The sequence below is a fragment of the Heptranchias perlo genome, chromosome 2, assembly GCF_035084215.1.
Source record: "Heptranchias perlo isolate sHepPer1 chromosome 2, sHepPer1.hap1, whole genome shotgun sequence".
Taxonomy (NCBI): domain Eukaryota; kingdom Metazoa; phylum Chordata; class Chondrichthyes; order Hexanchiformes; family Hexanchidae; genus Heptranchias; species Heptranchias perlo.
Window position 1 is genome coordinate 7,999,541 of NC_090326.1, and position 72,089 is coordinate 8,071,629.

General features: G+C 46.0%; 2 protein-coding genes across 2 annotated transcripts; both read left to right on the forward strand.

The window, feature by feature from the left end:
* The first annotated feature begins 47,766 nt into the window (after positions 1 to 47,766).
* On the forward strand, positions 47,767 to 50,304 carry LOC137332904 (C-C chemokine receptor type 9-like). Its single transcript, XM_067996915.1, has one exon. It carries the CDS (start codon positions 47,782 to 47,784, stop codon positions 48,880 to 48,882), a length of 1,101 nt encoding a protein of 366 aa, XP_067853016.1. The 5' UTR covers positions 47,767 to 47,781; the 3' UTR covers positions 48,883 to 50,304.
* A 14,378-nt stretch (positions 50,305 to 64,682) lies between these two features.
* LOC137331709 (uncharacterized) lies at positions 64,683 to 67,052 on the forward strand. The gene has a single exon (XM_067995701.1). It carries the CDS (start codon positions 64,683 to 64,685, stop codon positions 67,050 to 67,052), a length of 2,370 nt encoding a protein of 789 aa, XP_067851802.1.
* Positions 67,053 to 72,089: the final 5,037 nt, after the last annotated feature.

Here is a 72,089-nt window from a genome sequence, read left to right on the forward strand (position 1 = left end):
CGATATACTCGTTCCCCGATATACTCACTCCCTGATATAATCGTTCCCCGATATACTCACTCTCGGATATACTCTTTTCCCGATACACTCACTCCCCGATATATTCGCTCCCCGATATACTCGTTCCCCGATATACTTGTTCCCCGATATACTCGTTCCCCGATATACTCACTCCCTGATATAATCGTTCCCCGATATACTCACTCCCCGATATACTCACTCCCCGATACACTCTTTTTCCGATATACTCACTCCCCGATATACTCGTTCCCCGATATACTCGTTCCCCGATATACTCGTTCCCCGATGCACTCTTTTCCTGATATAGACTTTTCCCGATATACTCACTCCCCGATATACTCTTTTCCCGATATACTCACTCCCTGATATAATCGTTCCCCGATATACTCACTCCCCGATAAACTCGTTCCCCGATATACTCGTTCCCCGATATACTCACTCCCTGATATAATCGTTCCCCGATATACTCACTCCCTGATATACTCTTTTCCCGATATACTCGTTCCCCGATATACTCGCTCCCCGATATACTCACTCCCTGATATAATCGTTCCCCGATATACTCGCTCCCCGATATACTCACTCCCCGATACACTAACTCCCCGATATAATCTTTCCCCGATATACTCTTTTCCCGATATTCTCACTCCCCGATATACTCGCTCCCTGATATACTCTTTTCCCGATATACTCGCTCCCCGATATACTCACTCCCTGATATAATCGTGCCCCGATATACTCACTCTCTGATATACTCTTTTCCCGATATACTCGTTCCCCGATATACTCGTTCCCCGATATACTCACTCCCTGATATAATCGTTCCCCGATATACTCACTCTCTGATATACTCTTTTCCCGATATACTCGTTCCCCGATATACTCGTTCCCCGATATAATCGTTCCCCGATATACTCACTCCCTGATATAATCGTTCCCCGATATACTCACTCTCTGATATACTCGTTCCCCGATATACTCGTTCCCCGATATAATCGTTCCCCGATATACTCACTCTCTGATATACTCTTTTCCCGATACACTCATTCCCCGATATACTCTTTTCCCGATATACTCGTTCCCCGATATACTCGTTCCCCGATATAATCATTCCCCGATATACTCACTCTCTGATATACTCTTTTCCCGATATACTCGTTCCCCGATATACTCGTTCCCCGATATACTCGTTTCCTGATATACTCTTTTCCCGATAGACTCACTCCCCGATATACTCTTTTCCCAATATACTCGCTCCCTGATATACTCACTCCCTGATATAATCGTTCCCCCATATACTCACTCTCTGATATACTCGTTCCCCGATATACCCTTTTCCCGATATACTCGTTCCCCGATATTCTCATTCCCCGATATACTCGTTCCCTGATATACTCACTCCCTGATATAATCGTTCCCTGATATACTCACTCTCTGATATACTCGTTCCCCGATATACTCGTTCCCCGATATACTCACTCCCTGATATAATCGTTCCCCGATATACTCACTCTCTGATATACTCTTTTCCCGATGTACTCACTCCCCGATATACTCATTCCCCGATATAATCGTTCCCCGATATACTCACTCTCTGATATACTCTTTTCCCGATATACTCGTTCCCCGATATACTCGCTGCCCGATATACTCACTCCCTGATATAATCGTTCCCCGATATACTCGCTCCCCGATATACACACTCCCCGATACACTAACTCCCCGATATACTCGTTCCCCGATATACCCTTTTCCCGATATACTCGTTCCCCGATATTCTCATTCCCCGATATACTCGTTCCCTGATATACTCACTCCCTGATATAATCGTTCCCTGATATACTCACTCTCTGATATACTCGTTCCCCGATATACTCGTTCCCCGATATACTCGTTCCCCGATATACTCGTTCCCCGATATACTCACTCCCTGATATAATCGTTCCCCGATATACTCACTCTCTGATATACTCTTTTCCCGATGTACTCACTCCCCGATATACTCATTCCCCGATATAATCGTTCCCCGATATACTCACTCTCTGATATACTCTTTTCCCGATATACTCGTTCCCCGATATACTCGCTGCCCGATATACTCACTCCCTGATATAATCGTTCCCCGATATACTCGCTCCCCGATATACACACTCCCCGATACACTAACTCCCCGATATACTCGTTCCCCGATATACTCGTTCCCCGATATACTCGTTCCCCGATATACTCACTCCCTGATATAATCGTTCCCCGATATACTCACTCTCGGATATATTCTTTTCCCGATACACTCACTCCCCGATATATTCGCTCCCCGATATACTTGTTCCCCGATATACTTGTTCCCCGATATACTCGTTCCCCGATATAATCGTTCCCCGATATACTCACTCCCTGATATAAACGTTCCCCGATATACTCACTCCCCGATACACTCTTTTTCCGATATACTCGCTCCCCGATATACTCGTTCCCCGATATACTCACTCCCCGATATACTCGTTCCCCGATACACTCTTTTCCTGATATAAACTTTTCCCGATATACTCACTCCCCGATATAGTCTTTTCCCGATATACTCACTCCCTGATATAATCGTTCCCCGATATACTCACTCCCCGATATACTCGTTCCCCGATATTCTCGTTCCCCGATATACTCGTTCCCCGATATACTCACTCCCCGATATACTCGTTCCCCGATACACTCTTTTCCTGATATAAACTTTTCCCGATATACTCACTCCCCGATATAGTCTTTTCCCGATATACTCACTCCCCGATATAGTCTTTTCCCGATATACTCACTCCCCGATATACTCGTTCCCCGATATACTCGTTCCCCGATATTCTCGTTCCCCGATTCACTCTTTTCCTGATATACACTTTTCCCGATATACTCACTCCCCGATATATTCTTTTCCCGATGTTCTCACTCCCCGATATACTCGTTCCCCGATATACTCATTCCCCGATATAATCGTTCCCCGATATACTCACTCTCTGATATACTCTTTTCCCGATATCCTCGTTCCCCGATATAATCGTTCCCCGATATACTCACTCTCTGATATACTCTTTTCCCGATATACTCGTTCCCCGATATACTCGCTGCCCGATATACTCACTCCCTGATATAATCGTTCCCCGATATACTCGCTCCCCGATATACACACTCCCCGATACACTAACTCCCCGATATACTCGTTCCCCGATATACTCTTTTCCCGATATACTCGTTCCCCGATATACTCGCTGCCCGATATACTCACTCCCTGATATAATCGTTCCCCGATATACTCGCTCCCCGATATACACACTCCCCGATACACTAACTCCCCGATATACTCGCTCCCCGATATACTCTTTTCCCGATATACTCGCTCCCCAATATACTCACTCCCTGATATAATCGTTCCCCGATATACTCACTCTCTGATATACTCGTTCCCCGATATACTCGTTCCCCGATATACTCACTCCCTGATATAATCGTTCCCCGATATACTCACTCCCCGATATACTCACTCCCCGATACACTAACTCCCCGATATAATCTTTCCCCGATATACTCGTTCCCCGATATACTCGTTCCCCGATATACTCGTTCCCCGATATACCCTTTTCCCGATATACTCGTTCCCCGATATACTCACTCCCTGATATAATCGTTCCCCGATATACTCACTCTCTGATATACTCTTTTCGCGATATACTCGTTCCCCGATATACTCGTTCCCCGATATAATCGTTCCCCGATATACTCACTCTCTGATATACTCTTTTCCCGATATACTCGTTCCCCGATATACTCGTTCCCCGATATAATCGTTCCCCGATATACTCACTCCCTGATATAATCGTTCCCCGATATACTCACTCTCTGATATACTCGTTCCCCGATATACTCGTTCCCCGATATAATCGTTCCCCGATATACTCACTCTCTGATATACTCTTTTCCCGATACACTCATTCCCCGATATACTCTTTTCCCGATATACTCGTTCCCCGATATACTCGTTCCCCGATATAATCGTTCCCCGATATACTCACTCTCTGATATACTCTTTTCCGGATATACTCGTTCCCCGATATACTCGTTCCCCGATATACTCTTTTCCCGATATACTCACTCCCCGATATACTCTTTTCCCAATATACTCGCTCCCTGATATACTCACTCCCTGATATAATCGTTCCCCCATATACTCACTCTCTGATATACTCGTTCCCCGATATACCCTTTTCCCGATATACTCGTTCCCCGATATTCTCATTCCCCGATATACTCGTTCCCTGATATACTCACTCCCTGATATAATCGTTCCCTGATATACTCACTCCCCGATATACTCGTTCCCTGATATACTCACTCTCTGATATACTCGTTCCCCGATATTCTCATTCCCCGATATACTCGTTCCCTGATATACTCACTCTCTGATATACTCGTTCCCCGATACACTCGTTCCCCGATATACTCACTCCCTGATATAATCGTTCCCCGATATACTCACTCTCGGATATACTCTTTTCCCGATACACTCACTCCCCGATATACTCGTTCCCCGATATAATCGTTCCCCGATATACTCACTCCCTGATATAAACGTTCCCCGATATACTCACTCCCCGATATACTCACTCCCCGATACACTCTTTTTCCGATATACTCGCTCCCCGATATACTCGTTCCCCGATATACTCACTCCCCGATATACTCGTTCCCCGATACACTCTTTTCCTGATATACACTTTTCCCGATATACTCACTCCCCGATATACTCTTTTCCCGATATACTCACTCCCTGATATAATCGTTCCCCGATATACTCACTCCCCGATATACTCGTTCCCCGATACACTCTTTTCCTGATATACACTTTTCCCAATATACTCACTCCCTGATATAATCGTTCCCCGATATACTCACTCCCTGATATAATCGTTCCCCGATATACTCACTCCCCGATATACTCGTTCCCCGATATAATCGTTCCCCGATATACTCACTCTCTGATATACTCTTTTCCCGATATACTCGCTCCCCGATATACTCACTCCCTGATATAATCGTTCCCCGATATACTCACTCTCTGATATACTCGTTCCCCGATATACTCGTTCCCCGATATACTCGTTCGCCGATATAATCGTTCCCCGATATACTCACTCTCTGATATACTCTTTTCCCGATATACTCGTTCCCCGATATACTCGTTCCCCGATATAATCGTTCCCCGATATACTTACTCCCTGATATAATCGTTCCCCGATATACTCACTCTCTGATATACTCGTTCCCCGATATACTCGTTCCCCGATATAATTGTTCCCCGATATACTCACTCTCTGATATACTCTTTTCCCGATACACTCATTCCCCGATATACTCGTTCCCCGATATACTCGTTTCCTGATATACTCACTCCCCGATATACTCTTTTCCCGATATACTCGTTCCCCGATATACTCGTTCCCCGATATAATCGTTCCCCGATATACTCACTCTCTGATATATTCTTTTCCCGATATACTCGTTCCCCGATATACTCGTTCCCCGATATACTCTTTTCCCGATATACTCACTCCCCGATATACTCTTTTCCCAATATACTCGCTCCCTGATATACTCACTCCCTGATATAATCGTTCCCCCATATACTCACTCTCTGATATACTCGTTCCCCGATATACCCTTTTCCCGATAGACTCGTTCCCCGATATTCTCATTCCCCGATACACTCGTTCCCCGATATACTCGTTCCCCGATATAATCGTTCCCCGATATACTCACTCCCTGATATAATCGTTCCCCGATATACTCACTCTCTGATATACTCGTTCCCCGATATACTCGTTCCCCGATATAATCGTTCCCCGATATACTCACTCTCTGATATACTCTTTTCCCGATACACTCATTCCCCGATATACTCTTTTCCCGATATACTCGTTCCCCGATATACTCGTTCCCCGATATAATCGTTCCCCGATATACTCACTCTCTGATATACTCTTTTCCCGATATACTCGTTCCCCGATATACTCGCTCCCCGATATACTCACTCCCTGATATAATCGTTCCCCGATATACTCGCTCCCCGATATACTCACTCCCCGATACACTAACTCCCCGATATAATCTTTCCCCGATATACTCTTTTCCCGATATTCTCACTCCCCGATATACTCGCTCCCCGATATACTCTTTTCCCGATATACTCGCTCCCCGATATACTCACTCCCTGATATAATCGTTCCCCGATATACTCACTCTCTGATATACTCTTTTCCCGATATACTCGTTCCCCGATATACTCACTCCCTGATATAATCGTTCCCCGATATACTCACTCTCTGATATACTCTTTTCCCGATATACTCGTTCCCCGATATACTCGTTCCCCGATATAATCGTTCCCCGATATACTCACTCCCTGATATAATCGTTCCCCGATATACTCACTCTCTGATATACTCGTTCCCCGATATAATCGTTCCCCGATATACTCACTCTCTGATATACTCTTTTCCCGATACACTCATTCCCCGATATACTCTTTTCCCGATATACTCGTTCCCCGATATACTCGTTCCCCGATATACTCACTCTCTGATATACTCTTTTCCCGATATACTCGTTCCCCGATATACTCGTTCCCCAATATACTCGTTTCCCGATATACTCGTTTCCTGATATACTCTTTTCCCGATATACTCACTCCCCGATATACTCTTTTCCCAATATACTTGCTCCCTGATATACTCGTTCCCCGATATAATCGTTCCCCGATATACTCACTCTCTGATATACTCTTTTCCCGATATACACGTTGCCCGACATACTCGCTGCCCGATATAATCACTCCCTGATCTAATCATTCCCCGATATACTCGCTCCCCGATATACTCACTCCCCGATACACTAACTCCCCGATATAATCTTTCCCCGATATACTCTTTTCCCGATATTCTCACTCCCCGATATACTCGCTCCCCGATATACTCTTTTCCCGATATACTCGCTCCCCGATATACTCACTCCCTGATATAATCGTTCCCCGATATACTCACTCTCTGATATACTCTTTTCCCGATATACTCGTTCCCCGATACACTCGTTCCCCGATATACTCACTCCCTGATATAATCGTTCCCCGATATACTCACTCTCTGATATACTCTTTTCCCGATATACTCGTTCCCCGATATACTCGTTCCCCGATATAATCGTTCCCCGATATACTCACTCCCTGATATAATCGTTCCCCGATGTACTCACACTCTGATATACTCGTTCCCCGATATAATCGTTCCCCGATATACTCACTCTCTGATATACTCTTTTCCCGATACACTCATTCCCCGATATACTCTTTTCCCGATATACTCGTTCCCCGATATACTCGTTCCCCGATATACTCACTCCCCGATATACTCTTTTCCCGATATACTCGTTCTCCGATATACTCTTTTCCCGATATACTCGTTCCCCGATATACTCGTTCCCCGATATACTCGTTTCCCGATATACTCGTTTCCTGATATACTCTTTTCCCGATATACTCACTCCCCGATATACTCTTTTCCCAATATACTCGCTCCCTGATATACTCGTTCCCCGATATAATCGTTCCCCGATATACTCACTCTCTGATATACTCTTTTCCCGATATACTCGTTGCCCGATATACTCGCTGCCCGATATAATCACTCCCTGATCTAATCGTTCCCCGATATACTCGCTCCCCGATATACTCACTCCCCGATACACTAACTCCCCGATATACTCGTTCCCCGATATACTCTTTTCCCGATATTCTCACTCCCCGATATACTCGCTCCCCGATATACTCTTTTCCCGATATACTCGCTCCCCGATATACTCACTCCCTGATATAATCGTTCCCCGATATACTCACTCTCTGATATACTCGTTCCCCAATATACTCGTTCCCCGATATACTCACTCCCTGATATAATCGTTCCCCGATATACTCACTCTCCGATATACTCGTTCCCCGATATACTCTTTTCCCGATATACTCGTTCTCCGATATACTCTTTTCCCGATATACTCGCTCCCCGATATACTCACTCCCTGATATAATCGTTCCCCGATATACTTGTTCCCCGATATACTCACTCCCTGATATAATCGTTCCCCGATATACTCACTCTCTGATATACTCTTTTCCCGATATACTCGTTCCCCGATATACTCGTTCCCCGATATAATCGTTCCCCGATATACTCACTCCCTGATATAATCGTTCCCCGATATACTCACTCTCTGATATACTCGTTCCCCGATATAATCGTTCCCCGATATACTCACTCTCTGATATACTCTTTTCCCGATACACTCATTCCCCGATATACTCTTTTCCCGATATACTCGTTCCCCGATATACTCGTTCCCCGATATACTCACTCTCTGATATACTCTTTTCCCGATATACTCGTTCCCCGATATACTCGTTCCCCAATATACTCGTTTCCCGATATACTCGTTTCCTGATATACTCTTTTCCCGATATACTCACTCCCCGATATACTCTTTTCCCATAATACTTGCTCCCTGATATACTCGTTCCCCGATATAATCGTTCCCCGATATACTCACTCTCTGATATACTCTTTTCCCGATATACACGTTGCCCGATATACTCGCTGCCCGATATAATCACTCCCTGATCTAATCATTCCCCGATATACTCGCTCCCCGATATACTCACTCCCCGATACACTAACTCCCCGATATAATCTTTCCCCGATATACTCTTTTCCCGATATTCTCACTCCCCGATATACTCGCTCCCCGATATACTCTTTTCCCGATATACTCGCTCCCCGATATACTCACTCCCTGATATAATCGTTCCCCGATATACTCACTCTCTGATATACTCTTTTCCCGATATACTCGTTCCCCGATACACTCGTTCCCCGATATACTCACTCCCTGATATAATCGTTCCCCGATATACTCGCTCCCCGATATACTCACTCCCCGATACACTAACTCCCCGATATAATCTTTCCCCGATATACTCTTTTCCCGATATTCTCACTCCCCGATATACTCGCTCCCCGATATACTCTTTTCCCGATATACTCGCTCCCCGATATACTCACTCCCTGATATAATCGTTCCCCGATATACTCACTCTCTGATATACTCTTTTCGCGATATACTCGTTCCCCGATATACTCGTTCCCCGATATAATCGTTCCCCGATATACTCACTCTCTGATATACTCTTTTCCCGATATACTCGTTTCCCGATATACTCGTTCCCCGATATAATCGTTCCCCGATATACTCACTCCCTGATATAATCGTTCCCCGATATACTCACTCTCTGATATACTCGTTCCCCGATATACTCGTTCCCCGATATACTCACTCCCTGATATAATCGTTCCCCGATATACTCACTCCCCGATATACTCACTCCCCGATACACTAACTCCCCGATATAATCTTTCCCCGATATACTCGTTCCCCGATATACTCGTTCCCCGATATACTCGTTCCCCGATATACCCTTTTCCCGATATACTCGTTCCCCGATATACTCACTCCCTGATATAATCGTTCCCCGATATACTCACTCTCTGATATACTCTTTTCGCGATATACTCGTTCCCCGATATACTCGTTCCCCGATATAATCGTTCCCCGATATACTCACTCTCTGATATACTCTTTTCCCGATATACTCGTTCCCCGATATACTCGTTCCCCGATATAATCGTTCCCCGATATACTCACTCCCTGATATAATCGTTCCCCGATATACTCACTCTCTGATATACTCGTTCCCCGATATACTCGTTCCCCGATATAATCGTTCCCCGATATACTCACTCTCTGATATACTCTTTTCCCGATACACTCATTCCCCGATATACTCTTTTCCCGATATACTCGTTCCCCGATATACTCGTTCCCCGATATAATCGTTCCCCGATATACTCACTCTCTGATATACTCTTTTCCGGATATACTCGTTCCCCGATATACTCGTTCCCCGATATACTCTTTTCCCGATATACTCACTCCCCGATATACTCTTTTCCCAATATACTCGCTCCCTGATATACTCACTCCCTGATATAATCGTTCCCCCATATACTCACTCTCTGATATACTCGTTCCCCGATATACCCTTTTCCCGATATACTCGTTCCCCGATATTCTCATTCCCCGATATACTCGTTCCCTGATATACTCACTCCCTGATATAATCGTTCCCTGATATACTCACTCTCTGATATACTCGTTCCCCGATTCACTCGTTCCCCGATATACTCACTCCCTGATATAATCGTTCCCCGATATACTCACTCTCGGATATACTCTTTTCCCGATACACTCACTCCCCGATATATTCGCTCCCCGATATACTTGTTCCCCGATATACTCGTTCCCCGATATACTCACTCCCTGATATAAACGTTCCCCGATATACTCACTCCCCGATATACTCACTCCCCGATACACTCTTTTTCCGATATACTCGCTCCCCGATATACTCGTTCCCCGATATACTCACTCCCCGATATACTCGTTCCCTGATACACTCTTTTCCTGATATACACTTTTCCCGATATACTCACTCCCCGATATACTCTTTTCCCGATATACTCACTCCCTGATATAATCGTTCCCCGATATACTCACTCCCCGATATACTCGTTCCCCGATATTCTCGTTCCCCGATACACTCTTTTCCTGATATACACTTTTCCCAATATACTCACTCCCTGATATAATCGTTCCCCGATATACTCACTCCCCGCTATACTCGTTCCCTGATATAATCGTTCCCCGATATACTCACTCTCTGATATACTCTTTTCCCGATATACTCGTTCCCCGATATACTCGCTGCCCGATATACTCACTCCCTGATATAATCGTTCCCCGATATACTCGCTCCCCGATATACTCACTCCCCGATACACTAACTCCCCGATATACTCGTTCCCCGATATACTCTTTTCCCGATATACTCACTCCCCGATATACTCGCTCCCCGATATACTCTTTTCCCGATATACTCGCTCCCTGATATAATCGTTCCCTGATATAATCGTTCCCCGATATACTCACTCTCTGATATACTCTTTACCCGATATACTCGTTCCCCGATATACTCACTCCCTGATATAATCGTTCCCCGATATACTCACTCTCTGATATACTCTTTTCCCGATATACTCGTTCCCCGATATACTCTTTTCCCGATATACTCACTCCCTGATATAATCGTTCCCCGATATACTCACTCCCTGATATAATCGTTCCCCGATATACTCACTCTCTGATATACTCTTTTCCCGATATACTCGTTCCGAATATAATCGTTCCCCGATATACTCACTCTCTGATATCCTCGTTCCCCGATATACTCGTTCCCCGATATAATCGTTCCCCGATATACTCACTCTCTGATATACTCTTTTCCCGATACACTCATTCCCCGATATACTCGTTCCCTGATATACTCGCTCCCCGATATGCTCGTTCCCCGATATACTCGTTTCCCAATATACTAGTTTCCTGATATACTCTTTTCCCGATATACTCACTCCCCGATATACTCTTTTCCCAATATACTCGCTCCCTGATATACTCACTCCCTGATATAATCGTTCCCCGATATACTCACTCTCTGATATACTCGTTCCCCGATATACCCTTTTCCCGATATACTCGTTCCCCGATATTCTCATTCCCCGATATACTCGTTCCCTGATATACTCACTCCCTGATATAATCGTTCCCTGATATACTCACTCTGTGATATACTCTTTCCCCGATATACTCGTTCCCCGATATACTCACTCCCTGATATAATCGTTCCCCGATATACTCACTCTCGGATATACTCTTTTCCCGATACACTCACTCCCCGATATATTCGCTCCCCGATATACTCACTCCCCGATATACTTGTTCCCCGATATACTTGTTCCCCGATATACTCGTTCCCCGATATAATCGTTCCCCGATATACTCACTCCCCGATATACTCACTCCCCGATATACTCTTTTCCCGATATACTCACTCCCTGATATAATCGTTCCCCGATATACTCACTCCCTGATATCATCGTTCCCCGATATACTCACTCCCCGATATACTCGTTCCCCGATATACTCTTTTCCCGATATACTCACTCCCCGATATACTCGTTCCCCGATATACTCTTTTCCCGATATACTCACTCCCCGATATACTCGTTCCCCGATATACTCACTCCCTGATATAATCGTTCCCCGATATACTCACTCTCTGATATACTCTTTTCCCGATATACTCGCTCCCCGATATACTCGCTCCCCGATATACTCACTCCCTGATATACTCGCTCCCCGATATACTCGTTCCCCGATATACTCTTTTCCCGATATTCTCACTCCCCGATATACTCGCTCCCCGATATACTCTTTTCCCGATATACTCGCTCCCCGATATACTCACTCCCTGATATAATCGTTCCCCGATATACTCACTCTCTGATATACTCTTTTCCCGATATCCTCGTTCCCCGATATACTCGTTCCCCGATATACTCACTCCCTGATATAATCGTTCCCCGATATACTCACTCTCTGATATACTCGTTCCCCGATATACTCGTTCCCCGATATAATCGTTCCCCGATACACTCACTCCCCGATATACTCACTCCCTGATATAATCGTTCCCCGATATACTCGCTCTCTGATATACTCTTTTCCCGATATACTCGTTCCATGATATAATCGTTCGCTGATATACTTACTCCCCGATATACTCAGTCCCCGATATACTCATTTCCTGATATACTCGTTCCCCGATATACTCACTCCCCGATATACTCACTCCCCGATATACTCACTCCCCGATATACTCACTCCCCGATATCCTTGTTCCCCGATATACTCACTCCCCGATATACTCGTTCCCCGATATACTCGTTCCCCGATATGCTCGTTCCCCGATATACTCGTTCCCCGATATACTCACTCCCCGATATAATCGTTCCCCGATACACTCACTCCCCGATATACTCACTCCCCGATATAATCGTTCCCCGATATACTTACTCCCCGATATACTCTTTTCCCGATATACTCGTTCCCCGATATACACGTTCCCCGATATAATCGTTCCCCGATATACTCACTCCCTGATATAATCGTTCCCCGATATACTCACTCTCTGATATACTCGTTCCCCGATATACTCGTTCCCCGATATAATCGTTCCCCGATATACTCACTCTCTGATATACTCTTTTCCCGATACACTCATTCCCCGATATACTCTTTTCCCGATATACTCGTTCCCCGATATACACGTTCCCCGATATACTCACTCTCTGATATACTCTTTTCCCGATATACTCGTTCCCCGATATACTCGTTCCCCGATATACTCGTTTCCCGATATACTCGTTTCCTGATATACTCTTTTCCCGATATACTCACTCCCCGATATACTCTTTTCCCAATATACTCGCTCCCTGATATACTCGTTCCCCGATATAATCGTTCCCCGATATACTCACTCTCTGATATACTCTTTTCCCGATATACTCGTTGCCCGATATACTCGCTGCCCGATATACTCACTCCCTGATATAATCGTTCCCCGATATACTCGCTCCCCGTTATACTCACTCCCCGATACACTAACTCCCCGATATACTCGTTCCCCGATATACTCTTTTCCCGATATTCTCACTCCCCGATATACTCGCTCCCCGATATACTCTTTTCCCGATATACTCGCTCCCCGATATACTCACTCCCTGATATAATCGTTCCCCGATATACTCACTCTCTGATATACTCGTTCCCCGATATACTCGTTCCCCGATATACTCACTCCCTGATATAATCGTTCCCCGATATACTCACTCTCTGATATACTCTTTTCCCGATATACTCGCTCCCCGATATACTCACTCCCTGATATAATCGTTCCCCGATATACTTGTTCCCCGATATACTCGTTCCCCGATATACTCACTCCCTGATATAATCGTTCCCCGATATACTCACTCCCCGATATACTCACTTCCCGATACACTCTTTTTCCGATATACTCACTCCCCGATATACTCGTTCCCCGATATACTCGTTCCCCGCTTTACTCGTTCCCCAATACACTCTTTTCCTGATATTCACTTTTCCCGATATACTCACTCCCCGATATACTCTTTTCCCGATATACTCACTCCCTGATATAATCGTTCCCCGATATACTCACTCCCCGATATACTCGTTCCCCGATATACTCGTTCCCCGATATAATCGTTCCCCGATATACTCACTCCCTGATATAATCGTTCCCCGATATACTCACTCTCTGATATACTCGTTCCCCGATATACTCGTTCCCCGATATAATCGTTCCCCGATATACTCACTCTCTGATATACTCTTTTCCCGATACACTCATTCCCCGATATACTCTTTTCCCGATATACTCGTTCCCCGATATACTCGTTCCCCGATATAATCGTTCCCCGATATACTCACTCTCTGATATACTCTTTTCCGGATATACTCGTTCCCCGATATACTCGTTCCCCGATATACTCTTTTCCCGATATACTCACTCCCCGATATACTCTTTTCCCAATATACTCGCTCCCTGATATACTCACTCCCTGATATAATCGTTCCCCCATATACTCACTCTCTGATATACTCGTTCCCCGATATACCCTTTTCCCGATATACTCGTTCCCCGATATTCTCATTCCCCGATATACTCGTTCCCTGATATACTCACTCCCTGATATAATCGTTCCCTGATATACTCACTCTCTGATATACTCGTTCCCCGATTCACTCGTTCCCCGATATACTCACTCCCTGATATAATCGTTCCCCGATATACTCACTCTCGGATATACTCTTTTCCCGATACACTCACTCCCCGATATATTCGCTCCCCGATATACTTGTTCCCCGATATACTCGTTCCCCGATATAATCGTTCCCCGATATACTCACTCCCTGATATACTCGTTCCCCGATATACTCACTCCCCGATATACTCGTTCCCTGATACACTCTTTTCCTGATATACACTTTTCCCGATATACTCACTCCCCGATATACTCTTTTCCCGATATACTCACTCCCTGATATAATCGTTCCCCGATATACTCACTCCCCGATATACTCGTTCCCCGATATTCTCGTTCCCCGATACACTCTTTTCCTGATATACACTTTTCCCAATATACTCACTCCCTGATATAATCGTTCCCCGATATACTCACTCCCCGCTATACTCGTTCCCTGATATAATCGTTCCCCGATATACTCACTCTCTGATATACTCTTTTCCCGATATACTCGTTCCCCGATATACTCGCTGCCCGATATACTCACTCCCTGATATAATCGTTCCCCGATATACTCGCTCCCCGATATACTCACTCCCCGATACACTAACTCCCCGATATACTCGTTCCCCGATATACTCTTTTCCCGATATACTCACTCCCCGATATACTCGCTCCCCGATATACTCTTTTCCCGATATACTCGCTCCCTGATATAATCGTTCCCTGATATAATCGTTCCCCGATATACTCACTCTCTGATATACTCTTTACCCGATATACTCGTTCCCCGATATACTCACTCCCTGATATAATCGTTCCCCGATATACTCACTCTCTGATATACTCTTTTCCCGATATACTCGTTCCCCGATATACTCTTTTCCCGATATACTCACTCCCTGATATAATCGTTCCCCGATATACTCACTCTCTGATATACTCTTTTCCCGATATACTCGTTCCCCGATATACTCGTTCCCCGATATACTCACTCCCTGATATAATCGTTCCCCGATATACTCACTCTCTGATATACTCTTTTCCCGATATACTCGTTCCGAATATAATCGTTCCCCGATATACTCACTCTCTGATATCCTCGTTCCCCGATATACTCGTTCCCCGATATAATCGTTCCCCGATATACTCACTCTCTGATATACTCTTTTCCCGATACACTCATTCCCCGATATACTCGTTCCCCGATATACTCGTTCCCTGATATACTCGCTCCCCGATATGCTCGTTCCCCGATATACTCGTTTCCCAATATACTAGTTTCCTGATATACTCTTTTCCCGATATACTCACTCCCCGATATACTCTTTTCCCAATATACTCGCTCCCTGATATACTCACTCCCTGATATAATCGTTCCCCGATATACTCACTCTCTGATATACTCGTTCCCCGATATACCCTTTTCCCGATATACTCGTTCCCCGATATTCTCATTCCCCGATATACTCGTTCCCTGATATACTCACTCCCTGATATAATCGTTCCCTGATATACTCACTCTGTGATATACTCTTTCCCCGATATACTCGTTCCCCGATATACTCACTCCCTGATATAATCGTTCCCCGATATACTCACTCTCGGATATACTCTTTTCCCGATACACTCACTCCCCGATATATTCGCTCCCCGATATACTCACTCCCCGATATACTTGTTCCCCGATATACTTGTTCCCCGATATACTCGTTCCCCGATATAATCGTTCCCCGATATACTCACTCCCCGATATACTCACTCCCCGATATACTCTTTTCCCGATATACTCACTCCCTGATATAATCGTTCCCCGATATACTCACTCCCTGATATCATCGTTCCCCGATATACTCACTCCCCGATATACTCGTTCCCCGATATACTCTTTTCCCGATATACTCACTCCCCGATATACTCGTTCCCCGATATACTCTTTTCCCGATATACTCACTCCCCGATATACTCGTTCCCCGATATACTCACTCCCTGATATAATCGTTCCCCGATATACTCACTCTCTGATATACTCTTTTCCCGATATACTCGCTCCCCGATATACTCGCTCCCCGATATACTCACTCCCTGATATACTCGCTCCCCGATATACTCGTTCCCCGATATACTCTTTTCCCGATATTCTCACTCCCCGATATACTCGCTCCCCGATATACTCTTTTCCCGATATACTCGCTCCCCGATATACTCACTCCCTGATATAATCGTTCCCCGATATACTCACTCTCTGATATACTCTTTTCCCGATATCCTCGTTCCCCGATATACTCGTTCCCCGATATACTCACTCCCTGATATAATCGTTCCCCGATATACTCACTCTCTGATATACTCGTTCCCCGATATACTCGTTCCCCGATATAATCGTTCCCCGATACACTCACTCCCCGATATACTCACTCCCTGATATAATCGTTCCCCGATATACTCGCTCTCTGATATACTCTTTTCCCGATATACTCGTTCCATGATATAATCGTTCGCTGATATACTTACTCCCCGATATACTCAGTCCCCGATATACTCATTTCCTGATATACTCGTTCCCCGATATACTCACTCCCCGATATACTCACTCCCCGATATACTCACTCCCCGATATACTCACTCCCCGATATCCTTGTTCCCCGATATACTCACTCCCCGATATACTCGTTCCCCGATATACTCGTTCCCCGATATGCTCGTTCCCCGATATACTCGTTCCCCGATATACTCACTCCCCGATATAATCGTTCCCCGATACACTCACTCCCCGATATACTCACTCCCCGATATAATCGTTCCCCGATATACTTACTCCCCGATATACTCTTTTCCCGATATACTCGTTCCCCGATATACACGTTCCCCGATATAATCGTTCCCCGATATACTCACTCCCTGATATAATCGTTCCCCGATATACTCACTCTCTGATATACTCGTTCCCCGATATACTCGTTCCCCGATATAATCGTTCCCCGATATACTCACTCTCTGATATACTCTTTTCCCGATACACTCATTCCCCGATATACTCTTTTCCCGATATACTCGTTCCCCGATATACACGTTCCCCGATATACTCACTCTCTGATATACTCTTTTCCCGATATACTCGTTCCCCGATATACTCGTTCCCCGATATACTCGTTTCCCGATATACTCGTTTCCTGATATACTCTTTTCCCGATATACTCACTCCCCGATATACTCTTTTCCCAATATACTCGCTCCCTGATATACTCGTTCCCCGATATAATCGTTCCCCGATATACTCACTCTCTGATATACTCTTTTCCCGATATACTCGTTGCCCGATATACTCGCTGCCCGATATACTCACTCCCTGATATAATCGTTCCCCGATATACTCGCTCCCCGATATACTCACTCCCCGATACACTAACTCCCCGATATACTCGTTCCCCGATATACTCTTTTCCCGATATTCTCACTCCCCGATATACTCGCTCCCCGATATACTCTTTTCCCGATATACTCGCTCCCCGATATACTCACTCCCTGATATAATCGTTCCCCGATATACTCACTCTCTGATATACTCGTTCCCCGATATACTCGTTCCCCGATATACTCACTCCCTGATATAATCGTTCCCCGATATACTCACTCTCTGATATACTCTTTTCCCGATATACTCGTTCCCCGATATACTCTTTTCCCGATATACTCGCTCCCCGATATACTCACTCCCTGATATAATCGTTCCCCGATATACTTGTTCCCCGATATACTCGTTCCCCGATATACTCACTCCCTGATATAATCGTTCCCCGATATACTCACTCCCCGATATACTCACTTCCCGATACACTCTTTTTCCGATATACTCACTCCCCGATATACTCGTTCCCCGATATACTCGTTCCCCGCTTTACTCGTTCCCCAATACACTCTTTTCCTGATATTCACTTTTCCCGATATACTCACTCCCCGATATACTCTTTTCCCGATATACTCACTCCCTGATATAATCGTTCCCCGATATACTCACTCCCCGATATACTCGTTCCCTGATATACTCGTTCCCCGATATACTCACTCCCTGATATACTCGTTCCCCGATATACTCGTTCCCCGATATACTCGTTCCCCGATATACTCGCTCCCCGATATACTCACTCCCTGATATAATCGTTCCCCGATATACTCGCTCCCCGATATACTCACTCCCCGATACACTAACTCCCCGATATAATCTTTCCCCGATATACTCTTTTCCCGATATTCTCACTCCCCGATATACTCGCTCCCCGATATACTCTTTTCCCGATATACTCGCTCCCCGATATACTCACTCCCTGATATAATCGTTCCCCGATATACTCACTCTCTGATATACTCTTTTCCCGATATACTCGTTCCCCGATATACTCGTTCCCCGATATACTCGTTCCCCGATATAATCGTTCCCCGATATACTCACTCTCTGATATACTCTTTTCCCGATATACTCGTTCCCCGATATACTCGTTCCCCGATATAATCGTTCCCCGATATACTCACTCTCTGATATACTCGTTCCCCGATATAATCGTTCCCCGATATACTCACTCTCTGATATACTCTTTTCCCGATACACTCATTCCCCGATATACTCTTTTCCCGATATACTCGTTCCCCGATATACTCGTTGCCCGATATAATCGTTCCCCGATATACTCGCTCTCTGATATACTCTTTTCCCGATATACTCGTTCCCCGATATACTCGTTCCCCGATATACTCGTTTCCTGATATCCTCACTCCCCGATATACTCTTTTCCCAATATACTCGCTCCCTGATATAATCGTTCCCCCATATACTCACTCTCTGATATACTCGTTCCCCGATATACCCTTTTCCCGATATACTCGTTCCCCGATATTCTCATTCCCCGATATAATCGTTCCCCGATATACTCACTCCCTGATATAATCGTTCCCCGATATACTCACTCCCCGATATACTCGTTCCCCGATACACTGTTTTCCTGATATACACTTTTCCCTATATACTCACTCCCCGATACACTCTTTTCCCGATATACTCACTCCCTGATATAATCGTTCCCCGATATACTCACTCCCCGATATACTCGTTCCCCGATAATCTCGTTCCCCGATACACTCTTTTCCTGATATACACTTTTCCCGATATACTCACTCCCTGATATAATCGTTCCCCGATATACTCACTCCCCGATATACTCGTTCCCCGATATACTCGTTCCCCGATATAATCGTTCCCCGATATACTCACTCTCTGATATACTCTTTTCCCGATATACTCGTTCCCCGATATACTCGCTGCCCGATATACTCACTCCCTGATATAATCGTTCCCCGATATACTCGTTCCCCGATATACTCGCTGCCCGATATACTCACTCCCTGATATAATCGTTCCCCGATATACTCACTCCCCGATATACTCGTTCCCCGATATACTCGCTCCCCGATATACTCACTCCCCGATACACTCACTCCCCGATATACTCGTTCCCCGATTTTCTCTTTTCCCGATATTATCACTCCCCGATATACTCACTCCCCGATATACTCTTTTCCCGATATACTCTTTTCCCGATATACTCGCTCCCCGATATACTCACTCCCCGATATACTCACTCCCCGATATCCTTGTTCCCCGATATACTCACTCCCCGATATACTCGTTCCCCGATATACTCGTTCCCCGATATGCTCGTTCCCCGATATACTCGTTCCCCGATATACTCACTCCCCGATATAATCGTTCCCCGATATACTCGCTCCCCAATATACTCACTCCCCGATATACTCACTCCCCGATATACTCACTCCCCGATATCCTTGTTCCCCGATATACTCACTCCCCGATATACTCATTCCCCGATATACTCGTTCCCCGATATGCTCGTTCCCCGATATACTCGTTCCCCGATATACTCACTCCCCGATATAATCGTTCCCCGATATACTCTCTCCCCGATATACTCACTCCCCGATATAATCGTTCCCCAATATACTTACTCCCCGATATACTCTTTTCCCGATATACTCGTTCCCCGATATACTCACTCCCCGATATACTCACTCCCCGATATACTCTTTTCCCGATATACTTACTCCACGATATACTCTTTTCCCAATATACTCGTTCCCCGATATACTCACTCCCCGATATACTCACTCCCCGATATACTCTTTTCCCGATACACTCTTTTCCCGATATACTCTTTTCCCGATATACTCGCTCCCCGATATACTCACTCCCTGATATAATCGTTCCCCAATATACTCTTTTCCCGATATACTCAGTCCCCGATATACTTGTTCCCCGATATACTCACTCCCCGATATACTCACTCCCCGATATACTCACTCCCCGATATACTCACTCCCAGATATACTCTCTCCCAGATATACTCACTCCCTGATATACTCGTTCCCCGATATACTCACTCCCCGATATAATCGTTCCCTGATATACTCGTTCCCCGATATCCTCACTCCACGATATAATCGTTCCCCGATACACTCACTCCCCGATATAATCGTTCCCCGATACACTCGTTCCCCGATACACTCACTGGTCGATATACTCGTTCCCCGATATACTCGCTCCCCGATATACTCACTCCCTGATATAATCGTTCCCTGATATCCTCACTCCCCGATATACTCACTCCCCGATATACTTGTTCCCCGATATACTCACTCCCCGATATAATCGTTCCCTGATATACTCACTCCCCGATATACTCGTTCCCCGATATACTCGTTCCCCGATATAATCGTTCCCCGATATACTCACTCCCCGATATACTCGTTCCCCGATATACTCGTTCCCCGATATACTCACTCCCCGATATACTCACTCCCTGATATAATCGTTCCCCGATATACTCACTCCCCGATATACTCTTTTCCCGATATACTCACTCCCCGATATAATCGTTCCCTGATATACTCACTCCCCGATATCCTCGTTCCCCGATATACTCGTTCCCTGATACACTCGTTCCCCGATACACTCACTGGCCGATATCCTCGCTCCCCGATACACTCGCTCCCCGATATACTCGTTCCCTGATATACTTGCTCCCCGATATAATCGTTCCCCGATGTACTCATTCCCCGATATACTCGTTCCCTGATATACTCACTCCCCGATATAATCATTCCCCGATATACGCTCCATCAGCAAGTGTGTCAGCTTAGAGCTACCTTAACTCCAGAGAGTCGCTGCTTACCTCCTCTGCATTATTCCACCAGATACCTGTATGAACCAGTGAATTGGGATAGGAGCCTTGAGAAACCCACAAGAGCAAGAGAAGAGAAGCTGCAGCTGTTGGGCCAGGGTATTAAGGGTTACAGAACCAAGGTGGGTAGATGGAGTTAAGATACAGATCAGCCATGATCTAATTCAATGGCAGAACAGGCTCGAGGGGCTGAATGGCCTACTCCTGTTTCGATGTTCCTATGTACAGCAGGGGCAAATGCTTAATAGGATTCACAAAGAATGAATTCTGATTTCTCAAGAAGCAGCGTGGTGGTGTTGAGCATCCTGACACAGCTCAACCTCATTAAAGAATTATGGCGGGGACTCATAAAATTAATAACCCAGACAAAAACTTAAAAATCAGGGGGACATTTAAAATTAAGAACAACTAGGCAACTCAATCAGACCTGTTTCACACCAAAGGGCCAGATTTCCTGAACATTCGTACAGCAAAAGAGATTTACTCGGATGATACCAGAACTGAGAGATTATACCTATCAGAAAAGGTTGAACAGGCTGGGGCTCTTTTCTCTAGAAAAGAGAAGACTGAGGGGTGACCAGATAGAGGTCTTTAAGATTATGAAAGGGTTTGATAGGGTAGATGTAGAGAAGATGTTTCCACTTGTGGGGGAGACCAGAACTAGGGGCCATAAATATAAGATAGTCACTAATAAATCCAATAGGGAATTCAGGAGAAACTTCTTTACCCAGAGAGTGGTGAGAATGTGGAACTCGCTACCATAAGGAGTAGTTGAGGTGAATAGACTAGATGCATTTAAGGGGAAGCTAGATAAATACATGAGAGAGAAAGGATTAGAAGGTTATGTTGATAGGGTGAGATGAAGAGGAGTGAGAGGAGGCTCGTGTGGAGCATAAACACCAGCATGGACCAGTTGGGCCAAATGGCCTGTTTCTGTGCTATAAAATTCTATGTAATTCTATGAATAGAGTCAATTAGCAAGTGACTGAACAAACTAGCATGTAGGTTCAATAGCAACTACATATGTTTTTGCTGAAAGAATGGATTGAGGGTTATGGTAAGAAGCCAGCAAGATTTTTTTACAGGTCAATCAAAATGGTTTGTTGGGGCAAGTGGTTTTTCTAAACTTTCCTAAGCGTTCAGAAAAATGTTTGTATCCTCTAATATTCCTCTCATAACACCTTCTAATACTGCCCACCCAACCAGTGAAACAATCTATCACTATTAACCATACAATAACTTCATAATCTTGAAGACCTCATCTCAGCTCCAGTGAAAAAAGCCTTACCACCTTAAGTTTCTCTTCATAACTCTAACCCCTCCCACTGGGAACATCCTATTAAATCTATCCTGGGTCTTTTGCCATTGCTTTGATATTTTTCATTTGAAGTCCACAAAAGAAAAGGCACTGGCTTCATGAGTATCTTTATAACTGTGACCCTTCACCCGTAAAAACTGAGAGGACTTTGTTTCCAAAAGGTAATGAGAGTAAGGAAACACTGAGCAGTGATTACAGTATTAAGAACCAACATGAAAAAATTAAAGAGAAGGTTTGAAAAAAGATCTTTACACAAAGGATGGTTGCAATTTGGAATTCTGTCACAAATCATTGTTGAAAAATAGGAACAGGAGGAGGTCGTTCAACTCCTCGAGTCTGTCCACCATTCAATTAGATCACAGCTGATCTGTGTCTTAACTCCATTTACCCGCATTGGTTCCATATCCCTTAATATCTTTGCCTAATTAACTTGATTGAGTTCTTTGATGAAGTAACGGAGAGGATTGATGAAGATAGTACAGTTGATGTTGTGTATATGGATTTTCTAAAGGCATTTGATGAAATGCCACATAATAGACTTGTTGGCAAAATTAAAGCCCATGGGATTAAAGGGTCAGTGGCAGTGTGGATATAAAAAATTGGCTAAGGGACAGAAAGCAGAGAGTAGTGGTGAACGGTTGTTTATCAGACTGGAGGGAAGTATACAGTGGTGTCCTCCAGAGGTCAGTATTAGGACCACTGCTCTTTTTGATATATGTTAAGTTTGCAGATGACACGAGACTCAGAAATGTAGTAACCAGTGAAGAGGATAGTAACAGACTTCAGGAGGACATAGACAGATTGGTGAAATGGGCAGACACATGACAGATCCAGTCTAGCACACAGAAGTGTGAAGTGATGTATTTTGGACAGAAGAATGAGGAGAGGCAATATAAACTAAATGGTACAATTTTAAAGGGGGTGCAGGAACAGAGAGACCTAGGCAAAAGAGTAACTAGGGAGAGAGTAGGGCCTCTTAAGGATCAACAAGGTCATCTATGTGCGGAACCACAAGAGATGGGTGAGATCCTGAATGAATATTTCACATCGGTATTTACGGTTGAGAAAGGCATGGATGTTAGGGAACTTGGGGAAATAAATAGTGATGTCTTGAGGAGTGTACATATTACAGAGAGGGAGGTGCTGGAAGTCTTAACGCGCATCAAGGTAGATAAATCTCCGGGACCTGATGAAATGTATCCCAGGATGTTATGGGAGGTTAGGGAGGAAATTGCGGGTCCCCTAGCAGAGATATTTGAATCATCCACCGCTACAGGTGAGGTGCCTGAAGATTGGAGGGTAGCAAATGTTGTGCCTTTGTTTAAGAAGGGCGGCAGGGAAAAGCCTGGGAACTACAGACCGGTGAGCCTGACATCTGTAGTGGGTAAGTTGTTAGAGGGTATTCTGAGGGACAGGATCTACAGGCATTTGGAGAGGCAGGGACTAATTAGGAACAGTCAGCATGGTTTTGTGAGAGGAAAATCATGTCTCACGAATTTGATTGAGTTTTTTGAAGGGGTAACCAAGAAGATAGATGAGGGCTGTGCAGTAGACGTGGTCTACATGGACTTCAGCAAAGCCTTTGACAAGGTACCGCATGGTAGGTTGTTACATAAGGTTAAATCTCATGGGATCCAAGGTGAGGTAGCCAATTGGATACAAAATTGGCTTGACGACAGAAGACAGAGGGTGGTTGTCGAGGGTTGTTTTTCAAACTGGATGCCTGTGTCCAGCGGTGTGCCTCAGGGATCGGTGCTGGGTCCGCTGTTATTTGTTATTTATATTAATGATTTGGATGAGAATTTAGGAGGCATGGTTAGTAAGTTTGCAGATGACACCAAGATTGGTGGCATTGTGGACAGTGAAGAAGGTTATCTAGGATTGCAACGGGATCTTGATAAATTGGGCCAGTGGGCCGATGAATGGCAGATGGAGTTTAATTTAGATAAATGTGAGGTATCATAGAATCATAGAAGTTACAACATGGAAACAGGCCCTTCGGCCCAACATGTCCATGTCGCCCAGTTTATACCACTAAGCTAGTCCCAATTGCCTGCACTTGGCCCATATCCCTCTATACCCATCTTACCCATGTAACTGTCCAAATGCTTTTTAAAAGACAAAATTGTACCCGCCTCTACTACTGCCTCTGGCAGCTCGTTCCAGACACTCACCACCCTTTGAGTGAAAAAATTGCCCCTCTGGACCCTTTTGTATCTCTCCCCTCTCACCTTAAATCTATGCCCCCTAGTTATAGACTCCCCTACCTTTGGGAAAAGATTTTGACTATCGACCTTATCTATGCCCCTCATTATTTTATAGACTTCTATAAGATCACCCCTTAACCTCCTACTCTCCAGGGAAAAAAGTCCCAGTCTGTCTAACCTCTCCCTGTAAGTCAAACCATCAAGTCCCGGTAGCATCCTAGTAAATCTTTTCTGCACTCTTTCTAGTTTAATAATATCCTTTCTATAATAGGGTGACCAGAACTGTACACAGTACTCCAAGTGTGGCCTCACCAATGCCCTGTACAACTTCAACAAGACATCCCAACTCCTGCATTCAATGTTCTGACCAATGAAACCAAGCATGCTGAATGCCTTCTTCACCACCCTATCCACCTGTGACTCCACTTTCAAGGAGCTATGAATCTGTACTCCCAGATCTCTTTGTTCTATAACTCTCCCCAACGCCCTACCATTAACGGAGTAGGTCCTGGCCCGATTCGATCTACCAAAATGCATCACCTCACATTTATCTAAATTAAACTCCATCTGCCATTCATCGGCCCACTGGCCCAATTTATCAAGATCCCGTTGCAATCCTAGATAACCTTCTTCACTGTCCACAATGCCACCAATCTTGGTGTCATCTGCAAACTTACTAACCATGCCTCCTAAATTCTCATCCAAATCATTAATATAAATAACAAATAACAGCGGACCCAGCACCGATCCCTGAGGCACACCGCTGGACACAGGCATCCAGTTTGAAAAACAACCCTCTACAACCACCCTCTGTCTTCTGTCGCCAATCCAATTTTGTATCCAATTGGCTACCTCACCTTGGATCCCATGAGATTTAACCTTATGTAACAACCTACCATGCGGTACCTTGTCAAATGCTTTGCTGAAGTCCATGTAGACCACGTCTACTGCACAGCCCTCATCTATCTTCTTGGTTACCCCTTCAAAAAAGTCAATCAAATTCGTGAGACATGATTTTGCTCTCACAAAACCATGCTGACTGTTCCTAATTAGTCCCTGCCTCTCCAAATGCCCGTAGATCCTGTCCCTCAGAATACCCTCTAACAACTTACCCACTACAGATGTCAGGCTCACTGGTCTGTAGTTCCCAGGCTTTTCCCTGCCGCCCTTCTTAAACAAAGGTACAACATTTGCTACCCTCCAATCTTCAGGCACCTCACCTGTAGCGGTGGATGATTCAAATATCTCTGCTAGGGGACCCGCAATTTCCTCCCTAACCTCCCATAACGTCCTGGGATACATTTCATCAGGTCCCGGAGATTTATCTACCTTGATGCGCGTTAAGACTTCCAGCACCTCCCTCTCTGTAATATGTACACTCCTCAAGACATCACTATTTATTTCCCCAAGTTCCCTAACATCCATGCCTTTCTCAACCGTAAATACCGATGTGAAATATTCATTCAGGATCTCACCCATCTCTTGTGGTTCCGCACATAGATGACCTTGTTGATCCTTAAGAGGCCCTACTCTCTCCCTAGTTACCCTTTTGCCCTTTATGTATTTGTCGAAGCTCTTTGGATTCACCTTTGCCTGATCTGCCAAAGCAATCTCATATCCCCTTTTTGCCCTCCTGATTTCTCTCTTAACTCTACTCCGGCAATCTCTATACTCTTCAAGGGATCCACTTGATCCCAGCTGCCTATGCATGTCATATGCCTCCTTCTTCTTTTTGACTAGTGCCTCAATCTCCCGAGTCATCCAAGGTTCCCTACTTCTACCAGCCTTGCCCTTCACTTTATAAGGAATGTGCTTACCCTGAACCCTGGTTAACACACTTTTGAAAGCCTCCCACTTACCAGACGTCCCTTTGCCTGCCAACAGACTCTCCCAATCAACTTCTGAAAGTTCCTGTCTAATACCATCAAAATTGGCCTTTCCCCAATTTAGAATTTTAACTTTTGGGCCAGACCTATCCTTCTCCATAGCTATCTTAAAACTAATGAAATTATGATCACTGGTCCCAAAGTGATCCCTCACTAACACTTCTGTCACCTGCCCTTCCTTATTTCCCAAGAGGAGGTCAAGTTTTGCCCCCTCTCTAGTCGGGCCATCCACATACTGAATGAGAAATTCAGTGATGCATTTTGGTAGATCGAATCGGGCCAGGACCTACTCCGTTAATGGTAGGGCGTTGGGGAGAGTTATAGAACAAAGAGATCTAGGAGTACAGATTCATAGCTCCTTGAAAGTGGAGTCACAGGTGGATAGGGTGGTGAAGAAGGCATTCGGCATGCTTGGTTTCATTGGTCAGAACATTGAATGCAGGAGTTGGGATGTCTTGTTGAAGTTGTACAGGGCATTGGTGAGGCCACACTTGGAGTACTGTGTACAGTTCTGGTCACCCTATTATAGAAAGAATATTATTAAACTAGAAAGAGTGCAGAAAAGATTTACTAGGATGCTACCGGGACTTGATGGTTTGACTTACAGGGAGAGGTTAGACAGACTGGGACTTTTTTCCCTGGAGAGTAGGAGGTTAAGGGGTGATCTTATAGAAGTCTATAAAATAATGAGGGGCATAGATAAGGTAGACAGTCAAAATCTTTTCCCAAAGGTAGGGGAGTCTATAACGAGGGGGCATAGATTTATGGTGAGAGGGGAGAGATACAAAAGGGTCCAGAGGGGCAATTTTTTCACTCAAAGGGTGGTGAGTGTCTGGAACGAGCTGCCAGAGGCAGTAGTAGAGGCGGGTACAATTTTGTCTTTTAAAAAGCATTTGGACAGTTACATGGGTAAGATGGGTATAGAGGGATATGGGCCAAGTGCAGGCAATTGGGACTAGCTTAGTGGTATAAACTGGGCGACATGGACATGTTGGGCCGAAGGGCCTGTTTCCATGTTGTAACTTCTATGATTCTATGATACCTGGGGGTTTACATACCCAAATCTTTGAAGGTGGCAGGACAAGTTGAGAAGGCTGTTAAAAAAAACATATGGGATCCTGGGCTTTATTCCCAGAGGCACAGAGTACAAAAGCAAGGCAGTTATGGTAAACCTTTGCAAATCACTGGTTAGGCCTCAGTTGGAGTATTGTGTTCAATTCTGGGCACCACACTTTAGGAAGGATGTCAAGGCCTTGGAGAGGGTGCAGAGATTTACTAGAATGATGGCAGGAATGAGAGACTTCAGTCATGTGGAGAGACTGGAGAAGCTGGGGTTGTTCTCCTTAGAGCAGAAAAAGTTAAAAGGAGATTTAATGGAGGTGTTCAAAATCATAAACAGTTTTGATAGAGTAAATAACGAGAAATTGTTTCCACTGGAGGAAGGGTCGGTAACCAGGGGACACAGATTTAAGGTGATCAGCAAAAGAGCCAGAGGGGAAATTAGGAGAATTTTTTTAATGCAGTGAGTTGTTCTGATCTGGAATGCACTGCCTGAAAGGGCGGTGGAAGCAGATTCAATAGTAACTTTCAAATGGGAATTGGATAAATACTTGAAGGGGAAAAATTTACAGGGCTATGGGGAAAGGGCATGGGAGTGGGACTAATTGGATAGCTCCTTCAAAGAGCTAGCACAGGCACGATGGGTTGAATGGCCTCCTTCTGTGCTGTATCATTCTAATAAAAATCTATTAATCTCTGTTTTGAAATTTTCAATTGACCCCCAGCCTCAACAGCTTTTTGGGGGGAGAGAGTTCCTGATTCCCACTCCCCTTTGTGTGAAGAAGTGCTTCCTGACATCACCCCTGAATGGCCTAGCTCTAATTTTAAAGTTATGTCCCCTTGTTCTGGACTCCCCCACCAGAGGAAATAGTTTATTTTTCTATCTACCCTATCAAATCCTTCAATCATCTTAAACACCTAGACCCTTTTAAAAGAGAATTAGAAAGAGGAATGTTAATGGGTTTGGGGAGTTGGTGAGACTTGATTGGCCAAATGACATCTTTCTGTGCTGGAACATGCTATTGTTCTAATGTTTTAGACATATTTTGGGCCGGAATTTGCAGAAAAGATAACGGCTTGTGAACATCGCACGCTGTTACTAATGTGCACATCGGCCAGCAACTTGTGGTGAGGAAGAGATTCCCCGTGAATTATGAATCGCCACAGGTTGCTGGCTGATCTGCACCACTCCACCATGAACTTTGCAAAACCAGCATCTCACCCTTAACCTCCCGGTGAGTTTCATGAAGTCGCTGCATTAGCACATTAATTGCCCATTAAACTCACCACAGAAAGTTAAGTCCTGTATTTAACAGCGTAGGTACCATTTTAACGATGTGGTAATTATCAATGACCTGCCAATCAATCGCTCTGACCCAGAAAGCGAACAATTAAGTGCGGAGTCTCATTCCTGCAGATTGTGAACAGTTGTTGGAGATTTTAAAAATGTCAAATTTTACATTTTTACTTTTTTTTTCTTACTTTTTCTTCTGTCCCTTTTTTCTTTCTCTCTATACAGTTGTTCTTTCTCTTTATTTCTCTTTCTGTACCTGATTTGACTCGAATTCACCCTCTATCTCAGTCAATCTGCTGTTTATTTCTCAATCCTTAAATCTCATTGGTTAAGGAGATACACTGTTGGTCCTGTTGTTCACTAAAGGTCCCAGCTGCCCTGTTACCCTCGTTATCAGCTCCCACTTCCAACGAAAATCTTTGAGCAGAAGGCTGCAGGAGAAACTAGTGGAGCACGCCACAAGATAGAAACATAGAAAATAGGAGCAGGAGTAGGCCATTCGGCCCTTCGAGCCTGCTCCCCCATTCAATATGATCATGGCTGATCCTCTATCTCAATACCATATTCCCGCTCTCTCCCCATACCCCTTGATGCCTTTTGTATCTAGAAATCCATCTAGCTCCTTCTTAAATATATTCAGTGACTTGGCCTCCACAGCCTCCTGTGGTAGAGAATTCCACAGGTTCACCACCCTTTGAGTGAAGAAATTTCTCCTCATCTCAGTCCTAAATGTCCTACCCCGTATCTTGAGACTGTGACCCCTCTTTCTGGACCCCCCAGCCAGGGGAAACATCCTCCCTGCATCCAGTCTGTCGAGCCCTGTCAGACTTTTACATGTTTCAATGAGATCCCCTCTCATTCTTCTAAACTCGAGTAAATACAGGCCGAGTCGACCCAATCTCTCCTCATACGACAGTCCTGCCATCCCAGGGATCAGTCTGGTGAACCTTCGCTGCACTCCCTCTATGGCAAGTATATCCTCTCTTAGGTAAGGAGACCAAAACTGCACATAATACTCCAGGTGTGGTCTCACCAAGGCCCTGTATAACTGCAGTAAGACATCCTTGCTCCTTTACTCAAATCCTCTTGCAATGAAGGCCAACATACCATTTGCCTTCCTAACTGCTTGCTGCACCTGCATGTTTGCTTTCAGTGACTGGTGTACAAGGACACCCAGGTCCCTTTGTACATCAACATTCCCCAATCTATCACCATTTAAATAATACTCTGCCTTTCTGTTTTTCCTTCCGAAGTGGATAACTTCACATTTATGCACGTTATACTGCATCTGCCATGTATTTGCCCACTCACTCAACTTGTCTAAATCGCTTTGAAGCCTCTTTGCATCCTCCAGCAAATTCTGGTCCATTATAAATTTCTAAAGCTAAACTCAGACCGAGGATCGATACAACAAAAGATTTGGGCAATGTGTCTGGGGCCGGTCACGGGTACAGTTCTTGCATCTCGATACAAGCCCAAAATTCAATCCTAACAATGCACACCTTTCCAGAAATTCTAACACTGAAACCTTAATCCCTATATGGTGTGTGTCTCACCTACTGAACCAGTTCAATGTAAAATCATAATTTTGCTGAATCATATAAAATTTAAGATCTTTTCACGCTATAATTACACAAAAAACTTTTATTGAATTTGATGTATAAATGTATTTTAGTTCTAGAGTTTATAGTTATGAAAGCTCAAAAATTGATGCTTTATTCACTGGAACAGAGAAGTTAAGAAGAGAATTTAGTGGAAGTTATCAAAATTAAGCAAGATTTGAGAGGTTGAATAGTTGAAGATTGTTCCTACTGGTTGGCAAATCCTAAGGGGCATTGACAGGATTATCACTTAAGGAACAAAAGGGGAAGTTAGTAATAATTTTTTGACACAGGGTTGTTAAAACATAGAAAACCGTACCATAATTTGCTACTGAGGCAAAGACTGTAATATCATTTAAAAGGAAATTGAATAATTATTTAATGAGGAACAATATGAAGAGATGTGGGGAAAGGAATTAGAGAACTCCAGTTGAAGATCAAGCACAGGAACAATAGAATCATGCAGCACAGAAGGAGGCCATTCAGCCCATCGTGCCTGTGCCGGCTCTTTGAAAGAGCGATCCAATTAACCCCACTCCTCTGCTCTTTCCCTGCAGCCCTGCAATTTTTTTTGTTTTCAAGTATTTATCCAATTCCCTTTTCGAGATTACTATTAAATCTGCTTCTACCACCCTTTCAGGCAGCGAATTTCAGATAATGCTTAAAAAAAATTTCTCCTCCTCTCCCCTCTGGTTCTTTTGCCAATCGCCTTAAATTTTGGCCTTCTGTTTAACGAACATCCTGCCAGTGGAAAAAGTTTCTCCTTATTTACTCTATCAAAATCATTCAGTGTCAGCCGTGGCTCAGTTGGTCGCCTCTGAGTCAGAAGGTTGTGGGTTCAAGTCCCACTCCAGAGACTTGTGCACAAAATCTACACTGATACACCAGTGCAGTACTGAGGGAGTGCTGCACTGTCGGAGGTGCCGTTCTTTCGGTCGAGACGTTAAACCGAGGCCCCGACATGTAAAAGACTCCGTGGCACTATCCCAAGAAGAGCAGGGCAGTTCCCCCTGGTGTCCTGGCCAATATTTATCCCTCAACCAACATCACCAAAAGCAGATTATCTGGTCATTGGCACACTGCTGTTTGTGGCACCTTGCTGTGTGCAAATTGGCGGCCACGTTTCCTACATAACAACGGTGACTACACTTCAAAAGTACTGAGGTCTTGTACGGTGCTATATAAATGCAAGTTCTTCTTCTTCTTCATAATTTTGAACACGTCTATTGAAACTCCCCTTCTCTGCTCTAAGGAGATTAATCCCAGCTTCTCCAGTCTGTCCACATAACTGAAGTCCCTCACCCCTGGTTATCATTCTAGTAAATCTCCTCTGTACCCTCTCCAAGGCCTTGACATCTTTCCTAAAGTGTGGTGCCCACAATTGAACGCAATGCTCCAGCTGAGGCCTAGCCAGTGACTTGCAAAGGTTTTAGCACAGCTGCCTTGCTTTTGTATGCTGTGCCTCTGGTAATAAAGCCCAAGATCCCATATGTTTTTTTTAACAGCCTTCTCAACTTGTCCTGCCACCTTCAAAGATTTGTTCCTACACCCCCTTTAAAATTGCACCATTTAGTTTATATTGCCTCTCCTCATTCTTCCTTCACTATTCTCAGCATTAAAAGCAGCCCATCCCAGCCTATAGCAAGACCTGAATAACATCCAGGCTTGCTCTGACAAATGGCCAGTAACATTCACACTGCATGCCAGGTAATGACCATCTCGAACAAGAGAAAGACCAGCCATCCCTCCTTGACCTTAAACGTCCCCACCATCATCGAGTCCCCCACCATCAACTTGGGGGTGACCACTGACCAGAAGCTTAAGCGAACCAGTGTATCAACACAGTGGCTACAAGAGAAGGGTAGACCCTAGCTACTCTGTAATGAGCGGATCACCTCCGGACTCCTCAAAGCCTATCCACCATCTACAGCGTTCAAGTCAGGAGTGTGACGTGATACTCACCAGTTGCCTGGATTTGTACAGCTGCAACAGCACTCAAGGTTCTAAACACCATCTAGGACCGAGCCCTTGCTACTGGACTCAGTATCCACCCCCTCCATCACTGGTGTACTGTGGGATGTACAATCTACACGATGCACGGTAGCAACTCACCAAGCTCACTTTGACAGCAACCCCCTCCCCTTTGACCTACCACCAAGAAGGATAAGAACAGCAATGTTGTGGGGATACCATCATTTCCAATTCTTCTTCAAGTTACACACTATCCTGATTTGGACATTTTTTACCATTTCTTCATCGTCACTAGGTCAATATTCTCAATTCCCTACTCAGCTCAAGAACTGTGGAAGTTAAAGGCGAAGGCCCAACATTACCTTCTCAGGGCAATTGGTGTGGGTAATAAATGTGCCCTTGCTGGCATTGCCCATATTTGAAAAAATAAAGTCAGCAATATTACAACACTATATACAGCAGCAGAGCTATATTACAACACTGTATACAGCAGAGCTATATTACAACACTGTATACAGCAGGATAGCTATATTACAACACTATATACAGCAGGATAGCTATATTACAACACTATATACAGCAGGATAGCAATATTACAACACTATATACAACAGGATAGCAATATTGCAACACTATACACAGCAAGATAGCTATATAATACAACATTATATTCAGCAGGATAGCTATATTAGACATAGAGTCATAGAAGTTTACAAAATGGAAACAGGCCCTTCGGCCCAACATGTCCATGTCGCCCAGTTTATACCACTAAGTTAGTCCCAATTGCCTGCACTTGGCCCATATCCCTCTATACCCATCTTACCCATGTAACTGTCCAAATGCTTTTTAAAAGACAAAATTGTACCCGCCTCTACTACTGCCTCTGGCAGCTCGTTCCAGACACTCACCACCCTTTGAGTGAAAAAACTGCCCCTCTGGACCCTTTTGTATCTCTCCCCTCTCACCTTAAATCTATGCCCCCTCGTTATAGACTCCCCTACCTTTGGGAAAAGATTTTGACTATCTACCTTATCTATGCCCCTCATTATTTTATAGACTTCTATAAGATCACCCCTAAACCTCCTACTCTCCAGGGAAAAAAGTCTCAGTCTATCCAACCTCTCCCTATAAGTCAAACCATCAAGTCCCGGTAGCATCCTAGTAAATCTTTTCTGCACTCTATCTAGTTTAATAATATCCTTTCTATAATAGGGTGACCAGAACTGTACACAATATTCCAAGTGTGGCCTTACTAATGTCTTGTACAACTTCAATAAGACATCCCAACTCCTGTATTCAATGTTCTGACCAATGAAACCAAGCATGCTGAATGCCTTCTTCACTACCCTATCCACCTGTGACTCCACTTTCAAGGAGCTATGAACCTGTACTCCTAGATCTCTTTGTTCGATAACTCTCCCCAACGCCCTACCATTAACGGAGTAGGTCCTGGCCCGATTCGATCTACCAAAATGCATCACCTCACATTTATCTAAATTAAACTCCATCTGCCATTCATCGGCCCACTGGCCCAATTTATCAAGATCCCGTTGCAATCCTAGATAACCTTCTTCACTGTCCACAATGCCACCAATCTTGGTGTCATCTGCAAACTTACTAACCATGCCTCCTAAATTCTCATCCAAATCATTAATATAAATAACAAATAACAGCGGACCCAGCACCGATCCCTGAGGCACACTGCTGGTCACAGGCCTCCAATTTGAAAAACAACCCTCTACAACCACCCTCTGTCTTCTGTCGTCAATCCAATTTTGTATCCAATTGGCTACCTCACCTTGGATCCCGTGAGATCTAACCTTATGTAACAACCTACCATGCGGTACCTTGTCAAAGGCTTTGCTAAAGTCCATGTAGACCATATTGCAGCACTATATACAGTAGGATAGCTATAGTACAACACCTTGTACAACAGAACAGCAATATTACACTATATACAGCACAATAGCTATATTGCAACACTATTTACAGTAGGATAGCAATATTACAACACCTTGTACAACAGAACAGCAATATTACACGATATACAGCAGGATTGCTACATTGCAACACTATATATTAGCAGGATAGCTATATTGCAACACTATTTACAGCAGGATAGCAATATTACAACACCTTGTACAACAGAACAGCAATATTACACTATATACAGCAGGATTGCTATATTGCAACACTATACATAGCAAGATTGCTATATTACAACACTATATTCAGCAGGATAGCAATATTGCAACACCATATACAGTGCCCTTGCTAGCATTGCTCGCATTTAAAAAAATTAAAAGGTCAGCAATATTACAACACTGTATACAGCAGGATAACTCTATTACAACACTGTATACAGCAGGATAGCTCTATTACAACACTGTATACAGCAGGATAGCTATATTACAACACTGTATACAGCAGGATAGCTATATTACAATACTGTATACAGCAGGATAGCTATATTACAATACTGTATACAGCAGGATAGCTATATTACAACACTGTATACAGCAGGATAGCTATATTACATCACTGTATACAGCAGGATAGCTATATTACAACACTATACAGCAGGATAGCTATATTACAACACTGTATACAGCAGGATAGCTATATTACAACACTGTATACAGCAGGATAGCTATATTACAACACTATACAGCAGGATAGCTATATTACAACACTGTATACAGCAGGATAGCTATATTACAACACTGTATACAGCAGGATAGCTATATTACAACACTGTATACAGCAGGATAGCTATATTACAACACTGTATACAGCAGGATAGGTATATTACACTGTATACAGCAGGATAGCTATATTACAACACTATATACAGCAAGATAGCTATATTACACTGTATACAGCAGGATAGCTCTATTACAACACTGTATACAGCAGGATAGCTATATTACAACACTGTATACAGCAGGATAGCTATATTACATCACTGTATACAGCAGGATAGCTATATTACAACACTATATACAGCAAGATAGCTATATTACACTGTATACAGCAGGATAGCTATATCACAACACTGTATACAGCAGGATAGCTATATTACCTTGTAAAACAGGACAGTAATAGCCCAGAATTTACTGTCAAAATAATGATAAGGCTAATGGCGCTCACCGTTTTATTTACGGGTGAATGGTACAGCAACTTCAGGCAATGGGCGGATGCGTGGGTAATCACAGAGATCCATAAGTTGCTGTCCGAGTTGCACAGTTCCGCCCTTAGCTTTGTGAAAACGGCATCTCGCTGTCTGCCTCACCATTGAAATCCATTGAATGGCGTGAAGTTCCTGTATTTTCACGGTAGATACGAACCAAACTCACCACAGAAAGTTACATTTTGTCCATTCCAGTCTAAGTACCCTTTTAATGATGTGATAAATGTTAATTACTGCCAGTCAACATCTCTGGCACTGGAAATTAATTATTATAAGTGTGGAGTCTCATTCCTTCAGGTTTTAATTGTTTTTGGAGATTTCTTTTAAAAATTAATTTTTTTTTACTTTTTGTTTCTGTCCCTTTTTTCTCTCTCTCTTAATCCAATCTTTCTTTTCCTCTCTTTATTTCTCTTTCTGTACTCGCACTTTCAGCAACTTGCGATGCAAAATATCATCGAGATTAAAAAGACACGGGCAAGTCTAACTAACAATGGACGCCATTCATTGCCCTGATACACCAAATTCTGGGCCATTAATATTCCAGCCCTATCTGCAGCAGCATAGCAATATTGTGATGCTCTTTACCACTGAACAGTAATGTTACAAAACCACATGCAATAGGATAGTAATATTACAACAATAATAAACTGAAGCACAAGTTCATAACGGTCAAACACTTGAGGCAAGATGAGGGTGAGAGAGTTGCTCAGTGGGGTGACCTAGGTATCGGTGTTGGGACACCTACTGTTTGTAATTTACATCAATGACTTGGATTCAGAAACTTAATGCAAATTCATTAAATTTGCAGATGATAACAAAGTAGATGGGCAGTTAATTCTGAGGAAACATAAAGCTAAGGAAATATAAAATGAGTTGGGGAAAATTTTGTAAGTGGGCGGTACAATGGCAGGTGTAATTCAATGCAGGGACGTATAAGTTGTAAGATGGAAAAATAGGCAACGTAAGTACACCACGAATGGTTCTCAAATAGCTAAGGTGGAAAGTGAGAAGGATTTAGGTGTCTTAGACATGTCCAACCACTGCAGAGCAACAACCAACAAAGCCAATAGAGTGTTGAATTATATCGCTGTAACAATGGAGTACAATCTCTGGCAGCTTACCATTCAGGAGGGCAGGGAATCCAACAGGGCAGATACATGGACCTGCTACAGTGGATTAACGAGCAGGGCTGGAACAATCGATGGGTCAATGGAGCGGCTCATTTCAGCGTTGGAGAAATTTAAAGAGGACACCCAACACTGGGGTCTTAACTGCATCATCTGACCCCTTTTTAAATATATTTATTATGCCCCCACCTCTTTCTGGTAGGAGCGCTGACTGATTAAATCGAGGTCTGCCCGAAAATCAGAAGGGGCAGACTTCGAGCGGTGAGTCGGTGGGTTTTTATTATTTTGCAATTTTCGTCCCGGTACCACCCCGCTTACAGGCGTAAGTAGAGTGATAGTGAACCAAAAATCAGCCCCACAGCTCCATTTGGCCTGTTTTCTTGTTTACGTTGTGTCATGCACAATGTGGTGATCACTATCTGCAATGACTGAGAACATTAAGGATGTGGCTAACCTGTGGTTCCAAGCTCTGCACCTGACTGCTGTAAATCTTTGTGTGACAGTGGTTGGAATGAAAAACACGTTTAACTGAAAACCACCTAAATGAGCACCAATCTACAAAAATAATGTTTTAGCACTTAACCCCAGCGATGAAGTAGATTAGAGTGGTCTGCGCCTACCATCCAAGAGACATGCAATGGCGTGACTAAAATGCACTGATAATGTTTCACAACAGCACGTCGAAAATGTTATTACGAAAGGTTGGTTTGGTGGCAGGTCACACTCTATACTCATTTCATTTGATCAGTTATAGACCTATTTATAAGGTGCATTCACACTATAACTGTGCAGGACGTGTAAAATAATTTCCACCACCTTTGCAGCTTTAGCGTGAAGTTTTTGTCTGATCACATTCCTGTGAAGTGCCTTGAGACGTTTTACTACATGAAAGGCTCTATATAAATGCAGGTTGTTAAATACAGTCTGAATCTGGGGTCCAAAGCCGCAGGAGATAATCTTCACTTTTGATGGAGTCAGCTCAGACCGTCACGCCCGACTTACACACTTTGCAAGTTTATCATCGGTGCAAAAACCAAAAATATTTTGCACGGACTCTTAAGGGAATAAATTTCCTTGGAGATTGGCTGCCGTAACTTCAGCCGGAAGCCTGAAATACACACCGCAACTTGCTTTCCGCTGAATTTATGCAGCAGATTGTGAGACGTCCCAAGGAAATTCTTGGCCTAAGCTTAAGAACATAAGAAGAACATAAGAACGTGTAAATGCACTGCAAGTGATTCAGAAATTCCTTGGGCATTTAACTCCTACAGAAAAATGAAAGCCAAAAAAACAAACAGCTGTAACAGCTGTAGTTGGAATACTCTTGAAAGTAATGTCAATTGTTGGTTTCAAGCATTTCTCAGTAGGATTGGGGGACCAGTCCCTATTTCTGGCCCAGTGCATGGCAAATGATTATAATGGATTCCATTTATTTTTGTAAAAGAAATCTAGTGGTGATATTTTTGCATTATAAATATGTGAACATCCTGTAGAAAGGAGATTTATTTTACTACATATGCCAGAACAGAAATTAACAGTCAATGTTACAAAACAAGCTATACTTATACAAACACACATACGGACGTACGATCTAAGAGCAGGAGTAAGCCATTCGGCCCCTCGAGCCTGCTCTCCCATTTGATAAGACCATGTCTGATCTGATTGTGACCTCAACCTTACTTTCCCATCTACCGACTATAACCTTTGACTCCCGTGTTAATCAGTAATCTATCTAACTCAGCCTTAAAAATATTCAATGACCCTGCCTCCACCGCTCTCTGGGGAAGGGAGTTCCACAGACTCACGACCCTCAGAGAGAAAAAAATTCTCCTCACCTCCGTCTCAAATGGGAGACCCCTTATTTTTAAACTGTGGCCCCTAGTTCTAGTCTCTCCCACAAGGGGAAACATCCCCTCAGCATCTACCCCTTCTAGTCCCCTCAGGATCTTATATATTTCAATAAGATCACCTCTCATTCTTCTAAACTCCAGTGTATACAGGCCCAACTTGTCCAACCTTTCCTCATAAGATAATCCTCCCATCCCAGGAATCAGTCGAGTGAACCTTCTCTGAACCGCCTCCAAAGTAATTATGTCCTTTCTTAAATAAGGAGACCAAAACTGCACACAGTATTCTAGATGTGGTCTCAACAATGCCCTGTACAACTGTAGCAAAACATCTCTACTTTTATATTCTATTCCCCTTGCAATAAATGACAACATTCCATTTGCCTTCCTAATCACTTGCTGTACCTGCATACTAACTTTTTGGGATTCATGTACTCGGACACCCAGATCCCTCTGTACCTCAGAGTTCTGTAATCTCTCTCCATTTAAATAATATACTGCTTTTCTATTCCTCCTGCCAAAGTGGACAAGTTCACATTTTCCCACATTATACTCCACCTGCCAAATTTTTGCCCACTCACTTAACCTATCTGTATCTCTTTGCAGACTCCTTATGTCCTCTTCACAACTTACTTTCCCACCTACCTTTGTGTCATCAGCAATTTTAGCAACCATACATTTGGTCCCTTCATCCAAGTCATTGATATAGATTGTAAATAATTGAGGCCCCAGCACTGATCCCTGTGGCACTCCACTCGTTACATCTTGCCAACCTGAAAATGACCCATTTATGCCTACTCTGTTTCCTGTTAGCTAACCAATCCTTTATCCATGCTAATATGTTATCCCCTACACCATGAGCTCTTATTTTGTGTCGTAGCCTTTGATGTGGCACCTTGTCAAAAGCCTTCTGGAAATCCAAGTATACCACATCCACAGGATCCCCTTTATCCACGTTGCTTGTTACTTCCTCAAAGAACTCTAATAAATTAGTCAAACACCATTCCCCTTTCACAAAGCCGTGTTGACTCTGCCTGATTACATTGAGATTTTCTAAGTGCCCTGCTATAACCGCCTTAATAATGGATTCTAGCATTTTCCCTATGACAGATGTTAAGATCATTGGCCTGTAGTTTCCTGCTTTCTGTCTCCCTCCTTTCTTGAATAGAGGAGTTACATTCACTATTTTCCAATCTGATGGGATCCTTCCAGAATCTAGGGAATTTTGGAAAATTAATACCAATGCATCTACTATCTCTGCAGCCACTTCTTTTAAGACCCTAGGATGAAGTCTGTCAGGACCTGGGGACTTGTCAGCTTTTAGTTCTAATAATTTTTTCAAAACCCTTTCCCTGGTGATTGTAAATGTTTTAACTTCCTCCCTTTCACCTCTTGATCCACAATTATTTTTGGCATGTTATTTGTATCCTCTGCAGTGAAGACGGACGCAAATTATCTGTTCAATTCATACGCCATTTCCTTATTCTCCATTATTAATTCCCCAGACACTCTCTCTCGAGGATCAAGACTCACTTTACTTACTCTTTTCCTGTTTAAATACCTGTAGAAACTCTTACTATCTGTTTTTATATTTCTAGCTAGCTTTCTCTCGTACTCTAATTTCTCCCTCCTTATTATTCTTTGCTGTTTTTTATATTCTGACCAATCTTCTAACCTGCCACTAATCTTCATGGAATTATATGCTTTCTCTTTCAATTTGATACTATCTTTACCTTCCTCAGTTAGCCAAGGATGGTACACCCTTCCCCTAGAGTCTTTCTTTCTCACTGGAATGTATCTTTGCTGAGTGTTATGAAATATCTCATTAAATGTCTGCCACTGCATCTCTACTGAGCTATCCCTTAACCTAAGTTCCCAGTTCACTTTAGCCAGCTCTGTCTTCATGCCCTCATAATTGTCCTTATTTAAGTTTAAAACACTAGTATTAGACTTACTCTTCTCTCCCTCAAACTGAATGTGAAATTCACTCATATTGTGATCACTGCTACCTAGAGGCTCCTTTACAATGAGGTGATTAATTAATCCTGTCTCATTACACATTACCAGATCTAGAATAACCTGCTCTCTGGTTGGCTCTAGAATGTGCTGCTCTAAGAAGCTGTCCTGAAAGCACTCTATGAACTCATCTTCCAGGCTACCTTTGTCAGTCAGATTCTTCCAATCTATATGTAGATTAAAATCACCAATGATTATCGCTGTTCCTTTCTCACGAGCCCCCATTATTTCTTCCTGTATACTCTGTCCTACAGTGTGGTTACTGTTAGGGGGCCTATAAACTACTCCCACAAGTGACTTCTTGCCTTTACTATTTCTTATCTCTACCCAAACTGATTCTACATCTTGGTCTTTAGAACTAAGGTCATTTCTCTCTATTATACTCATGTCATTCTTAATTAACAGAGCTACCCCTCCACCTTTTCCCAGCTTCCTGTCCTTCCGAAAGGTCAAGTACCCTGGACTATTCAGGTTCCAGCCTTTGTCATCTTGCAGCCATGTCTCTGTAATGGCCATCAGAGCGTACATATTTATTTCTATTTGAGCTGTCAATTCATCCATTTTGTTACAAATGCTACACGCATTCAGATACAAAGCCTTTAGTGCTGACTTTTTACTATTTTTGCAACCTCTAGCCTTATCTGCTGGTGCACTCTTAAGTTTGCACGCTCTGTCCCTTCCTGCCACTCTCTGATTATCATTTCCCTTATTGATACGTTGCTCTCTTGCCTTGTCTTCTTTCTTTAATTTATCACATCTTCCAATACTTGATCTCTTGCCTCCATTATTTAGTTTAAAGCTCTCTCCACCGCCCTAATTATACGATTCGCCAGAACACTGGCCCCAGCACGGTTCAGATGAAGCCCATCCCAATGGTACAGCTCCCACTTTCCCCAGTACTGGTACCAGTGCCCCATGAATCGAAACCCATTTCTCCCACACCAATCTTTGAGCCACGAATTTAACTCCCTAATCTTATTTACCCTGTGGTAATTTGCTTGTGGCTCTGGTTATAATCCAGAGATTATTACCTTTGTGGTTCTGCTTTTTAATTTAGCCCCTAGCTGCTCATACTCCCTGAGCAGAACATCTTCCCTCATCCTCCCTATGTCGTTGGTACCTACGTGGATCACAACAACTGGATCCTCCCCCTCTCACTGCAAGTTCCTCTCCAGCCCAGAGCAGATATCCTGAACCCTGGCACCGGGCAGGCAACACAGCCTTCTGCACTCTCGTTCTCGGCTGCAGGGAACTGTGTCTGTCTGTTATTTGAGGAAATGGATGTAACACAAAGTGATGGTTATGGCTGAATTATCGAAGGAACTGCTTAATTACAACTCAATTTTATCTCTTCCAGCACCACGACTATTTTTGTCTTTCTGTTGTATTTGCCCCTGACATTAATTAAAAATGAAATTTAATGGACAGAAAATCATGAAAACTGTGAGTCAGGTGGTGCTGAATTCTGCTCACTGATTTCCCCAAGTGTCCTACCATTGTGCAAAATTTTGTGCCAGGAACAACAATTATTAGTTTTAGCCCGTAACAATGATCTGACAGTGCGGAGTTTTGTGCTTGTCAAGAGGAGTACGGAGAAAGCTGTGCAATCTGCAGTAGCCACTATCAGAGGATGGTTATTAGACCCGAGTACACTATCTCAGACACAGGAATTATAAGGGCAACAAGGTTTGGTGCATGGTGGGGGGAAGCATAATACTGCGGATGCTGGAAATCTGAAACAAAAAACAGAAAATGCTGGGGACACTCAACAGGTCAGGCAGCCTCTGTGGAGAGAGAAACAGAGTTAATGGGCTCGATGTTACCAGGGCTGCGGGTTCGCGGCGGGGCGGGGGGGCTATTGGGCGCGTGGGTAACGCGCCCGGTGAAATTAGTCAGCCCCCACCCGATCGCAGCCTAATTGGATCCTGTATGGGAAACAGTCCCAGTTGTTTGTAAAATCCCACCCCTCCTGAAATATTCCCTTAATCAGGTCTGATAATGACCTGAAATAGCTCGATAAATATTGTCAAGTGGAACCCCGCCCGCTTTAATTGCCTGCGGGAGTCCCGCATGCGGGGGCTGCGCGCGCACGTCAGTGCGTCTGTGGGGAACCCGGAAGTGGGCGGGTTGGAGCCGGGCTCCGGTCCCGCTCCGGGATTCCCCGATTTTCGGAGCCCCCCCGCCAGGAACGCACCCGATAGCGGGTGCTAAAATGAAGCCCAATGTTTCAGGTCGGTGACCCTTCGTCAGAGCGCTGAAATATCATCGACCTGAAACGTTAACTCTGTTTCTCTCTCGACAGGTGCTTCCTGACCTGCTGAATGTCCCAGCATTGTGTTTTTATTTCACAGTTTCAGCACCGACGATGTTTTTGCGTTTTGTTTTATTGTTTATCTCACTGCCACCTCTCTTTCAGGAATTCCCCCCCCCCCCCCCCCCCTTAAGAAGTTCTGCTCTTCTGTGAGATTTTCCCGTGTCTCTTTTTATCCTGTTCCTCTTCATCGGTATCTGTTTCCCTCCTTGTGTTTGATCATGATGTTTGCTAAAACTCGCGTTCACAGCCACATCTTTTCCCAGAAACTGGCTCGGCCCCGATTCATTCCGCATGGATTCCAGCTTAAATTCCACCCTTCCTGTTTCGGATCCATCCTTGATCACAGATACCTCCCTGTTATTCAGCGTTCCTCTAACTGCTCTCGCTGCTTCCTGAGATCTACCCTCTCCTCCAGTTCTGATGAAAGGTCATCGACCTGAGATGTTAACCCTGTTTCTCTCTCCACAGATGCTGCCTGACCTGCTGAGTGGCTCCAGCAGTTTTTTTTTGGTTTATAGTGGGGGGATTGGTTTACTGCTGGAAACTGCCCTTCTTTTCTGAACATGAGATAAAAGTGTTGTGACTAAGTCTGAACCATGACACAAGGCAAGGTTGGAGATTGGGCATCCGTTTGAGAGGTCACAGATAGATTTTTAAGGGAACATCGGGAATCAGGCAATAGTTTGAGGGCTGAGGATAGGTTTTTTGTGAACGATGAACCAAACAAGAGAGAGAATAAGACCGATCTAAATCATTATGCCAATCTTATGCTGCATCCTCTGTCATAGAATCATAGAAAGGTTACAGCACGGAAGGAGGCCATTCGGCCCATTGCGTCCATGCCGGCTCTATGCAAGAGCAATCCAGTCCCACTCCCCCGCCCTATCCCCGTAGTCCTGCAAATTTTTCCTTTCAAGTACTTATCCAGTTCCCTTTTGAAGGCCATGATTGAATCTGCCTCCACCACCCCCTCGGGCAGCGCATTCCAGATCATAATCACTCGTGTGTAAAAAAGTTTTTCCTCATATCACCTTTAGTTCTTTTGCCAATCACCTTAAATCTATGCCCTCTGGTTCTTCTGCCAATGTGAACAGTTTCTCTCTATCTACTCTGTCTCGACCTTCATGATTTTGAATTCCTCTATCAAATCTCCTCGCAACCTTCTCTGTTCAAAGGAGAACAACCCCAGCTTCTCCAGTCTATCCACGTAACTAAAGTCCCTCATTCCTAGAATCATTCTCGTAAATCTCTTCTACACCCTCTCTAAGGCCTTCACATCTTTCCTAAAGTGCGGTGCCCAGTAGTAGACACAATACTCCAGTTGTGGCTGAACCAGTGTTTTACAGTTATTCTGAACACATTTCAAAAATTCCTCCCCCTCTCTGCCCCTTATATTATTATTGATATCCCAGTCTATATTAGGATAGTTGAAGTCCCCCATTATCTCTAGTCTATGGCTTGTTCACCTCTCTGTAATTTCCTGCAAATTTGCTCCTCTATATCCTTCACACTAGTTGGTGGCCCATAGACTACACCCAGTAGAGTGATGGCACCTCTATTGTTTCTTAACTCTAACCAAATAGATTCTATCCTCTCTCTCCAGCACTGCAATATTCTCCTTAATCAATACTGCCACCACCTCCCCCTCCCTCCTTTCTTCCCTTCCCTATCTTTCCTGATCACCTTGTATCCAGGAATATTTAGTACCCAACCCTGCCCTTTTTTGAGTCAGGTCTCGTTTATCACCTTGACATCATATTCCCATGTGGCTATTTGCGCCTACAGCTCACCAACCTGTTTACCAGGCTTCATGCGCTAACACACATGCACTGCAAACCAGTCTTAGACTTTCTTGCACTCTCTCTTAGTCTGATCCCACATAATACTGTACTATTACTTACTCTAGTGCTATCTGTCTCTCCCAATCCTTTGTGCCCCTTGTTTCTCCTTTCCATTGCTACATCCTGGTGCTCATTCCCCAGCCAAATTAATTTAAAACCCCCGCTCCCGGCCGGTCTGCCTCCGCTCCCTCCACCTCCGCTCCCGCCGGTCCGTTCCTGCCACCTCTGATCCCACCGCCTCCCCCTCCGCTCCCTCCACCTCTACTCCCGCCGGTCTGCTCCCTCCGCTCCCGCCTGTCCGCTCCCGCCACCTCCGATCCCACCGCCTCCCCCTCCGCTCCTGCCACCTCCGCTCCCGCCTGTCCGCTCCCGCCACCTCCGATCCCACCGCCTCCCCCTCCGCTCCTGCCACCTCCGCTCCCGCCTGTCCGCTCCCGCCACCTCCGATCCCACCGCCTCCCCCTCCGCTCCCTCCACCTCCGCTCCCGCCTGTCCGCTCCCGCCACCTCCGATCCCACCGCCTCCCCCTCCGCTCCCTCCACCTCCGCCACACTGAGCGAGTGTAGGCCTTCGAGCCTCGACCTTTATTTGCTTCCCTCTGCCTAGGTCCGCTCTCGCCACCTCCTGTCTCTATTACTCTACCTATTTTAGTGTTGTGTGACCAGCTTATAATTGGTTTCAATATCCAGGCTATTTATATTGATAAGAAACATTAGAGGGCCAACGGCTGACTCTTGCAGGAGTCCATTCAATGCCTCCCCCAGTCTCACATTAAGGTCATTTTCTCTTTCTTTTTTTTTTATTTGTTCATGGGATGTGGGCGTCGCTGGCGAGGCCGGCATTTATTGCCCATCCCTAATTGCCCTTGAGAAGGTGGTGGTGAGCCGCCTTCTTGAACCGCTGCAGTCCGTGTGGTGACGGTTCTCCCACAGTGCTGTTAGGAAGGGAGTTCCAGGATTTTGACCCAGCGACGATGAAGGAACGGCGATATATTTCCAAGTCGGGATGGTGTGTGACTTGGAGGGGAACGTGCAGGTGGTGTTGTTCCCATGTGCCTGCTGCTCTTGTCCTTCTAGGTGGTAGAGGTCGCGGGTTTGGGAGGTGCTGTCGAAGAAGCCTTGGGGAGTTGCTACAGTGCATCCTGTGGATGGTGCACACTGCAGCAACTGTGCGCCGGTGGCAAAAACAGGAGGTTGTGGATTAGCTGCCTGTTATACAGCCCGTTTGATTTTCCTTTTCAATTACTTCGATGAAAAGAAAAATTGAGCCGGATGTAAAATGGGCAACTGATCCACAGCCTCCTGGTTTATGTCCATGTCGAAAGTGAAAATTAGCCCCTAAATCTATTGTGAGGACTTGCTGCTTGTTATATTTCTTATCCTGTTTCATGTTCTACCTTGAAGTAATGAGAATTTAGTTTAATACTTCTAGAAAATATCAATTTAATATTTCAACTATCTTACCTTGAAATTCAGCACCACATTTATCTTTTCATGTTCTAAGTTACCCTCTAACTGTTCTTTTCCTGTTGTGATGTGGAGATGCCGGTGATGGACTGGGGTTGACAATTGTAAACAATTTTACAACACCAAGTTATAGTCCAGCAATTTTATTTTAAATCGTTCACCTGACGAAGGAGGAAGCCTCCGAAAGCTTGTGAATTTAAAATAAAATTGCTGGACTATAACTTGGTGTTGTAAAATTGTTTACAATTTTCCTGTTGTGACAGTGGAAGAATTTTGTCGCCACGTTTCAAGGACTTGATTCTGTCCCTTGTTGGCCCAGGCCAATCCTGTGTCACCAAGCCCACCGTAACAAATGATTCCTTGGTGACAAACCTTGCTGTGATAATTTTTTTTAAAGAAAAAGATCTACCTCATGAGCCTAATTATTCTGGTCCACCTGTTGCTGGAGTTAGTTAACCAATGGTCTGTTCACTTGCAGGAGGCAGTAACCCAGTCCGGTCCCAGTCATGACAATGTCTGGAGATGACTACAGCCAAGACTTTTCATTCACAGCAGCTGGCAACTACAACACCGAGTATTCGACCTATTATGACTTTGATGAAGAATCAAATGGAATGTGCAGGAAATCAGATGTTAGACAGTTTGCCCAGTATTTCCTTCCACCTTTCTACATCATTGTGTTTGTGTTAGGCTTTGTCGGCAATATTTTGGTAGTGGTGATATACGCTTTCTACAAGAGAACGAAAACCATGACCGATGTTTATCTCCTAAACCTAGCCATTGCTGACCTCCTCTTCCTCTGCACTCTACCATTCTGGGCACTAGATGCAAAATCAGAATGGATATTTGGAAATTTCCTGTGCAAAACCATTAAGAGCATTTATAAAATAAACTTCTACAGCTGCATGCTGTTGCTGACATGCATCAGCATTGACCGCTACATCGCTATTGTTAAAGCCATAAAAGCATACGCCTCCAAAAGTAAAATACTTCTTCACAGCAAATTAATCTCTCTAATCGTTTGGGTAACTGCAGTAATGTTGTCTCTCCCAGAGTTTTGTTACAGTTTGAAAGACGAAGCCCAAAGAACCTGCTCGATCGTCTACCCAGAGAAGATCCTGAAAGCCGCAGGGTTTGCAGTGCAGGTGACCGTTGGGTTTTTCCTGCCTTTTGCTGTCATGACATTCTGCTATTCCATGATCATTTGGAAGCTGCTGCAGGCTAAAAGCTTCCAAAAACACAGAGCGATCAAGGTGATAGTGGCAGTGGTGGGCGTCTTTGTCCTTTCGCAGTTACCATACAACAGCATCGTGATAGTGCAAGCGATGGACGCTGTCAATATTACGATAACGGACTGCAAAATCCTTAAGAATCTGGACATTGCCACCATGATCACAAAAAGCATGGCCTTCCTCCACGCCTGCCTGAACCCCTTCTTGTATGCATTTATTGGGGTGAAATTCCGACAGGACTTGTTAAAAATGATGAAAGACATAGGCTGTGTCAGTCAACAGCGGTTAAGAAGATTAATCAAACCACAGCAGGACAGCTGCAAACGCTCATCTGTTCATTCAGAAACAGTAACTACAGCGACACTGTCCTTGTAAATGCCCTTTACAGAGGCAGAGCATAAGAAACACCAATATTTCCAGAATCCAGCTCCTTGTTGGATCAAAACGTCTGAAAAGAGTCTTTTTAAAAAATATTTTTCTAATATTAGCTACGAAAAAATAGTTTTACTATCGTTAGTAGAGAAACAAATATTAACAGAGTGAAACTGGCTTGCTATTTAAAGGGTGAACAAGTCTCAAAGCTCTTGCTCTTCTGCCCAGATATGAAAGTATTCCTGGGCAGGGCGGTGGCACAGTGCTTTAGTGCTGAACCAGCTGCACCATGAAATAAAAGGAAACCTGTTTGCATTTGGAACTCGCCACCCGATGAGCCCCCAATATGGCTGTGCACAGCATGCAGACAAAGTGAGTCCACAGAGTGAAGTGAAACAGGAGTCCCTCGAGGGAGTCACCTCAAAAGATGCCACTGGCAGAAGGCCGGGAGTAGTTTGCCCAGTTGCGTTCTCAGCTGGAGAATAGAGAGTGGTAGAGGAGAGGGGACCAGAGGGCTAACATTTTTTGAATAGGATACAAGAGGAGCAGGAGTAACGATAGTGAGGCTTGTGTGGTGAGAGGTGGAATTTACCAATCATTCACTGGTATTTTTAAATGTTTGTTGTTGTTGTTTTGGCATTAGAATGGAAGTTAAATTCTGGGCTATTCTAATATTTCAAGTTTCATTCATTAAAAATGTTTAAAAATAAATGTTTAAAATTCATAAAAAGATTTAAGGTGAGAGGGGAGAGATACAAAAGGGTCCAGAGGGGCAATTTTTTCACTCAAAGGGTGGTGAGTGTCTGGAACGAGCTGCCAGAGGCAGTAGTAGAGGCGGGTACAATTTTGTCTTTTAAAAAGCATTTGGACAGTTACATGGGTAAGATGGGTATCGAGGGATATGGGCCAAGTGCAGGCAATTGGGACTAGCTTAGTGGTATAAACTGGGCGACATGGACATGTTGGGCCGAAGGGCCTGTTTCCATGTTGTAACTTCTATGATTCTATGATTCTATGTGTTTTAATAAACATGCCAGTGTCTTGTTGCAATCTTTAATCGCTGGCTGAAAGGATATTATTTGTATCAGATTTTTTTTTTGTCAATGCCATGTTTAAAATGTGTAATATCGAACCCGGAGACCAACATGTGTCAGATGTGTATAGACAGGCACAAGAAGGAATGAAAGGTTCACAGAATTACTTCTAAATAATTCCTTTGCGGAAGGTGATAGGAAATTTCATTAATATAAGCTTCTATGTCATCAGCATTATGTAGCTTTAAACACCTCAAATAGTCTTTGTGTAGTGATTTTAAATGTACTTTGCCTAGTCTTTAATTACATTTCCTTCGATATTTTGTAAAAATTTGAAGTAATGTGTCTCTTATACCTGCAAATATTCGGAAATAAAGTGTTGTGAGCTGTAGCCCCCGAATGTGTCTCCATTTTTTTCTTCGTATTAACAATGTGCAGCGTAACATTTCATTAATCCTCTTAATCAGCTTGGTGTTTTATATATAAGACATTTATACCACAGGTTTATAATTTCTAATATTGATTCCCTACTGATAGACAAGCATGATATTAATTAAATAAAAACCGGAAATGCTGGAGACGCTCAGCAGGTCAGGCAGCGTCTGTGGAGAGAGAAACAGAGTTAATGTTTCAGGGCGATGACCTTTCATCAGAACTGGAGATTTAACAGTTTTTAAACAAATACAGAGCCAGAGGAAAGGGGAGGGGGGAGAGGAAAGAACAAAAGACCCAGGTCTGTGTTGGGGTGGAGGGCAGGAGTGGGGAGATCGGGACTGGGGTGGGGGAGTCAGGAGATCGGGACTGGGGTGGGGGAGAGAGTGACAGGGGACTGGGAGTCGGGGAGAGAGTAACGGGACTGGGGGACGGTGAGAGAGTGACAGGACTGGGGGTTGGAGATAGAGTAATGGGACTGGGGTCGGGGAGAGAGTAACGGGACTGGGGTCGGGGAGAGACTAACGGGACTGGGGGTCGGAGAGAGACTAACGGGACTGGGGGTCAGAGAGAGAGAGTAACGGGACTGGGGTCGGAGAGAGAGTAACGGGACTGGGGGTCAGAGAGAGAGAGTAACGGGACTGGGGTCGGAGAGAGAGTAACGGGACTGGGGTCGGGGAGAGAGTAACGGGACTGGGGGTCGGGGAGAGAGTAACGGGACTGGGGGTCGGAGAGAGAGTAACGGGACTGGGGTCGGAGAGAGAGTAACGGGACTGGGGGTCAGAGAGAGAGAGTAACGGGACTGGGGTCGGAGAGAGAGTAACGGGACTGGGGTCGGGGAGAGAGTAACGGGACTGGGGGTCGGGGAGAGAGTAACGGGACTGGGGGTCGGAGAGAGAGTAACGGGACTGGGGGTCAGAGAGAGAGAGTAACGGGACTGGGGGTCAGAGAGAGAGAGTAACGGGACTGGGGTCGGAGAGAGAGTAACGGGACTGGGGTCGGGGAGAGAGTAACGGGACTGGGGGTCAGAGAGAGAGAGTAACGGGACTGGGGTCGGAGAGAGAGTAACGGGACTGGGGTCGGGGAGAGAGTAACGGGACTGGGGGTCGGAGAGAGAGTAACGGGACTGGGGGTCGGGGAGAGAGTAACGGGACTGGGGGTCGGAGAGAGAGTAACGGGACTGGGGTCGGGGAGAGAGTAACGGGACTGGGGGTCGGAGAGAGAGTAACGGGACTGGGGGTCGGGGAGAGAGTAACGGGACTGGGGGTCGGAGAGAGAGTAACGGGACTGGGGTCGGAGAGAGAGTAACGGGACTGGGGGTTGGAGAGAGAGTAACGGGACTGGGGGTCGGAGAGAGAGTAACGGGACTGGGGGTCGGGGAGAGAGTAACGGGACTGGGGGTCGGAGAGAGAGTAACGGGACTGGGGGTCAGAGAGAGAGAGTAACGGGACTGGGGTCGGAGAGAGAGTAACGGGACTGGGGTCGGGGAGAGAGTAACGGGACTGGGGGTCGGAGAGAGAGTAACGGGACTGGGGGTCGGGGAGAGAGTAACGGGACTGGGGGTCGGAGAGAGAGTAACGGGACTGGGGTCGGAGAGAGAGTAACGGGACTGGGGTCGGGGAGAGAGTAACGGGACTGGGGGTCGGAGAGAGAGTAACGGGACTGGGGTCAGTGAGAGAGTAACGGGACTGGGGGTCGTAGAGAGAGAGTAACGGGACTGGGGGTTGGGGAGAGAGTAACGGGACTGGGGGTCGGAGAGAGAGTAACGGGACTGGGGTCGGGGAGAGAGTAACGGGACTGGGGGTCGGAGAGAGAGAGTAACGGGACTGGGGTCGGAGAGAGAGTAACGGGACTGGGGGTTGGGGAGAGAGTAACGGGACTGGGGGTCGGAGAGAGAGTAACGGGACTGGGGGTCGGAGAGAGAGTAACGGGACTGGGGTCAGTGAGAGAGTAACGGGACTGGGGTCGGGGAGAGAGTAACGGGACTGGGGGTCGGAGAGAGAGTAACGGGACTGGGGTCAGTGAGAGAGTAACGGGACTGGGGTCGGGGAGAGAGTAACGGGACTGGAGGTCGGGGAGAGAGTAACGGGACTGGGGGTCGGAGAGAGAGTAACGGGACTGGGGTCGGAGAGAGAGTAACGGGACTGGGGTCGGGGAGAGAGTAACGGGACTGGGGGTCGGAGAGAAACGGGACTGGGGGTCGTAGAGAGAGTAACGGGACTGGGGGTCGGAGAGAGAGTAACGGGACTGGGGTCGGGGAGAGAGTAACGGGACTGGGGGTCGTAGAGAGAGAGTAACGGGACTGGGGGTCGGAGAGAGAGTAACGGGACTGGGGGTCGGAGAGAGAGTAACGGGACTGGGGTCAGTGAGAGAGTAACGGGACTGGGGGTCGTAGAGAGAGAGTAACGGGACTGGGGGTTGGGGAGAGAGTAACGGGACTGGGGGTCGGAGAGAGAGTAACGGGACTGGGGTCGGGGAGAGAGTAACGGGACTGGGGGTCGGAGAGAGAGAGTAACGGGACTGGGGGTCGGAGAGAGAGTAACGGGACTGGGGGTCGGGGAGAGAGTAACGGGACTGGGGGTCGGAGAGAGAGTAACGGGACTGGGGGTCGGGGAGAGAGTAACGGGACTGGGGGTCGGAGAGAGAGTAACGGGACTGGGGGTCGGGGAGAGAGTAACGGGACTGGGGGTCGGAGAGAGAGTAACGGGACTGGGGGTCGTAGAGAGAGTAACGGGACTGGGGGTCGGAGAGAGAGTAACGGGACTGGAGTCAGGGAGAGAGTAACGGGACTGGGGGTTGTAGAGAGAGTAACGGGACTGGAGTCAGGGAGAGAGTAACGGGACTGGGGGTCGGAGAGTAACGGGACTGGGGTCGGGGAGAGAGTAACGGGACTGGAGTCAGGGAGAGAGTAACGGGACTGGGGGTTGTAGAGAGAGTAACGGGACTGGGGGTTGGAGAGAGAGTAACGGGACTGGGGGTCGGAGAGAGAGTAACGGGACTGGGGGTCGGGGAGAGAGTAACGGGACTGGAGTCAGGGAGGGAGTGACAGGGACTGGGGGTTGGAAATGGGGGCTCGGGAGAGGGAGTGACAGGGACTGGGGGTCGGGGAGAGAGTGATAGGGACTAGGGGTCGGAGATGGGGGCTCGGGGGAGGGAGTGACAGGGACTGGGGATCGGGGAGATAGTAACGGGACGGGGGGTCGGAGATGGGGGCTCTGAGGAGGGAGTGAGTCTCGGGAACGGTTGTTGTGGGATTGGGGCTCGGATGGGGGGGGGGGCAGAGAGGGAGACTGGGGGTTGGGGAATCGGGGCTTGGGTGGGGGGAGAGGGAGCTGGAGAAGGGGGTGGGCATGGGGCCCAGAATTTCCTGCCGAGCCGGGTGCAGCAGTAACATGGTGAGTGGGAATGACAATGGGAGAGGAGCAGCCAGTAAAGGGGTGAGTGAAACCCGGGAACCTTACAGTGGGTAGTGGGCGAACGTCAGCACATCTGCTCCATTACCAGCCCCTCAACCAATACCCGCCCTGGTGCCAGCAAGTCAGCTGGGTCAGACTGCCCTGGCAGTAGCCGACGTACAGCAGTCTGCAGCCGAGCCCCTCACAAACCCGAGCGCCCAGAAGTCACCCGTCACGATCGTCTTTAGGGACCCAGCTTGAGGAACTGCAGTCGTCCACCAGCTCCGCTGAAACCACGAGGGGAACATCCTCATCGGTGTAGCAGAGTTAGTAAATAGTCTTTAAAGAAAAGTACTATAGGTTCATCACTTGGGTGTGAAATAAATGGAAGGCAATTATTGGGCCAGAATTTGCTGTCAAAATAACGGTGAGTCTAATGGCGCTCGCTGTTATTTACGGGTAAATGGTACAACTTCAGGCGAGGGGCAGCTGCAAGGTTAAACGTGGAAATCCAAAAGTTGCTGTCGGAGTTGCACTGCTCCGCCATCAGCTTCACAAAAACGGCATCTCGCTGTCTGCCTCCCCATTGAAATCCATTGAACGGCGTGAAGTTCCTGTATTTTCGCAGTAGATACAAACTAAACTCACCACAGAAAGTGAAGTCAAGTCATTTCAATCTAAGGACCCTTTTAACGACATGATAAGTGTTAATTACTGCTGCTGGTGCTGTTATTGCTGCTGGTGTTGCTGCTGGTGCTGTTATTGCTGCTGGTGTTGCTGCTGGTGCTGTTATTGCTGCTGGTGTTGCTGCTGGTGCTGTTATTGCTGCTGGTGTTGCTGCTGGTGCTGTTATTGCTGCTGGTGTTGCTGCTGGTGCTGTTATTGCTGCTGGTGTTGCTGCTGGTGTTGCTGCTGGTGCTGTTATTGCTGCTGGTGTTGCTGCTGGTGCTGTTATTGCTGCTGGTGTTGCTGCTGGCGCTGTTGCTGCTGCTGGTGTTGCTGCTGGTGCTGTTATTGCTGCTGGTGTTGCTGCTGGTGCTGTTGCTGCTGGTGCAACTGCAGTGATCTGGATGGAGGCATCAGGAGAACTGCCCACAAGTTTGCGGATGATACAAAAATATAACAACCCTAAATGGAGAACTAGATTGAAGGCAGGTGTAGATGTAATAGGGGAATGGGCCCGGTATCTGACAGGTCTATTTTAATATTGGCAAATGTAGCATTATGCATTGGGCAGGGCAAGCACCAGTAGACCATGCAGGGTTGCATGCTGAAGGCTGCTAAGCAGGAGAAGGACCTGAGGGCACGAGTCATTGGAGGTCCATGATTAGTGTCATGGAATCATAGAATGGTTACAGCACAGCACAGAAGGAGGCCATTCAGCCCATCGAGCCCACGCCAGCCCTTTGTAAGAGGTATCCAGTTAGTCCCATTCCCCCTGCTCTTTCCCCGTAGCCCTGCAAGTTTTTTCCCTTCAAGTATTTATCCAATTCCTTTTTGAAAGCCACGATTGAATCCACCACCGTCTCAACCTTCTCTGCTCTAAGATTACATGTCACAAGGTCATTGCAAAAACAAATCGAGTGTTAGGGTGTATTGCCAGAACAACTAAATACAAAACAAGAAGTATTTTTCTTGTTTTCTTATTTTTTTATATACGGTCTTTTCAGTCCTCATCTAGAATGCAGTGTTGTTTGAACCCCTCACATAGCAGGTGACACAGGCTTGGACAAGGTTCAAGATAGGTCTTCTACATTGATACCTCAGCCTGGAATTTCCGTGATCTCCCAACATAACTCCAGCAGAAGATTGGTGGAAACACTGAAACAATTACAAAAACCACAGGCGATTCCGTTGAAGTTATGGTGGGAGATCAGGAAATTCTAGTTTAAAGGCCCATGATAAGCTTAGCGAGCTTGGGCTTCCAACTCTAGGAGGACATAGGCTTCAAGGAGATTTGATTGAGGCCTTTTAATAAGGTGCGTGCGGGTAAACTATTTGAGCTTGATGGGTTTGGAGAGCCAGAGAACTTAAGTACATGTTACGTAAGTAAAGAGCTAGGTTAGATGTTAGGAGGTACCTTGTTTTCGTGAAGAGTCTTTGACCTCTGGAACAGGTTGTCACCACATTCAGTGAGTGAGAATTTACTGCCAGAATTCAGAAAGGAAATGGGTGAGTTTCTGAGTGTGGCCAACATAACCTCACGGCGAGGATAGCTGAGTACTGGGGAAGGTCACCGTGGGCTCCTGGAACATGTTTGATCACATTCAGGAGGTGGAGAAGAATTCCCCAGAGATTTTTCCCAAATTGGCCGAAGGTATTTTCACTGGATTTTGCCTCTCCCGGGAGATTGCGTGGCTGGTGGGTTGGGGGGAGGCAGACAGAGTGATGCAAACATTACACCAGGGCAGTATCGAGCAGGTTCGATGGACCAGCTGGTCTTTACCCGCGTATGTTCACCAGGTATTAATTATAGTCTGAATGTCTGTATCTCAGAAGGCTGCATTCCCTGGGACGCTGCATTCCCTGGGACGCTGCATTCCCTGGGATGCTGCATTCCCTGGGACGCTGCATTCCCTGGATCTGTAGCCCACTTCGATCAGGAGAACAGCACTGACTGTACCAGTCCAGGTCATCATGGCCTTCAACATTTTTGCATCTGGATCCTTCCAGACAGCATCACCAGACCTATGCCACATTAACCCGCTCGCTGACCTACATTGGCTCCCGGTCCGGGAACGCCTCGATTTTGAAATTCTCAACCTTGTTTTCAAATCCCTCCATGGCCTCGGCCCTCCCTGACCTCCTCCAGCCCTACAACCCTCCGCGATCTCTGAGCTCCTCCAACTCTTGCCTCGTGCACATCCCCGATTTTCATCGCTCCACCATTGGCGGCCGTGCCTTCAGCTGCCTAGGCCCTAAGCTCTGGAATTCCCTCCCTAACCCTCTCTGCCTCTCCACCTCTCTCTCCTCCTTTTAAGATGCTCCTTAAAATCTACCTCGTTGACTAATCTTTTGGTCACCTGCCCTAATATCTCCTTACGTGGCTCAGTGTGAAATTTTGTTTGATAATCGCTCCTGTGAAGCGCCTTGGGAGGTTTTACTACGTTAAAGGCGCTATATAAATGCAAGCTGTTGTTGTTGTAACCAGTCAGCAGCTCACTGCTGCATCCAGAAAGTCACTGATTCTCTCTTCAGGATGGCTGCATATTTAATCTCCTCCGCAATTGAACCAGAGAAGCAAAGCAATAGTTCTGTTTAGTTCTCTAGGCCGGCTGGCATTGCACAGGTACAGGGAGCAATTGATGGAATTCTCAATTCCCGCCGTATAATCCTCTTCTATTTTATGAACAGAAAGGGGTTCCAGCCATCAATATGTAGCTAGTATCTGATGCTAATCACCGGATCCTATATGTCAATGCCAGAGACCGGAGATACCCAGTGAGCTGCCATTACACTTTCTCCAGATTGAGGACTAATTGGCTTTCCTCCACTCATGGCTGATGACTCCAGTGAGGCTTCCACAGATTGTCGAGAAGATTAGATATAAAGAGACCGATGAAAACTACATGTGAAGGCATTGGAGGGGACGTAAGGAAAGTAGTCTCTCCAGAGAGACAGCAACATCTGCGCCCACTTCCTGGCGCCCACTGGTACAGAGTACAAGATCAGAGATGCTTCTGGTCAGATCCATCACAGACTAAATAGTCCCAATCGGTTCTTGCAAGCCCTGTGACATTGTTCTACCGAAAGTATCTTTGGCAGCGGTGGTGGTTGCAACACCTGAAGCCACCAATGTTCTTAGAAGCTCCTCCTCGTCTCGTGTTCCTGTCATTGTCTCCATGTTGTCCTACAGATCCTGAGATACTTCCTGCGATGTGTTGCAGACGCAATGGACACCTCACACTTCTACATCACGTCAATCATATGCACAGAAACCAACTCCATTGCTCACTGATCATTGCCATTGGAAGACTGGGTCCTTATCCGAGGATGCTCATCTCTCCCCTCCCTCAGGAGGAATGGCCCTCAACTTTCCTCCACTTCCAGGTCGTCTTTCTCACCAGTGCTCAGTTCTGACTCACTAAATAATTCCCTGTGAGTGGGAGACTCTGTCCTGGTGCTTGTGCCGGTGAGATGCCACGATGGAGGTGGTGAGGAAGTGACAGGAATGGCAGGTCTGGGAATGGCAGTGGCAGTGGTTTCTCTGGAAGTATTCAGATGGCCATCAGAATGGTCGGTCTCTTGAGGTGAAAGACAGGGAAGCTTGTTTAGCTGAGCAACCAGCAATATAATCCTTAGTTAGAACTAAACTCATCCTCTCCACAGACTCTCCCGTGCGATGCCCAGAATGTTGAGACCTCTTCTGGCAGACTCAACATTTTCCATTGCGGTGGCCCCACCCCAGTGGCATTTCCCTGGTGCTGACTGTGGGCCTTTGGAGAGAGACAAGACAATGTTAGGTGCCTATGAGCGGCACGGACATTTTCCTACATATGAGTGCATACATCCCATAATGATCATAATTGGAGGTGCAAAGCCCCTTTAAAGGAAGTGCCCTTGAAGACTGACGATAATGCTTGTGGCAGACAAAGTGAGATGAAAGAGTGGCTGCTGAATGTAGAATGTGGTTGAGTGTTTGAAGAAGTTTCCCTTTGCATTAATGAGGTCCCCCGACAGGCAGCTGCTGAGAGAGAGAGAGTATGAGAGGTGAGGAGGTGAGTGAAGCCTCTATCAGTAGTAATGGTAAATGGGATGTGCCTTCCCTTATCGTTGCTGCCCTTTATCAGCACAAGGTTCTTCGGGTGGTGGAGTTTGCACTGACTGCATCTGCCTCCGCTCTACAAACATCCTTTACTCACCCTCTTATCGGGCATGCTGCCCTCCTCACCCTCAATCCTGCCAGCAGCACCTTCACAAATGATTCTGAAAACCTTGGCACCCTTGTTGTTGCTGCCGTGCTGGAGACTGCTGCTCCCTCAACTGTCTTCGAGAGCCTCGAGCTGCGAAGATGCACAGTCCCCCTTTCACTGGGTGCAGCCTTTTAAAAAGCTCCAACAGAACAACAACAACCTGCACCTTTAACACAGGAAAACGTCCCAAGGCACTCAACGGAACTATATTTCCCTCCATCCCAGAGACAGGAAGTCATTAGGACCATAGGAACAGGAGTAGGCCATTCAGCCCCTCCAGCCTGTTCTGTACCTTAACTCTATCTTCACATCTTGGTTCCGTAACCTCTAATAAATTGAAGGTGGGTTTTCTGGCTGCTAAACTGCCCAGAATGTTTAATGAAGGTTCCTGCAGGAAATAGCGACAGATTCATGTGGTTTCACACTGGCCAATGGTAGGGGAATTCAGGCCAGTGAGTGTTGGGAATTTTGAAAAGTGGACCTCTTCTGTACCTGTCACACTCATGAGGTGGTGATTTGCACCACTTTTGGTTATCTGCCATTTTCTGATGTATCCTCCAAGCCTTTTGAATGGCGGAGCAGGCTCGAGGGGCCGTGTGGCCTACTCCTGCTCCGATTTCTGATCTGTAACGTGTGCTGATTGCTGGGGTTTGCAGAACTTAATCTCAACTCCCAAAAACAGCCAATCAATTTGGTTTTGAATATAATGGCGGTTTGTAAAAGCTGTGGGTACCGAAGGGTTAAAGAAGAGCTGACTAATATTTACACCAATCCGAGATTCATTTCGGTTTCAACCCATCCAACTGATATCAAGCAATAGTGAAAGTTGTGTTATGTGTCAGAGCTAATGTTTTCACTAATACTGGAGATTTCCCACAGATTTAAAATTACACTATCACAAAGGCAACGTTTAACAAGAAAGTTACTTGAAGCTCTCCTTACCAGTGGTGGGCATTGTGGGTGGATGGGTGTTGGGACTAACAGCGATGGTCTGTAATAAATCTGCATTCCTAATATCCACAATGGGAAAAGATTGATTTCAGATTACTTAACTTGGACCAGTGTGGGTACCTTCCAAATCACCCGAACAACCCGCCCGTGGCCGAAATATTCTTCTTTATATCTGAGAATATTTACTGAGAATGGTAGCTGATGATTAGTGACTTGATGCTAATTCCAAAACTAGACGTCAGCCATGTTAACAAACCAGTCGACATCCAGAATGAGAGAAGACAGATTAACCTTTCTAAACTAATGAACAGTCTTTAAAATGGCAGTCAGACGATTCCCATTGCATTCCTGACGCATCCTCGCCCTCCGCCATTTTAACATTCCTCCTGTTAGTCGCAGGAGAGGTGCCCTCCGGGGGGGCAGGCAGGGGCCTTCTTAAAATATAAATGTCCCGCTCCAATGACGTCATTCGAATCCCGACACGATTTTAACTCAAAATCGAGGGAGTCCCACCCAGTGCCCGACCGGCCAGTAATAACTGGTGGGATTGGAGTGTCAGCTACTGAAGCAGTTTATAAACAGGGCACTCAGCTGGGGCTCAGCGCAGTGTAGGACCTTTTCACCGTCTGGTTTTCCAGGGGATTTTCTCACTTCATGGTCGCTTCCTTCACATTTTTTTGGATTCATCATCGTCGGTAAGTATTATCTATTTATCATGAGTACTAATTGCTAGTTTTCTCTGGATGGGGGAATATTTGGAGGAAGAGGAGAAGCAGTAACAGAACCAGCACGACCAGCAGCAGCAACATCCTCAGCACTTGGTGCTGCTGGTTGTGCTGGTACTGAGGCTGCTGGTTCCAAGGCTGCTGGTTTTGCTGATGCTACTGCTGGTGGTGCTTGTGCTGCTCTGCTGGTGTTGGCTCGTGTTGCTGGTGCTGGTGATGGTGGTGCTGGTGCTGATACTGGTGCTGGTGTTGCTGCTGCTGGTGCTAGTGGTACTGCTGGTGGTGCTGGTGCTGGTGTTGCTGTTGCTGGTGGTACTGCTGGTGGTGCTGGTGCTGGTGTTGCTGTTGCTGGTGGTACTGCTGGTGGTGCTGATGCTGGTGCTGGTGTTGCTGTTGCTGGTGGTACTGCTGGTGGTGCTGATGCTGGTGCTGGTGTTGCTGGTGCTAGTGGTACTGCTGGTGGTGCTGATGCTGGTGCTGGTGTTGCTGTTGCTGGTGGTACTGCTGGTGGTGCTGGTGCTGGTGTTGCTGTTGCTGGTGGTACTGCTGGTGGTGCTGATGCTGGTGCTGGTGTTGCTGTTGCTGGTGGTACTGCTGGTGGTGCTGGTGCTGGTGTTGCTGTTGCTGGTGGTACTGCTGGTGGTGCTGGTGCTGGTGTTGCTGTTGCTGGTGGTACTGCTGGTGGTGCTGATGCTGGTGCTGGTGTTGCTGTTGCTGGTGGTACTGCTGGTGTTGCTGGTGCTGGTGCTGGTGGTAGTGGTGTTGGTGCTGCTGGTACTGGTGCTGGAGCTGCTGGTACTGGTGCTAATGCCACTGGTGCTGCTGATGGTGCCAGTACCAGCAAGATTGGGAACTAAATATTCTGGTGTACTTGACTTTTATAAAAGATAGGCAAATGGAAAAAGTGTGTGTGTGTGGGAGTGGAGGGGGGAGTGGAGGGGGGTCGGGGGGAGCCCTGATAATAAAGGATGAGATAAAGGCAGTGGTGAGAAAGGATCTTAGCTCAGGAGATCAGGAGGTAGAATCAGTATGGGTGGAGCTAAGAAATAACAAGGGGCAGAAAACACTGGTGGGAATAGTTTCGAGGCCCCCTAACAGTAGTTATGGTGTTGGACAGGGTATAAATCAGGAAATTAGAGGAGCATTTAACAAGGGGAATGCAATAATCGTGGGGGACTTTAATCTTCATATAGACTGGGCAAATCAAATTGGCAAAAGTAGTCTGGAGGACGAGTTCATGGAATGGATTCAAGACAGTTTCCTCGAACAATATGTCGAGGGACCAGGGAACAGGCTATTTTAGATCTTGAAGCAACAACAGAACCTGCACAACCAGCAGCAGCACCAGGTGCAAGAAAACTAGCAAGAAATATAAAAATAGATTGTAAGAGCTTCTACAAGTATGTAAAAAGGAAGAGAGTAGCAAAAGTAAACATTGGTCCCTTCGAGGCTGAGACAGGAGAAATTATAATGGGGAATAAGGAAATGGTAGAGACATTAAACAAATACTTTGTATCTGTCTTCACAGTAGAAGACACAAAAAGCACACCAAGGGGCTAATGAGAGTGAGGAACTTAAAGATTTAATATTAGCAAAGAAAAACTACTGGAGAAATTAATGGGACTAAAATCTGATAAATCCCCTGGACCTGATAGCCTATATCCTAGGGTTCTAAAAGAGGTGGCTGCAGAGATAGTGGATGCATTGGTTGTGATCTTCCAGAATTCCCTAGATTCTAGAGTGGTCCCAGTGGACTGGAAGGAGCAAATGTAACTCCGCTATTCAAGAAAGGATGGTGAGGGAAAACAGGGAACTACAGGCCAGTTAGCCTGACATCAGTCATCGGGAAAATGCTGGAATCCATTATTAAGGAAGTGGTAACAGGGCACTTAGAAAATCATAATATGATTAGGCAGAGTCAACATGGTTTTATGAAAGGGAAATCGTGTTTGACAAATTGAATAGAGTTTTTTGAGGATGTAACTAGCAGGATAGATAAAGGGGAACCAGTGGATGTCGTATATTTGGATTTTCAAAAGGCATTCGATAAGTTGCCACACGGAAGGTTGTTACACAAGATAAGGGCTCATGGGGTTGGGGGTAATATATTAGCACGGATAGAGGATTGGTTAACGGACAGAAAACAGAGAGTAGGGATAAATGGGTCATTCTCAGGTTGGCAGGCTGTAACTAGTGGGGTACCGCAAGGATCAGTGCTTGGGCCTCAGCTATTTACAATCTATATTAATGACTTAGATGAAGGGACCGGGTGTAATGTGTCCAAGTTTGCTGACGATACAAAGCTAGGTGGGAAAGTAAGCTGTGAGGAAGACACAAAGAATCTGCAAAAAGGTATAGACAGGTTAAGTGAGTGGACAAGAAAGTGGCAGATGGAGTATAATGTGGGGAAGTGTGAGATTATTCACTTTGGTACGAAGAATAGAAAAACAGAATATATTTTAAATGGTGAGAAACTATTAAATGTTGGTGTTCAGAGAGACTTGGGTGTCCTTGTACAAGAAACACAAAAAGTTAACATGCAGGTACAGCAAGCAATTAGGAAAGCAAATGGCAAGTTGGCCTTTATTGCAAGGGGGTTGGAGTATAAGAGTAAGGAAGTCTTACTACAGTTGTTCAGGGCTTTAGTGAGACCTCACCTGGAGTACTGTGTACAGTTTTGGTCTCCTTATCTAAGGAAGGATATACTTGCCTTAGAGGCAGTGCAACAAAAGTTCATTAGATTAATTCCTGGGATGAGAGGGTTGTCCTATGAGGAGAGATTGAGTAGAATGGGCCTATACTCTCTGGAGTTTAGAAGAATGAGAGGTGATCTCATTGAAACATTTCAGATTCTGAGGGGGCTTGACAGGGTAGATGCTGTGAGGTGTTTCCCCTGGCTGGAGAGTCTAGAACCGGGGGGCATATTCGCAGGATAAGGGGTCGGCCATTTAAGACTGAGATGAGGAGGAATTTCTTCACTCAGAGGGTTGTGAATCTTTGGAATTCTCTACCCCAGAGGGCTGTGGATGCTGAGTCATTGAGTATATTCAAGATTGAGATAGATAGATTTTTGGATTCTAAAGGAATGAAGGGATATGGGGATTGGGCGGGAAAGTGGAGTTGAGGTCGAAGGTCAGCCATGATCTGATTGAATGGCGGAGCAGGCTCGAGGGGCCGTATGGCCGACTCCTACTCCTATTTCTTATGTTCTTATGGTCTTATGAGCAAAACCACCAGCGCCACGAGCACTATTACCAACACCACTAGCACGAGCATCACCACCAGCACCAGCACAACCAGCAGCAGCACCAGCAGCACCAGCACCAACACCAGCAGCATCATAACCAGCAACAGCTCCACGAACATCACCAGGAGCAGCCTCAGCACCAGCAGCCTCAGTACCAGCACAAGCACAAGCACCACCAGCACCAGCACAACCAGCAGCATCAGCAGCACCAGGACCATCACCAGGTCTACCAGCATTTGCATCTCTACCACCAGCACCAATAGCAGCACCAGTACCACCAGCAGCAGTAACACCAGTACCAGCAGCCTCAGTACCAGCACCAGCATCAACGGCAGTTACACCAACACCAGCACCAGCACCGGTAATGCCAGCACCACCAGCAACAGCATCAGCACAACCAGCAGCACCAGCACTAGCAACACCGACACCACCAGCACCAGACACAGTACCAGAAGCCTCAGTACCAGCAGCAGAATAAGCACCAGCACCAGTAGCATCAACACCACCTCCACCTCCACCTCCAGCTCCAGCTCCAGCTCCACCTCCAGCTCCACCTCCACCTCCAGCTCCACCTCCACCTCCACCTCCAGCTCCACCTCCAGCTCCAGCTCCACCTCCAGCTCCAGCTCCAGCTCCACCTCCAGCTCCACCTCCACCTCCAGCTCCACCTCCACCTCCACCTCCACCTCCATAAGCCTCAGCCACAGCAGAACCAGAAGAATGAGAGGTGATCTCATTGAAACATACAAAATTCTTACAGGGCTCGACAGGGTAGATGGGGGGAGGATGTTTCCCCTGGCTGGGGAGTCTGGAACCAGGGGTCACAGTCTCAGAATGAGGGGTAGACCATTCAGGACTGAGATGAGGAGAAATGTCTTCACTCAGAGGATGGTGAATCTTTGGAATTCTCTACCCCAGAGGGCTGTGGAGGCTCAGTCATTGAGTACATTCAGAACAGAGATCGATAGATTTCTAGATATTAAAGGCATCAAGGGATATGGGGATGGTGCAGGAAAATGGCGTTGAGCTAGAAGATCAGCCATGATCTTGTTGAATGGTGGAGCAGGCTCGAGGGGCCGAATGGCCTACTCCTGCTCCTATTTCTTATGTTTTTAACCAGCATCAGCACCAGTAGCATTATAACCAGCAGAAGCACCAGCAACACCAGCACCACGAGCACCAGTACTAGCACCAGCAGCACCAGTACCAGTATCACCACCAGTACTAGCAAAAGCCCCACCAGCACCAGCACTAGCACCAGCAGCATAGCACCAGCAGCACCAGTACCAGTACCAGGCCCACCAGTATTAGCATCTCTCCCACCAGCATCACCACCAGCACCAGCAACACCAGCTCCAGCTTCAGCAGCCTCAGCAGCTGCACCAGCACTGGCATCAGTATCAGCATCAGAAAAACCAGCACCAGTACCAGCAGCACCAGCAAAACCACCACCAGCACCAGAACCAGTAGCAGTACCGCCAGCAGTGGCACCAGCACCAGCACCAGGAGCACCAGCAGCCGCAGTACCAGAAGTCTCAGTACCAGCACAAGGCAGCCTTAGTACCAGCATCAGCACCAGCACCAGTACCAGCAGTCTCAGTACCAGCAGCCTCAGTACCAGCAGCCTCAGTACCAGCAGCCTCAGTACCAGCAGTCTCAGTACCAGCAGTCTCAGTACCAGCAGCCTCAGTACCAGCAGTCTCAGCACCAGCACCAGTACCAGCACCAGTACCAGCAGCCTCGGTACCAGCAGAATCACTACCAGCAGTCTCAGTACCAGCAGCCTCAGTACCAGCAGCCTCAGCACCAGCAGCCTCAGCACCAGCACCAGTACCAGCAGCCTCAGTACCAGCAGAATCAGTACCAGCAGTCTCAGTACCAGCAGTCTCAGTACCAGCAGTCTCAGTACCAGCAGTCTCAGCACCAGCAGAATCAGAACCAGCAGTCTCAGAACCAGCAGTCTCAGTACCAGCTCAGTACCAGCAGCCTCAGCACCAGCAGTCTCAGCACCAGCAGCCTCAGTACCAGCAGTCTCAGTACCAGCTCAGCACCAGCAGTCTCAGTACCAGCAGTCTCAGTACCAGCAGCACCAGCACCAGCAGTCTCAGTACCAGCAGTCTCAGTACCAGCTCAGTACCAGCAGCCTCAGTACCAGCAGTCTCAGTACCAGCAGTCTCAGTACCAGCAGCACCAGCACCAGCAGTCTCAGTACCAGCAGTCTCAGTACCAGCTCAGTACCAGCAGTCTCAGTACCAGCAGTCTCAGTACCAGCAGCCTCAGTACCAGCAGCCTCAGTACCAGCAGCCTCAGTACCAGCAGTCTCAGCACCAGCTCAGTACCAGCAGTCTCAGTACCAGCAGTCTCAGTACCAGCTCAGCACCAGCAGTCTCAGTACCAGCTCAGTACCAGCAGTCTCAGTATCAGCAGCCTCAGTACCAGCAGTCTCAGTACCAGCTCAGTACCAGCAGTCTCAGTACCAGCTCAGTACCAGCAGCCTCAGTACCAGCTCAGTACCAGCAGTCTCAGTACCAGCTCAGTACCAGCAGTCTCAGTACCAGCTCAGTACCAGCAGCCTCAGTACCAGCTCAGTACCAGCAGTCTCAGTACCAGCAGCCTCAGTACCAGCAGTCTCAGTACCAGCTCAGTACCAGCAGCCTCAGTACCAGCAGCACCAGTACCAGCAGTCTCAGTACCAGCAGCCTCAGTACCAGCAACCTCAGTACCAGCAGTCTCAGTACCAGCAGTCTCAGTACCAGCTCAGTACCAGCAGCCTCAGTACCAGCAGCACCAGTACCAGCAGTCTCAGTACCAGCAGCCTCAGTACCAGCAGCCTCAGTACCAGCAGCCTCAGCACCAGCAGTCTCAGCACCAGCAGTCTCAGCACCAGCAGTCTCAGTACCAGCTCAGTACCAGCAGCCTCAGTACCAGCAGCCTCAGTACCAGCAGCACCAGTACCAGCAGTCTCAGTACCAGCAGCACCAGTACCAGCAGTCTCAGTACCAGCAGTCTCAGCACCAGCAGTCTCAGCACCAGCAGACTCAGTACCAGCAGCACCAGTACCAGCAGCACCAGTACCAGCAGTCTCAGTACCAGCAGTCTCAGTACCAGCAGCACCAGTACCAGCAGTCTTAGTACCAGCTCAGTACCAGCAGTCTCAGCACCAGCAGTCTCAGTACCAGCAGCCTCAGTACCAGCAGCCTCAGTACCAGCAGCATCAGCACCAGCAGCACCAGCACCAGCAGTCTCAGGACCAGCAGTCTCAGTACCAGCAGCACCAGTACCAAAAGCCTCAGTACCAGCTCAGTACCAGCAGCCTCAGTACCAGCAGTCTCAGCATCAGCACCAATACCAGCACCACGAGCAGCAGCACCAACATAAGCAGCAGCCTCAATACTAGCACCAGCACAACTAACATTAGCATCTCTACCACCAGCACCAGTACCACCAGCAGCAGCAACACCAGCACCAGTACCTGAAGCCTCAGTACCAGCACAAGCCCCGGAATGCCAGCACCAGCAGCACCAGTACCTGATGCCTCAGTATCAGCGCTAGCCCCGGAATGCCAGCACCAGCAGCACCAGCAAAACCATCACCAGCACCAGTACCTGAAGCCTCAGTACCAGCAACACCAGCCTCAGTGCCAGCAGCAGAATGAACACCAGCAGCGTCATAACCAGCAGCACCACCAGCATGAACACCATCAAATCCAGCACCAGCACAAGCACCACTAGCACCAGCAACTCCAGCATCAGCACCAGCAACAGCACCGGCACCAGCATCAGCGCAACCAGCAGCACCGGCACCAGCAATACCAGCACCACCATCAGCACTAGCACCAGCCCCAGCAGCAACACCAGCACCATAAGAACATAAGAAATAGGAGCAGGAGTAGGCCATACGGCCCCTCGAGCCTGCTCCGCCATTCAATGGGATCATGGCTGATCTTTGACCTCAACTCCACTTTCCCGCCCTATCCTCATATCCCTTGATTCCCCTGGTGTCCAAATATCCATTGATCTCAGTCTTGAATATATTCAATGACTGAGCCTCCTCAGCCCTCTGGGGTAGAGAATTCCAAAGATTCACAATCCTTTGAGTGAAGAAATTCCTCCTCATCTCAGTCCTAAATGGCCGACCCCCTATCCTGAGACTATGACCCCTAGTTTTAGACTCTCCAGCCAGGGGAAACAACCTCTCAGCATCTACGCTGTCAAGCTGTCTAAGAATTTTATACGTTTCTATGAGATCACCTCTCATTCTTCTAAACTCCAGAGAATACAGGCCCATTCTATTCAATCTCTCCTCACAGGACAACCCTCTCATCCCAAGATTCAATCTAGTGAACCTTCGTTGCACCCCCTCTAAGGCAAGTATATCCTTCCTTAGATAAGGAGACCAAAACTGTACGTAGTACTCCAGGTGTGGTCTCACCAGAGCCCGATATAATTTCAGCAAGACCTCTTTACTCTTATACTCCAACCCCTTTGCAATAAAGGCCAACATACCATTTGTCTTCTTAATTGCTTGCTGTACCTGAATGTTAACTTTCGTATACGAGGACAACCAAATCTCTCTGAACACCAACATTTAATAGCTTCTCACCATTTAAAATATATTCTGTTTTTCTATTCTTCCTATCAATGTGAATAATCTCACATTTCCCCACATTATACTCCATCTGCCACCTTCTTGCCCATTCACTTAACCTGTCTATACCCCTTACATACCATTTACCTTCCTAATTGCTTGCTGTATTTGCATGTTGACTTTTTGTGATTTGTGTACGAGGTCACCCAAGTCTCTCTGAACACCAACATTTCTTAGTCTCTCACCTTTTAAAAAATATTCTGTTTTTCTATTCTTCCTACCAAAGTGAATAACCTCACATTTCCCCACATTATACTCCATCTGCCACCTTCTTGCCCACTCACTTAACCTGTCTATATCTTTTTGCAGACTCTTGGTGTCTTCCTCACAGCTTACTTTCCCGCTTAGCTTTGTATCCTCAGCAAACTTGGATACATTACACCCGGTCCCTTCATCTAAGTCATTAATATAGATTGTAAATAGCTGAGGCCCAAGCACTGATCCTTGCGGTACCCCACTAGTTACAGCCTGTCATCCTGAGAATGACCCGTTTATTCCTACTCTCTGTTTTCTGTCCGTTAACCAATCCTCTATCCGTGCTAATATATTACCCCCAATCCCATGTGCCCTAAACTAGTGTAACAACTTCTTCTGTGGCACCTTATCAAATGCCTTTTGAAAATCCAAATATACGACATCCACTGGTTCCCCTTTATCCACCCTGCTAGTTACATCCTCAAAAAACTCTATTCAATTTGTCAAACACGATTTCCCTTTCATAAAACCATGTTGACTCTGCCTAATCATATTATGATTTTCTAAGTGCCCTGTCACTAATAATAGATTCCAGCATTTTTCTGACGCCTGATGTCAGGCTAACTGGCCAGTCGTTCCCTGTTTTCTCTCTCCCTCCTTTCTTGAATAGCGGGGTTACATTTGCCACCTTCCAATCCGCTGGGACCGTTGCAGAATCTAGGGAATTCTGGAAGATCACAACCAATGCATCCACTATCTCTGCAGCCACCTCTTTTAGAACCCTCGGATATAGGCCATCAGGTCCAGGGGATTTGTTGGCTTTTAGTCCTATTAATTTCTCCAGTAGTTTTTCTTTACTAATCTTAATTACTTTAATTAGCCCCTTGGTTCCCCACTATTTCTGGTATGTTTTTTGTGTCTTCCACTGTGAAGACAGATACAAAATATTTGTTTAATGTCTCTGCCACTTCCTTATTCCTCATTATAATTTCTCCTGTCTCAGCCTCTAGGGGACCAATGTTTACTTTTGCTACTCTCTTCCCTTTTACATACTTGTAAAAGCTCTTACAATCCATTTTTATATTTCTTGCTAGTTTACTCTCATATTCTATTTTCTCCCTCTTTATCAATTTTTTGGTCATCCTTTGCTGGTTTCTAAAACTCTCCCAATCCTCAGGCTCACTACTCTTCTTGGCAACATTGTAAGCCTCTTCTTTTAACTCTTTATCCTTAACTTCTCTTGACTAGTTAGCCACAGTTGGATCACTTTTCCTGTGGAGTTTTTATTCTTCAAGGGTTGTTTATTTGTTGAGAATTATGAATTATGTCTTTAAATGTTTGCCATTGTTTATCTACCATCATATCTTTTAATCTAATTTCCCAATCTACCTTAGCCAACTCGTCCCTCATTCCCAAGTGATTGGCTTTGTTTAAATTTAAAAGCCTGATTTTGGACTCAACTACATCACTCTCAGACTCAATGTGAAATTCTATCATATTATGATCACTCTGCCACAGAGGATCCTTAACTATAAGATTACTAATTAACCCTAATTAACTAATCAATCTTGCAGGTGCTGGCACCATCAGCAGCACCAGTGGCATTAGCACCAGTACCAGCAGCTCCAGCACCAGTACCAGCAGCACCAGCACCAGTACCAGCAGCACCAGCACCAGCAACACCAACACCGGTATCAGCACCAGCACCACCAGCAGTACCACTGGCACCAGCGTCAGCAACAGCAATAGCCACAGCAACACCAGCAGCACCACCATCGCCAGCACCAGCAGCAGTACCACCAGCACCAGCACCAGCACCAGCACCACCATCACGATCGCCAACACCAGCAGAGCAGCACAAGCACCACCAGCAATAGTATCAGCCTTGGAACCAGCAGCCTCAGTACCAGCACAACCAGCAGCACCAAGTGCTGAGGATGTTGCTGCTGCTGGTCGTGCTGGTTCTGTTACTGCTTCTCCTCTTCCTCCAAATATTCCCCCATCCAGAGAAAACTAGCAATTAGTACTCATGATAAATAGATAATACTTACCGACGATGATAAATCCAAAAAAATGTGAAGGAAGCGACCATGAAGTGAGAAAATCCCCTGGAAAACCAGACGGTGAAAAGGTCCTACACTGCGCTGAGCCCCAGCTGAGTGCCCTGTTTATAAACTGCTTCAGTAGCTGACACTCCAATCCCACCAGTTATTACTGGCCGGTCGGGCACTGGGTGGGACTCCCTCGATTTTGAGTTAAAATCGTGTCGGGATTCGAATGACGTCATTGGAGCGGGACATTTATATTTTAAGAAGGCCCCTGCCTGCCCCCCCGGAGGGCACCTCTCCTGCGACTAACAGGAGGAATGTTAAAATGGTGGAGGGCGAGGATGCGTCAGGAATGCAATGGGAATCGTCTGACTGCCATTTTAAAGACTGTTCATTAGTTTAGAAAGGTTAATCTGTCTTCTCTCATTCTGGATGTCGACTGGTTTGTTAACATGGCTGACGTCTAGTTTTGGAATTAGCATCAAGTCACTAATCATCAGCTACCATTCTCAGTAAATATTCTCAGATATAAAGAAGAATATTTCGGCCACGGGCGGGTTGTTCGGGTGATTTGGAAGGTACCCACACTGGTCCAAGTTAAGTGATCTGAAATCAATCTTTTCCCATTGTGGATATTAGGAATGCAGATTTATTACAGGCCATCGCTGTTAGTCCCAACACCCATCCACCCACAATGCCCACCACTGGTAAGGAGAGCTTCAAGTAACTTTCTTGTTAAACGTTGCCTTTGTGATAGTGTAATTTTAAATCTGTGGGAAATCTCCAGTATTAGTGAAAACATTAGCTCTGACACATAACACAACTTTCACTATTGCTTGATATCAGTTGGATGGGTTACAACCAGAATGTATACAGTAGCATAGTGGTTATGTTACTGGACTAGTAATCCAGAGGCCTGTATTAATAATCCAGAGTTATGAGTTCAAATCCAACTACGGCAGCTGGCGAATTTAATTAACCAAATGAAATTGTTAATTAAAAAAACCAGTATCAATAATCAGTAATGGTGGCCATGAAACTACTGGATTGTTGTAAAAACAAGGAAACCTGCCGTCCTTACCCGGTCTGGTCTATATGTGACTCCAGACCCACAGCAATGTGGTTCATTCTGAAATGGCCGAGCAAGCCACTCAATTGTAAAATCTCCCTACAAAAAGTCATAATAAGAACAAAACCCGGCACCGGACACGACAAAGGCAAACCATCCCAGTCGACCCTGCAAAGTCCTCCTCACTAACATCTGGGGATTTGTGCTAAAATTGGGAGAGCTGTCCCACAGACAAGTCAAGCAACAGCCTGACATAGTCATACTCACAGAATCATACCTTTCAGCCAACGTCCCAGACTCTTCCATCACCATCCCTGGGTATGTCCTGTCCCACCGGCAGGACAGACCGACCAGAGGTGGCGGTACAGTGATATACAGTCAGGAGGGAGTGGCCCTGGGAGTCCTCAACATTGACTCCGGACCCCATCAAATCTCATGGCATCAGGTCAAACATGGGCAAGGAAACCTCCTGCTGATTACCACCTACCGTCCTCCCTTAGCTGATGAATCAGTCCTCCTCCATGTTGAACACCACTTGGAGGAAGCACTGAGGG

Excerpts from the sequence above, each read along its gene's own strand:
- LOC137331709 (XM_067995701.1), top strand. The coding sequence starts at position 64,683 with ATGTTTTTAACCAGCATCAGCACCAGTAGCATTATAACCAGCAGAAGC.
- LOC137332904 (XM_067996915.1), top strand. The coding sequence starts at position 47,782 with ATGACAATGTCTGGAGATGACTACAGCCAAGACTTTTCATTCACAGCA.